The sequence below is a fragment of the Leopardus geoffroyi genome, chromosome B2, assembly GCF_018350155.1.
Source record: "Leopardus geoffroyi isolate Oge1 chromosome B2, O.geoffroyi_Oge1_pat1.0, whole genome shotgun sequence".
NCBI classification, from domain to species: domain Eukaryota; kingdom Metazoa; phylum Chordata; class Mammalia; order Carnivora; family Felidae; genus Leopardus; species Leopardus geoffroyi.
Genome location: NC_059332.1, coordinates 144,120,387 through 144,192,475, shown reverse-complemented (window position 1 = coordinate 144,192,475; position 72,089 = coordinate 144,120,387). Strand labels below are relative to the sequence as shown.

General features: G+C 46.4%; 1 protein-coding gene across 1 annotated transcript; it reads right to left on the bottom strand.

Annotated features, from left to right (window-relative positions):
* Positions 1–41,369: 41,369 nt before the first annotated feature.
* MAS1 (MAS1 proto-oncogene, G protein-coupled receptor) lies at positions 41,370–68,094 on the bottom strand. Its single transcript, XM_045500201.1, has 2 exons — positions 66,550–68,094; positions 41,370–50,624 (listed from the first exon to the last, which is right to left on the bottom strand). The coding sequence occupies exon 2, from the start codon at positions 50,585–50,587 to the stop codon at positions 49,610–49,612; it is 978 nt and encodes a 325-aa protein (XP_045356157.1). The 5' UTR covers positions 50,588–50,624; positions 66,550–68,094; the 3' UTR covers positions 41,370–49,609.
* Between the last annotated feature and the right edge of the window lie 3,995 nt (positions 68,095–72,089).

Here is a 72,089-nt window from a genome sequence, read left to right as displayed (position 1 = left end):
AGCATCCTCCCGACACAGTGACAGAGTCTTCCCCCAGAACAAGCAATGCAGGAAACCAAGGTAGATGTTGCAGTGCCCTCTGTGACAAAGCTTTAGAGCTGCACACTGCCACTCTGGCCATATTCTCTTGGTCACAGTGCCCAGACCTTATATACTATAGATGGAAACTGCACAAAAAGCACAAATGCCCAAAGGTGAAGTTGACTGGAAGCCATCTTGGAGATTGGTTACTACGGAAAATCAGAGAGGAAGGTGAAGAGGGGACATTGAAGGCGTAATAAAGGAAAAATAGCCATCATAGGTGTGTCTTAGGAATACTCTATTCAGTCATTTCACTGTCTTTCCTTCATTTTAAAACTTTCTCTGAATAAAACTCATCAAAAAACACACAGCAACATCTCATCCATGTGAAGTTATTTTTTGAAAATCGTTCATTTTAACCCATGGTCACTGAAAATTTTGCATCCTATTTCGATTGCTGTTTCTGTATTTTTAAGTGGAGTGTCAAGATGAGTATGATGGGATTATGAAATATCCCTTCAATTTTCTTGTGCTCCAAACTATTCCTCTGTCTAGTAGCCTGTGAACTCATTCATTGTCTCTGAGAATTGCATTAGTCATCATAAACACACTTATTTCATTGTGCCTATGTTGTCAGTGTTGCTGTGTATAAAAGGCCACATAGCACACATCACAAAAAATGCAAGTGTATCCCAAGAAATTCTCTCCGAGGAGCTGGTGGTGGTGAGAGGTTGGGCATATGGGTTAGAAGCTAGCCTCTGCCTCTTGTTAGCTCTTTGACCTCAGACAGGTCTTCTAACTTTAACTCCACTTTCTTCTTCTAGAGCAAGGATCAACAAAGGTCCTATTGAGGGCATGATAGTAAATATTTTAGGTTTCATAGACCACACAGTCTCTGTCCCAACTATTCAACACTACTTTTGTAGCATGAAAGCAGCTGTAAATACAAGCAAAGAAGCATGGCTGTGTTCCAATAAAACTTTATTTACAAAAACAGGCACTCAGCCAGATTTGTTCCAAGGACTATTGTCTGCCAACCCCCAATGTAGAAAATGATCCATACAAAACCATTATAGTTGAGAGCTCAATGTCTGTTATAACCCAGCTGATTGTTTTCTATGTTAATCTAAGGTGTTGACCCCCTGGGCCATGTTAGTTCAGACAGATGCATGCCGAAGCCATTCTGTGCCAGCGAGATATGAGGAGAAGATTACTTGAAGCTTCAGGGAAATCACCATCCTTGCACATAGAAAAATTCTGCTGCACAAAGCTAGCCGCTCTGTACCCTAGTCAGAGACAAGATGCTGACTGGCAGCCACTAGCCGCTATTGGCCATCCTACCAGCCTTAGGAACAATTTTACAACATGGATGGCAGAGAGAAGCCTTTCTCTAGATTCCTTTTCACGCGTGCTAAAGAAATTTCCAACTTCTCTTTATTAACTCTGAATTGGATCGTCTGTTATGTCGGCTAAAGTCACCCCAAGTGAAAACTTAATCAAAGGTCCTTATGGAATCTAAATGGGACAAGGTATGCGACTGCGCCATGTAAGTTTAAAGCTCTGCCGATATGAATATTGGTAATCTTGAAATAATCACAGGGCACCTGGGTGGCTCCGTCAGTTAAACGTCTGACTCTTGATTTTGGTTCAGGTCACGATCTCACGGTTGTGAGATTGAGCCCTGCATCGGGCTCCATGCTGAGTGTGGAGCCTGCTTGGGATTCTCTCTCCCTGTCCCTTTGCCCCTCTCCCCCTCTCAATAAAATAAAATAAAATAAAATAAATAAAATAAATAAATAAAATAAATAAATAAAATAAAATAAAATAAAATAAATAAATAAATAAATAAATAAATAAAATAAAATAAAATAAAACAAAATAAAATAAATAAATAAAATAAAATAAATGAAATGAAATGAAATGAAATGAAATGAAATAATTGCCAAGAACCTCTCCCCCAAATCATCATTGAGTCTTGGTCACGTTGACTATATACACATGCCTTTGGCACCCATATTGCACTGGAAAGTCCTTCCTCTCTCTTCAATAATAATAATTTAAAAACCCTGCAAACTATCACTTCTCTTAGCTTGAGATTCCCGACCCACATAAGAAAAAACTTGGTGGAAAGAAACCAACACTAATTATTAGCTTGTCAAAGTGATGAACTAGGTGGCATCTTGACAGCAGCCACAAGGGCTGGTGAAGGTGCTTACGAAGCAGTCTTTCTTTTTTCCTCTTTCTTCCTCTCCCTCTCCCTCGCCCAATCCCTCTCCCTCTCTTTGTCTCTGTCCCCATCTCCCTCCCTTTCTTCATTTTCTGGAAAGTAGCGATGCAGAAATGTGAGTCTGAGGGGTGTGGGACTGGACTCAATAATTGGTCTTTGATGAGCCACCTTCTGTGCCTGAGGAGACAGACCACTACGTTCAAGCTGTTACTCATCCTCAAAGATTATATTCTCTATCAGAAAGTATAGATAGGGATTTGTAGTTATTTCTCTCAGTCAAAAAAATGCTGAGTAACTTACAAAGTGAAAACACGGTCTTATTCCCTCTCCTTCTCTCTCTCCACTCCCTCTGGGGCGACTTAGCACAACCAGCCGTATTTTTTTCCTATTTCTTTGTTTAATCTTTCCACGATGACCCGGTTCTGTGAGGATTTGAAAACTTGAAACAAAGAAATAAATCTAATATAACATTTCGGAACCTATGTTGCTTGCAACTATGTTGCAGGTACAGCATGCCAGAGGATATCTATGTCCGAAGTACTGTACTGAGTGATTGACGGTTTGTGACAACCCTGTAAAGCATTATTATCCGCATTTACACGTGAGGCGATCGAGGTTCCCAAGAGGGTAAAACAACTTGCCTGAGACTGTAGAACAAGGAAGGGGGGGCGGGCTGGAGGTCGATCCATGTCTGGGGGATTACAAAGGAGGTTCAAGAACAACTCAGCTCAGGAAAGCATGAAAATTGTGAGTCTGCCAGAATCTCCTGTTACACCACGCTGCTGGCTGAGAGCCCCCGTCCAATAAGGGTGGCAGGACTCTAGAGACACGAAATTTGGACACGAGTGAGGAAAGAGCCAAGCTGCCCAGTGGAGAGACTGGTGGGCTGGAGCTGTCCCTGCTCGGCCACTGCCCTCAAACCCAAGCAGCTCTGTCCCAAGATCAAGTTCACACATGACAGAACCGGGACACCAAGCTCCAGTCTAGTTTCTGACTTTAATCCCATTCCTCTTTCTTGTTTAAATTTTTTTTTAATGTTTATTTATTTTTGAGAGAGAGAGCGAGAGAGAGGGAGAGAGGGCACGAGGGGGGAGGGGCAGCGAGAGAGGGAGACACAGAACTTGAAGCAAGCTCCAGGCTCCACACTGTCGGCACAGAGCCCAACACAGGGCCCGAACTCACAAACCATGAGATCATGACCTGAGCCAAAGTCGTCTGGATGCTCAACCGACTGAGCCACACGGGCATCCCTCCTTTTTCCTGTTTAAAAAACAAAGCTGAAAAGCCCCAAAACAAAGCAACAACAACAACAACAACAACAAAAACCTCCCCTTTAAGTTCAGTACAAAACCCTTCTTCTCCACACCCCGTGGTCAACCCCTCTGGCCCCACCGCATCCCCACTCTGAATGCCAAGGAGGCCTCCTCTCCTAACTTTCCACTTTTGTGAATTTATTCTGGTAAACTCAAAGGCAGGGGCTATATCTTAGGATTGGTGTGTGTGTGTGTGTTTCCACTGCAACTGAGTAAATTTGAAAATCTAATTGGCTTTATTCAACATTCATAAATCAGGAGCATCTCATCAAGGGAGTACAAAGGAGCTCTGAGGAGCCGTTTAAGCAAGATGGAAGGATTTTTATGGGCAGGAAGCGGGGGGGGGGGGGGGGGTGAGACAACAAGGTTATTAGCAGAAGAAAAGAAGGCATTATTTTAGGCAAGGTCACCTTCCCTTTAGGGGGAAGGACAGGGGGTCTTATCAGGCAGGTTACCTCCCTGGTGCTGACCAGGAAATTTTGGGTGGTTGGTTTAAAATTCCACTCCTGGGAGGGGTTGCAACTGCAAGTGAGTCTTGATTTTCTGTCCTGAGACAAGTGATTGTACCTTGGGCCTGTTGTTGTTGTTTTATTCTTAACACTACATAATATCTTTTGTGCCCTTCACGGGACCCAGTACAACACCAAGCACATAACAACACTCCCTGGATGTTGAGTCATGTGGCAGTAGAGATGGACTGGGGACAGGGGTCTAGAAGTGACAGCCTTTTCCCATTGGCCCTTGCATGCATAGAGCTGCTTATGGGATACAATATGCTTTTGCGGGTAAAGCACCTCGACTTCCAAGCAGGCAGCCTGGGTCTGAAATCTTGCTCTCCTAGCAATCTAGCTGGGCCATCTGGATGATTCACTTCTTCAGCTTCAACTCCCTGATCTGTACACTATGAATAACAATTAATGGCTGTAAAGTGCCCAGCGCTGTCCTCAACACACAGAGAGCACTTGGGAAAGGACTTCCATAAGCTCCATACACGTCAGATGCTCGATAAATGGAGTACGTTGTTGATGCAAATTGAATACGCTTTTTAGAATCTCTAAAAGTAAGAGAGAGAGTTTTATTTGAGCCCAAGTTAGGACAGCTGCCCAGGAAACGTGCTCTTCACAGGAAAGAAGGTGCTATGGAAAGCGAACAGTTTTTAAAAGATTATGGACTTTTTTACATCTTGTAAAAGCTCAAGAGGGGACAGGTTAGCATATAGGCAGGAACTACAGGTTTTACTGTAAAGGGATGCAGGGCGTAGGAGGTGGACCCATAGGTCAAGGACAAGATGGTTTTCTTTCAGGCTACTTGTTCATAAAGCAAACATACCATGCATGCCTGGTGGCCATAAATCGGGCTTTTGGTTTGAACAAAGTTTATACACAGTCATGCAGACTTTGAAAGAGATCTAAACTGGCCTCCCTCGTCCATCAGGCTTTCAGAGAGTCTTTCTCTCATCAACGTGTAGTAACAGTTTTTAAATATCGGTAACCAAGCCATCTGTGGAATGCACGTGGAAGAGTAGACTAAGGGGACGCCTGGGTGGCTCAGCTGGTTAAGTGTCCGACTTCAACTCAGATCACGATCTTAAGACTCTTGAGTTCGAGCCCCACGTCGGGCTCTCTGCTGATAGCTCAGAACCTGGAGCCTGCTTTGGATTCTGTGTCTCCCTCCCTCTGCCCCTCCCCCACTCATGCTCTGTCTCTCCTTCAAAAATAAATGAACATTAAAAAAATTATTTTTAAAAGTAGACTAAGAATTAGTAGAAGTAAACTTGGCATTCAACTTCTCTCCTATCTTGCAGGAAGCTGCTCTGGGGAATATGTTTAGAATCCCTGTAAAATGGGGATCTTCTTTTCTACATTGTGCTGTATACTCTTCTTGGGCTCTAGATTTAAGACTAAACAGCACTGGGGCACCTGGGTGGCTCAGTTGGTTAAGCATCTGACTTTGGCTCAGGTCATGATCTTGAGATTCTTGAGTTCAAGCCCTGCATCCGGCTCTGTGCTGACAGCTCAGAGCCTGGAGCCTGCTTCAGATTCTCTCTCTCTCTCTCTCTCTCTCTCTCTCTCTCTGTCCCTCCCCTGCTCATGCTCTGTCACTCTCTCTGTCTCTCTCTCAAAAAGGAAATAAACATTAAAAAATTTTTTTTAATTAAAAAAAAAAATAAAAATGAACAGCGCTGGTTCAGTGCCCCCCATATGCAGAATTCAGTTCTTCAGTGGTGTCCATCAGGGACTCAAGAGTCACCTATACTTCTCTATGTTAGTGCTTCTCAAAGCGTGGTCCGGGGACCCCTGAGGGGCCCTGAACCCCTTTCAGGGAGTCCACGAGGTCAAAGCTGTCTTTATAATATAAGATGTGGTTTGCCTTTTCCACTTGCACACGTGCATAGAGCGCTGCTTTCCAGAGGTTACCTGAGGTGTGACGACGATGTCCTATGTTCAGCTGATAGCAGGACGGTTTGGTATTCCTGTTTTTAAAAATTCTCAGTTTTAATTTTGAATATGGTAAATATCGATAGATATAACCCACATTAAAAAAAAACAATTTGGGGGCTCTCGGTAATTGTTTACGAGTGCAAAGGAATCCCACCTGATACCAAAAGGTTTAAGAACCCTGGATCTAGATGTTTCTGCACTCCTTTCAGAGTGCACCTGGTGACATCCCCTCACACACGTTCATTCCCAGGTCGTTCTCTGTCTTCGCCATCTTTCTTATAAAGCCACGTGAGCTGTGGCGAGGATGCCCTTTGATTTTAGGATACATTTTTCTGCTGGGTCTTTTTAAATAAGTCCTGCCAGCATTTCTGTTGAAAATCACAGGCCACAGACACACATGGAAGAGTTGATCTTCCTTTTAGGTTCAGAAAAATGTCCACAGTTTACAGGCTGCTGCTCCAGAAAATGGTCCCTGCAAACCAGCTGTTTCTAACTGTCCCTTGGTGTCTCATTTGATTTTTCACCTCGAATGCTGTGCTTTGCTTTAAACAGTTCTGTTCTGGAGTTTGCGAAATGGCTTTACTGAGCAGTTCTTACGATGATTTTCTGTTTCCCAAGAGTATGCTACAAGGGTCGCGGTTACAGAAGTTAGAAGAGGCTGGGTGGGGTGAGCTAATTATATATGGATTATTGCTTCACATTTTCCTGTCCCACAGACTCCATGCAGATGGTGTGATTGTCCACACAGCAGGGGCAGATCTGCCACCAAAGAGACAGAAAATCTTGGCAGGAGGCATACAACCTCCTCGGGCGTGTCTCTCATTGACCTTGGCATCCCTCCAGCAAATCTTTCCTTTTTGGTAAACGAGGGAGACAGCTTGCATGGGCTCTGCCAGGGCGAATCGGACACTGAGTTTCCCGAGCTCTGGAACTTGCTGGCTTTAGGGTTCAGGGAGAAATTAGACACCTTTCGAGAACGAACAGCAAATGGACATTCCCCTTGAATCACACAGGCTTCGTTGCCCGTCTAATCCCTTTACAAACAGGACCTTCCTGGAGGTATCCCCTCAGGAGATGACTATTCAGGAGACAAAATAGATCCTGAATGTGTTTACAAAAGACATCTGCTTTCTTTGGCTGGTTGTTACCATTAAATCAAAATTTATATGGAATTTATAGTCCTTGGCGGAATAAGAATACAATCAAGGCTGAAAGGTTGAAGAGGTTAAAAGACAGAAATGGAATTTATAAATTCCACGAATGTGTAGAACTCGTCTCCAGGGGTCCCTGAAATAATGAAATAAGGTCCCTGACTTAGAAGCACACACAATATGGCGGGGTCTACAAATACCAAACAAATCGTCGTAGTTAGCTTCTTTCTCACCTCCAGAGACACCCCAGGCCTGGTTACCATCAACTTTGGCCTCCAGACTGGCCTCTCTCTGTCCTCTGCTGTTAGGCTACAGCCCCTGGGAAATTTGAGAATGTTTAGAACACCCTAGAATCAGATTTCAAAGCACTCGCCAGTGAATTTCTCTCTCAGCTCTCTGACCCCGTCCCTACCTGAAATTCCTCTGCTTGTGACTCAGGGCCTCTCCTCTCTACCCTTGGGCCTGAGTCATCTACTTCAGACCAGGAACGGTTGGTAAATACTTGGCTCCTAGGCCCCAGAGTTGCTGGCCTCTGGAGCAGACATGAAGATTCAGACACAGATTTCCAGAGCTGGTTTTTTGGCTCCCAGAGCTCAGATAACATATGCCAGGAGCTGCAGAAGCAGAGAGGCGGAGGGGAGGGTCCCTTGGACAAAGCCGGGAGTGGGCCTTAGGCAGCAAAGAGTTCGAAAGAGAGGGAGACACTAGCCTCTGGTTGTGCTTTGCTGGAGATCTCCAGCCTTCTGCCCACCAAGTAGCTAGTTTTAGTTGACTCACGCCTGTACCTCAAGACTTCTCCAACTGTTGTTGGAGGGTCCAGGACACTCCATCATCTTCTAGAACTTCTAGAATGGAGGAGAGAGGTATTGGTGGGGTGGGCATCTTGAGGGCAGGGACCGGGCTAGAGGAAAGGAAATCTCACTCTTGAACAAGACAGCTCACAGGGAACCAGTTTTTAAGCCCCCACATGGACTATAGTGACCTGTCACACTTCCCAGAACTCGGATAACTGCCTTCACAGTGGAAAACATGCAGAAGCACACGAGAGCCATTTCCTACCCAAAAGGCAGAGCTTAGCCTGAAGGTGACAAGAAGGAAATTGAGAGCCATTAATAGTTTAGGTGCTAGGGGTCTCTGGGAAGGGCCCAACACCCTACTCCTGGGCCAGTGCTGGAGTGGAAGAGAAGAAAGTAGGAGAAACTCCAGGTAAACTGAGGAATGCCTGGCTCTGAGGGCAAAGCCCTTGAGGCTGCAAACCCCAAAGACAATTTGTGTGCCCACGGAGCACCTGAGTGGTCGGGTAACAATGCCAATGGGCTCAAGAGAAGCTTCTGAAGGAGAGCAGAAGGCGTGACCCTCAAATATGTCATTTTGGCGTGTGGGCTATTTTGAGGGGAAGGTAGTCAAGGCCCAGCAGACTCAAGGAAAACTTTTACTGCTCCCTTCACCACCTCAAAGAATTTAGTTAGGCGGCCTGGCTCAGAGAGAGAGCTATCATGAGAGATAACTGTTACCTGAGTGACTGATCTGTATGCCGGGGCAAACATCTAATTACCAATATCTGCTCTTCTTATGTCCTGCGAATTACCTTCCTCCTCTTTGAAACCCAGGCCCTTGCCCCATTCCTTAGCTCGGGATGGCGGATAAGCCTCGACTGCCCGACTTGCCTTTGGGGCTCATATTTTTATGGGGCTGATATACATACAAAATTAAGTTAGCTTTTCTCCTGTTAAGCTGTTTTAAGTCACTTCAACAATTAGATCAGCCAAAGAACTGAAAAGGGTAGAAGGAAAAATTTTCCTCTCCTGTACTTCACAAGGGGGGAGAGCAGCAAGGAAATGGAGCCTTGAAAGGACTCCCCTGATTGGGACAGAGACCAACAAAGTTGGCCCAATGTATGTGGCCTTGCAAAATAATGTACCAGAGCACCTTGGTGCTTCAGGTGGTGAAGTGCCTGACTCCTGATTTCCACTCAGGTCATGATCTCACGACATCTGAGTTCGAGCCCTGAGTCAGGCTCTGCACGCACAGCACCGAGCCTGCTTGGGATTCTCTCTCTTTCTCTCCCTCTCTCTCTCTGCCCCTCCTCAGCTCTCATGCTCTCTCTCTTTCTCTCTCTCCCATTCAAAATAAAGAAATAAAACACTGAAAAAAATTGTAAAGCAAAGTTAATAAAAAAACGAAAGAAAGAAAAAGAAAGAAAGAAAGAAAGGAAGAAAGAAAGAAAGAAAGAAAGAAAAATAGTGTACCTTCTTGGAAACCAGTAAGAACAAGAAGACCAAAGACCATAAAGCACCTCCCCACAACAGGACAGTATGGGAGCCTCCCCTGAACCCCAGACAATACCTGGGGAGAAAGAAGAATACAGAGAGGCTGGAAAGAATCCCCGGTTAACCTAGCAGTCTCCTGAAGGAGATTATTGTAAGCTAGAGGCAACTGAGTCATGGCAGGATAAAATTCTCCCTCGGAAGAAACGAAAAGTTGTCAGCAAAGTTGAATTCAGCTTTACGGAAATCACATTTCTGCACACCCGTGTTTGTGGATGGAGAAATTTATGCCTTTTATGGGGTCATGGCCATCTCCTGCTAAAATACTATAATAGTTTCCCACCGCACTTGTAAATGAATCCGGACTCTGGCCTCTGGCCTACAAGAATATGAATCTGTTCTCCTTCCTCTAGTTCTGCCCCCCACCCCTCCCCAAATACGCTTTTGTCCCACTGGTCCCCTTTGTGAATGCCACACTCGCCAAGTTCTTTCCTGACTCAAGGCTTATGTGTGTACAGTTCCTTCTGCCAGGAACACTCTTTCTCACACCAGCAGAGGAAACTGGCACCTTCTCAAATTTGGTGAGGCCAGCTGCAACTGTTCTAAATAGTTGTTCTCTCTGCATCTCATTCTCTATCTCAGCATGCTTCTCTTTTCTTCTTACTTCCTAACCCTTCACACTTTAGGGCCATTTGCTTATTTATGATCTGTCGCCCCCACTAGACTCTAAGCTCCGTGAAGGCAGGAATTTTATATATTGTGCTCACAGGGATGCCTCTAGTCCTAGCACAGCACCTGCGTATAGTAGGCACCTGTCAAATATTTGTTGACTAAGTGGATAAATAAGCAGCCAAATTAACCAAGCAGCATAACAAACGACTCCAGAGAATGCACTGGAAGTCCAAGGCTAGAAATGACTCATTCTTCTCAGTGGATTTAGAGAGGGCTTTACAGAAGGAACATATTGCAACAGCATGGGAGAGAAAACCAACACTGTGGTCAAGAGATGGGAATGGGAAAGACACAGGTATACCAGAAAAAAAAAAAAAAATCAGAGAGGACAACCTTACTACAGCTTTAATGTTCTTCCATATTAGAAAAGGAAGTAGCTTCTAGGGTTTGGAGGAAGGACAGGGGTTGGGTATAAGCAGGATGCTAGAGTGTAGCAATAGGAATAGGGTATAAGGACTACAATTAGGCATGTCACTTTACACTCTTATCTGAGGCTGAATGCATGCTGGATATGCCCAGTTCAGGGACTGTGGCTGCCTGAGACGTGGTTCTGTCCACTGCTGGGGCCATCAATCTCACTGGAAAACTCCCTGTTGTCAACTTCAGATGAGCACGACATAACTCATGTGACCACTCTGGGTTGTCATAGTACTTGAGTGAAGGAAAGGAATCTAAAAGAAATTCCCAACAAGACCTCAGGTTTGGCATACGTACACTTTTTTTGTAAATACTTAAAAACAACGTGATACGTATGTGAAAAAAGCACATGATATGGTGCTCTATGTCATTAGCCATTAGGGAAATGCAAATCAAAACCACAACAAGATATCACTTCACACTTACTGAGATAGCTAAAACCAAAAAGTGTCGGCAAGGATGTTGGAGATTGGAACTCTTATACACTTCCTGGTGGAAATGTAAAATGGTGCAGCCACTTTGGAAAACACTCTGGCAGTTCCTCAAATGATTACCATATGACCCAGCAATTTCACTGATGGTATATACCCAAGAGAAATGAAAACATGTGTCTACACAAAACTTGTGTTTATAGCAGTATTTACTCGTAATATCCAAACGGTGGAAACACCCCAAATGTCCAACAACTAACAAATGGGTAAATACAGTGTGGTATATCCATACAATAGGATATTATTGAGCCATGAAAACAAATGAAGTGTTGTATATGCTACAATATGGATGAACCTTGAAAACATCATGCTAAGCAAAAGAAACCGGTCACAAAAGACCACATATTGTATAAGTCCATTTATGTGAAATGTCCAGAGAAGAGAAATGTATACAGAAAGGAGATCAGTGGTTGCTTAGGGATGGGGAGGGAAGAGGTGGGGTGATAGGGAAATGGTGACTAAAGGGTACGTGGGCTCTTTTTGAGGTGATGAAAATGTTCTAAAATTGACTGTGGTGATGGTGGCATGTATCTGTAAACATATTAAAGTAAACATTGAATTATAGACTTTAAATAGGCAAATTATATAGTATGTAAATTATATCTCAATAAACCTGTTTAAGTAATATAATAAAAAACACCATGGTGTGCCTGGGTGGCTCAGTCAGTTAAGCAACCAACTTCGACTCAGGTCATGATCTCACGGTTCTTGAGTTTGAGCCCCACATCAGGCTCTGCACTAACAGCTTGGAGCCTGGAGCCTGCTTTGGATTCTGTGTCTCCCTCTCTCTCTGCCCCTCGCCCACTCATGCTCTGTCTCTGTCTCTGTCTCTCTCTGTCTCTTTCTCTCTCAAAAATAAAAAAAAAAAACATTAAAAAAAAAACTTAAAAAAAAGAAAACAAACAGGAACCTACAGAATAGAGTTAGAAAGGTTTTTTAACATACCTGTTCTGGATAAAGCATGATACCCTTGTACTATATCAACGGGAGTCGTAGCCCTTTAAGCCCAGAACACATTCATCACTGCGGCATCTAGGTGACTAATGCAATGCTGTGCACGTAAGAAGAATTCAATAAAACAGTTGATTAATAAATGAACAGGAAAGTAACATTCCAGTGAGTATTATTTTTTCCAGGGCACAGAGTGAGCAAAGAGGGATGCATGCCAGGAGGAGGCTTGTAGATTAGGTGTTTGGTAAAACGGCCTAACGCAAAGGTTTGGGTCAAACAGTAGAATAAACTGTTATGGCCTGTTCATTACAAACTTGAACTCAAAGCAGTGAGTGATTAGTGAACTTTTCTCTGGCACGAATTGGGAGACTCAATCCACCATTTACTATCTCCAGCCCTCTATCTGTCCTCAGCTCTGGTAAACACCATTTAAAGTCCAAAGCGTCAAAGAGGCAATAGCCTCGCAGCCAAAAACAACACCCTCTGAGCAATTAAACACAGCCAGCATATCGTTATCATTCCCCAAATATCGCAAATGATGGCATCTTTCTCCTGTTTGATCAAATAATCTTCCTCTTTCCTCTCTACACTTTTCCACCCCTATGAATTGAGTGGTGTGGCATTTTAAGTGAATTGAAATTAATTTCATTTTGAGAATTTCATGCCCCTGGGGCACAGACACCTAAAATTTGGGGCAGGAAACTCCAAAACTGAGTGGGGGGTATATGACGAACAGATAAGGTCCGTGATGAAAATGCCATGTTATCTGTGACATAGTTAACTTTTACTTAGCAATGGAAAAGGAAGTATTACACAAAGACAAGCTAAAAAGCTCATCCCTAATGTTGACAAGCATATGATGTTGGTCCTGGAGTTGACCCAATTACTCCCTCCTGGGCCTGTCAGGGCAGAAACATGGCCTTTCTTCCTGCCTCTCTTCTTGTTAGCAAGCGATGAGGATCTCCGCTCCCCTCAGGCAGCACTTAAATGGGGTACACTTGAAAGGGACAACAGCTGTGCCCTGTTCCGAGTCCAAGCCACAGGTTAATTGTTCACCTCTCACCAAACAGGAAACCAGACTCGTGTTCTGGTAGCCCAAAGAATATCACCCATGCAACACTTGGTAAAAGCTGGATAAATAGACCCCCAAAAGAATCCTGGATCTGTGGGGTGAGAATCCCCGGTTCCCAGGGAAAGAACACCTCCACCAGGCTGTCTCTCGGCATTCCCCTGCCCAATGCTGATGGCAACGAGGCATCCTGTAACAGCAACATTCCTGAGCCGGGCGTGATGACCAGGATGGACATCTGGGTCAAGCTACCCAGACCAGGAGAGGCGCTGGTTGAGGGTGGGGGGAAATCTAGAAGGGATAGAAAAGGAGGGAACTGATGAATAGCACGTGGTGTCAAGGCTCCCTGCAGCGAAGGAGACCAACCCTACTCTTGTAAGTTTCCCCAGGAGAAGAGACGAACCAGAGTCCTGAGCAGCTGTTTCCAGGAGAAGGAAGGCTACTAAATGGACCAGTTGCACGAAACGTGGGCTGCAGCGGATGATGGTATGTTCTCCATGCTCCCTCCTCACGTCCAAGGCATTCACGCGTCTCCAGGTGCAAGCGGTGTTTTCTGCTGAAGGCTCGCCACCACGTGTGGTCCTCTGCCGAACCAAGCTATCCCACCCGAGGTCGCATCGCCTCCCCAGAGACACCGACATCCAATGATTACTTGATGCACAGATACAAGGCTTCTATCCCCTTACCTCATCAGGAACACACATGTGTATCTTAGTAACTATTTAACAACCAGGTCTCTAGGGAAAAAAGCCCGGCTTGTAATGTTGAGTAGTTTCCATGGTGTGAATACTCCCATTGTGGCCAATTTCAAGATCAAGTTGACATCACTGAGTGAGGAGCCGGAGGGGGTGAGCACAGTCACCCCCACAAGCAGGCAGGAACCGGCCGGGCACACCTTTCAGGGAGCCATCGGGGTTTCAGAGCTGCTGCTGGATGGGCTGAGACCTGGTGAAACCACAGCACAGTTCGGCTTGTCCCTCCACCCAATCCTGTGTCCTCATTCCCGCAACGGGTGTTGGTCCTGAGACACTCCTCACCCACACCTGCTGGTGATTCTCCATCACAGAAGCTGTTTCCAGGGGAACCTGAGCTATAATCGTCCCTAAGAGTTGGCCACTTTGGGGGTCTCTGTCTGTAGTCCTTCCCTGGGCAACTTCTTACTGTCCCACACTTGGCCATCACCTCTGGACCCAATGACACTACTCCCCTCTGTACTTGGGAAAATAACTTTCTGGATCCCTGTGGAAGCCGGACAGATTTCATGGGTACTCACAACTCGACACACACAAAACAAGCTCGTTACCTTCCCCGCCGACCTGCCTTTCTTCTGTACCCTCTCTTTCAGGAATGATTCACCATCTTCCCCACAGTATACGATTTCAAAACAAAACCAAACAAAATCCACACAGAATTGCCTTTAACAGCTCGTTCTTCCTAAACTCCTGCCTAAACTCTCCTAAACGCTCTCGTTCCATCTCTGAATGTCTGTCTCTGTGCTCACATCTGGTCTCCACCTTACACGGTCCTATCACCTCTTGCTGCACTGTCCTGATGCCTCCGAGAGTCTCCCTCATTCTGTTTGCTCACCTCCCTGCCCACGCGGTCTACACCAGCAACCCCCAAAGTGGGTGGGCCTGCCAATCCAATGGAAAGCCAGGAGTACTAGGGTTTCTCGCTTTTTTATTTTCATCTGTTTTAACATATGGCCTTAATGTACATGCAATGCCCATAAGTGCTTATAATTTATAAATAAAAAGACTTTTAGTGGAATGCCTACTCACTGTTGTTGTTTGATTTTTAGTGGTGCGTGATCAAAAAAGTTTTCAGATCATGGTTCTTCTCTCGGTATCCGGTGACCTTCTTACCACACCAATGCTCTCACGTCCCTCCCTTACTCAGAGATGTTTGGTGACTCCCTGGGCTCAAATGATGTCCCTCATAAGATCTTCCTCAATGTCCTATGCTGTCAACCACTTCTTTCCCGATTTATGCAGACCTCCTGACACAATTTTTTTTTGCCTTACAATACAGAAATTGATGTAAAATGTCCTTATTCTCTGTCATAATTTAAGTTCATTGAGGATAGAGGCTATATGTATATTTCGCCCCCAGAGCTTAGCACGGCTTCTTGCATACGGAGAATGAATGCTTGTTGAATGAATGTTTTAAGTATCGTACACCTCATAGATTGATCCCGATAATGTATTTTACATTTCAGTAGTGGAGTTTTGTGGGTTTTTTTGTTTTTGTTTTTGTTTTTGGAGAGCATAATGGTAGTTAATAAGACATCGTGCAGGTTTTTTTTTTTTTAATGTTCATTTATTTTGAGAGAGAGAGAGGCAGAGCATGAGTGGGGAAGGGGCAGAAAGAGGGAGACAGAGAATCCGAAGCAGGCTCTGGGCTTGAGCTGTCGGCACAGAGCCCTATTCGGGACTCGAACTCACAGACCGTGAGATCATGACCTGAGCCGAAGTCAGACGCTTAACCTTAACCGACTGAGCCACCCAGGCGCCCCAAGGCATGGTGCAGGCTTAAACAGTCACCCTCTTCAGGAAACGTCAGTGCTCCCAAGCAGTCTCTGGGTTACAGGCCACAGCAACAAAGAGAATTCACAGGAAAATGCTACCACAAGGTGGCAGGACGACATCGGTCTTCGATATGTGCTTTTCCGGCTTGAATTCTCTTTGACGAGGTTATTAGCTTACCCGTCAAGCTACCTCAGAACATGTCACATGTCCCCAGAAGAGAGTGCAATAGGAGCTGAGGGGTCGTCCTCGCTCCTTCCCACTGAGCCCTGACCTTTGCCAAGGGCACCAGATAACAGGAATGCCCGTTTCCCAAGCCCATGCTGTGCCATGAGAGCCGCTGACTCAGCAGGTCTGGTCCGCCGCGCACACGTCCATGCAGCCACCCGGCCTCCATACTTGTGGGGGGCACGGTGCCGGGGGGCTTCTGCTGGCAACTTTCCATCTGCGCCAGTCACCTCCATAGTCCCCAGAGGGCCAAGCAGAAGCTGACGTGTGTATGAACAAAGGGTACCCCCTGCGTGCCCCTGTGTGTCTGCAAGCACCCCACATTCAGTCGTCCGGGGGGCCCACATGTGTGGCTCACCACTAATGCTCTGTACCAACAGAATGCAGCCAGCAAAGGAGCAAAGACAGCAAAGTCTTTGGGTTTGACATCTGAGAGGCTGGTGGAGGTGTTTGGGCCTTTTTTTTTTTTTTTTTTTTTTTTTCTGGAAGAATGTCTGATGAGTAGCAAGGCGTCCTCCCCTGACCCTCTCTCCCCAGGACGAGGGCTCTCCAGGACCTCTCCGGAGAGGGAGCCTAGTGCAGGCCTGGGCCCTGCCCTCTCCGTCCCTCAGAATCCCCAGTCATTTCCTGGCGGGGAGGGACCGAGGGCACTCCCCCCCCCCTCCCCTGCATGGCAAACCAAATGTCACCAACCTTGAGGCACCGCTTGAAGTTCTGACCTCTTGCATTTAATCCCCGTTTTTTTCAGGTGTGGGAACCAAGCTTCTGCCCTAGCTAGGAAATGGCGCGGCCGGGCTTGGCGGCCAAGCAGTCTCCAGGCTCACGCCTCCAACTTCCGGGCCCCCTGCCTCCCTGCACCAGGCGTGGAGGAAGCAAAGGAGGGCTGGGTCTGCAGGCGGCAGAGGTCGCGTGACCTGTGACTCCACTGGGAGTCGTAGGGATCGTCCCCCCAGAGGCCAGTCAAGACATCTGAGCGACCCCGGCCAGGGTGAGACCCACACCCTTCACCGCTCTGCGCCCAACGTAAAGTTCGGTCTCTCTGAGGAGACGCACCAACCGAATGCATTGCTTTCTACTCTCCAGTGAATCCATGGCTCAAAGTCGACGTTAAATTCAGTGCCAGAAAAGTAAGGAAAGAAATCCGATTTCTTACATCTCTCACACGGTAGACTGAGGAAAAGCACACCTCGAATGCCTGCTCCAGCAGATACTCTGACATCAATACACTAATCCCCCCCGCAGCAGCGAGGGGTAAATAATCCCCCCTCCATGTGAACAGAGCACAGCCAGGGGCAGAGGTCAAGGGCCACGAAAGCAAAGGCCGGTGCACGTGGACAAACCTAGATTTGTCCAATGGCAACATCACAGGGTATTTTCACCAGGCCACGAAGCATTGGATATCAGAGACCAAGCTGCCCACGGCCACCACCTCACAGATGAGGACACTCCGCTCCGAGATGAAGTGTGGCTGCTTGGCAGCTGCTCATCCCCTCTCCCAGTGCCTCCAACCGATGGCCCCACAGAAGACTCCGGGCTCCAGAATCTTCTCTCCTTCCGTACAAGTGACTCCTCTCAGTTTGCAGCTTCTGGCACCGCCTTATCTCAGATTTGGATAAAGAGAGCTTTGCTGAAAGCCTCTTGGCAGTTGTTCAGCGGAGGAATTTTTAAAATCGAAATAGCTTTATTGGGATACCATTGGCATGCAATAAATTACATATTGACATAGAATAAACTGTTCCTTTAAAATTTTCTTTTTAGGGGCGCCTGGGTGGTTCAGTCGGTTGAGTGTCTGTGGCTCTGGTCACGATCTCCCAGGTTGTGAGTTCGAGCCCCACGTTGGGCTCTGTGCTGACAGCTCAGAGCCTGGAGCCTGCTTCGTGTTGTGTCTCCTCTCTCTGCCACTCCCCTGCTCACACTCTCTCCAACTCTCTCAAAAATACAATAAACATTAAATTTCTTTTAATGTTTATTGTGTTTTTGAGAGAGACAGAGAGCACAGGTGGGGGAGGGGTAGAAAGAGAGGAAGACACAGAACCCAAAGCAGGCTCCAGGCTCAGAGCTGTCAGCACAGAGCCTAACGTGGGGATCGAACCACAAACTGGGAGATCGTGACCGGAGCTACAGACATTCAACTGACTGAGCCACCCAGGAGCCCCTAAACTGCTCATTTAAGGCAGAGAGCTTGGTCAGTTTCTGTATATGTATACACCCGTGAAACCACTGGCACAGAGGAGATAGTGAAAATACCCATCCCTGCCAAAAGCCTTGTGTCTCTCCTTTGCAGTCCCCATCTCCCCATGCTCTCCCCCCGCCCCAAGCAACTGATAATCTTCTTTTGGTCACTATAGGTTACTTTGCATTTTGTAGACTTCCAGTTAAATGAAATCATATAGCAGTACTCTTTTTTGTCTGGATTCTTTCACTCAGAATAATTATTTTGATATTCATCAATGTTTGTCAGTGTGTCAATAACTCATTCCTGTTCATTGCTGAGTAATATTGTGGTGTGACCATTGTTTGTTTATCCATTTATCTGTTGATGGACATTTGGGCTATCTGCTATGAACATGTATGTACATGTCTTTGGACATATGTCTTCTATTTTCCTAGGTAAATACCTAGGAATGGAGTGGATGGCTCATATTGTAAGTATATGTCTAACTTTTAAAAATATTACTAAATGGTTTTCAAAAACAGTTGCACCGTTTTACACTTCCACCAGCAAGCAGGGTCTAAGAGTTCCGCTTTTTCCACATCCTCACCAGCACGTCATATGGTTAGTCTTTTTAATTTTAGTCATACTAACAGGTGTGTATCTCATTGTGGTTTTAATTTGCATTTCCTTAGTGTCTATATCTTTTATGTGTTTATTCGCCATCCTTATATCTTTGGCAAAGTGTCTGTTCAAACGTTTTGCCCGTTTTTATATTGGGTTGTTTGTTTATTGCTGAGTTTTGAGAGTTCTTTATATATCCTGGATTCAAGTTTATTTCAGATACATGCTTTGTAAAGATTTCCTCACTGCTTGTGCATATCTTTTCATTCTCTTAACAGAATCTTTTGAAGAGCAGAGTTTTTAATTTTGATGAAATATAATTCATCAATTTGTTGTTTTATGGATCACGAATTTGGTATTATATGCAAGAAATCTTTGCTTAACCCAAGGTAACAGATCTTCTATGCTTTCGACTAGAAATTGTGTACATTTAGATCTGCAATCTGGTTTGAGCTAATTTTTGCATATGGTTCAAGTTACGGATCTAAGTTCATTTTTTTATGTGGCTATATAACTGTTTCAGTGCCTCTTGTTGAAAAGACAATTCTCCACCGCATTGCCTTTGCACTTTATCAAAAATCAGTTGTCCATAAATGCGTGGGTTTGTTTCTGGACTCTGTTCTCCTGCTCTATTTGTCTACGTTTATGCCAATGCTACACATTTTTTATTGCAGTAGTAGAAGTTAAGGTCTGGTAAGAAACTTAAAAAATGGCCCCAAGGTCCACCCCATCCTAGAGAGTCTGCATTTCCCTCTTGCCTTCCCAGGACAAGTGAAAGCCTTCATTTTTCTCCCAGAGTTCAGTGCGGCCCACCTTTTGCTGAAATGGTCTTAGAACAGCCACCACACAGGTTGCAGCAGAGAATATTCCGGGCTAATGTGGACAATATAAATGATGTGATCTCTCCAGAGAATTTATCTCCAAGACAGGGAGAAGTGTTCTCCTGTAGGAACTGTGACTGTTAGTGTTCCGAGCACTGGGTCATCCAGCTGGACCCTTGCTAGCCATTTCTGTAAAGATTTGCAGATAGAGAGACTGAAGTTAACCATTAAAATAAAATTCAAGAATGTTAAAGAATTTACCGCACCTGCTCCCTTCCTTCCCCTTTCTTCTTCCAGCATCGTTCCCAATCTCTCTGCTTTGAAAATTATGAGCCAGTTATGTGCTAAAAAGGAGGTAGGAAAAAAGTATCTCTCTCTTCTTACACACTAGGGGCATGGTATTGATGAATGTGTGAGCCTGACAATGGGGCAGTTTGAACAAAACTGGAGAGTTTGAACAAAAAGTTAGGGAAATAGCGTGTTTGGAATCTCTCTGTACTATCTTCACAAATTGTAAATATAAAACTATTCTAAAATTAAAATGTTATTTTTATAAAGCCAGAATAGCCATTTGAAAGAAACGTTAGGGAAAGGGAAGGTTTACTAAAACTGCTTAAAAATAACACTGCAGCTCTAAAAAGTAATCATCCTCTTTGTTTATTACCTTCCCAACTGAAAAATGACCATTAACCTTCAACCTTCCAGATGCTCCTACTCGATTGGGTATTTCTTTATTTCTTTAAGCGGTAAGAGGGTCTTTAGATGCCCCCATGAAACAGTGTGAGTGTGTTTTGGTTTCTCCCCAACCCTTCTGGGTGCAAACAACCTCCCATCTGTTCCTTTTTCTCCCCAACCCAGATTGTGTCATATTTCCTGGTTTAATCAGAGATAAGAAGAATAGATATTGAAAGTCTCCTCAAAGGAAAGTCCAGAGATGCTCTGTGATGTAGAAGGTATGAAAGCATGGGAATTCAAAGATGAGAACTTCAGGCTGGCATCATGTGTCACCACTGTTCTGGCATAATAAAAACGGAGGACCTAAGAACATCCATTCTGTGACCTGGGTCTCCTGTTGACAAAGGCATTTCACTGGAGAGTATCCACTGATGGGAGAATCCCACACATGGGCAAAGACAAAAACGGAGGGGTCTGTCACACACTAACATCAACCACTTCCTTATCTCCTGGGTACAGCTTTGCCCAGGAAGGAGGCTATGTAGGAAATAACAGGTGTCAAAATGAAAGCAAAAGCCCTAGAAACTGAGCACAACAATGCTTACTGCTGAGTGGAGTTCCATTCATGTCAGATCCATCTTAGACTTCATCATAGAGGCTCATTACTAATAAAAATCACAAGAAGCTCAAGAGGAGACACAGTGTGTACAAGGCACAGTGTGTACAAGGGCAATGTTAGCCCAAGACTTTGAGGTACTTACCAATGGGATGGGGAAGGTATTCAATATTCATTCACAGGTCAGGTCAATCCTGGTCCTTGGTGAGTCCCAAGGAAACTCGCCTTCTGGGGTTCACACCTATATGGGAGCAAGACGTATGATTTGCTTGTAACCAAGAGAATATGGCAGAGGTGATGGGATATCACTCCATGATTAGGTTACCATGTGTATGCATAAGACTCTGTCTTGCTAGCAGACCTGTTGGGCTCTCCCTCATTGGTCTTGAAGAAGCCGCCATGATGTAAATGGCCATGGTGGACAAGCCCATGTGGCAAAGGACTGTGCGTGACCTCTATTTGCTGAGAGCAGCCTCCAGCAAGAAACTGAAGGCTTAGATCTGGGACTAGAAATGAATCAATTCTGACAACAACTAAGGGAGTTTGGAGGCTGACTGTTCTCCAACAGAGCCTCCGATGATCCTACAGCCTTGGCCAACACCTTGACTCTAGCCTGGTGAGATGCTGCAACCAAGAACCCAGCTAAGCCATGACCAGACTCCTAACCTCCAGAAACTCTGAGGCTGTAAATGCATGTTTTTACAAGCTGCTTTGTGTGGTAATTTGTCATGTACCAATAGCTAACTAATAGAGAATAAGATATACTTTTGTGTGTTAGCTACTTTTACTTTAAAATATAAAAATTCTGTTTCTCTTCATGCTTTGAGAAGAATCTTTCCCCACTCTTATTGCCATAAAGGAGACCCCGAAATCCAAGCTTGTGATAGACCCTGTCTGAAACACGTGATGGCAGAAAAGGGCAAACAAAACAAAAAAATAAAACACAAAAGAACTAAACTAACTACAACAACAACAAAAACCAGGGTCCCATAACTAGAAGAAAAAGAAGGCATCATAAAAATAATACTCTCCCAACTGAGAGTCCAACCCATTTAATTGTACAGAGGAAGAAATAGGCCCAGAGGGGTGAATGGCTTACAAAGTCACCACTCTACACAAGGTCAGAAGCAAAACCCTTTCCCTATCCTTAATCCATGACTCTTATCACTAGAGCACGTTGTATGACTAATGTTTTTGGATGATCTTATTCCTCTGTCCTTTTAACCTATTTAGGAATATTTATTCAGAGAGAAAGCATTAAAATTAAAGTGAAGTAATTAGTGAAAATAAACACAAGTTTAAAAAAACTCAACAGTGGAATCAAACTTGTTACTTGGAAGAGAAACGCCCATTTGGCTGCCCTTTTAGAATATTTCCAACTGGTTTGTGCATACTTGGGACGTTCAATTACTCCCACAATCAAGAGCAGCAGAGTAGAAAATAGGAACCTGTTAAAGAAAGATAAAAAGTATTTCAGTGTTTGGCTTCCACTCTCTACCTCACCCCTCTCTCCTTATGAGTATAAACTCTTGGGGGTCTTTTCATATAAACAGATGGCAGTGCAGACTCTCTCACTGGAAGACGTTGAGCTTTGAGCTTCTAGAATCAAATGTCCTCTTTTCCACGTCAATAAACAAGTGTTGGAGGGACCCACAGGTGGAGGGACCCGGGCCCAGGGGCTGTAACTAGGGCAGGGCCTCTGATGTGCCTCCTTCCCTCATGTGATTTCTGTCAGGCCCAACTCTGTCCCAGGAGATCCAGGAGAGTCCAAGAGCAGTGGTAGGTGTGTAAGCTTCCTGGGGTCGGAACACAGCTGCTCATTGACCCCACAGTGGCTCTGGTGCCCTTGGAGAAGCCACTTCATGGAATGAGGCCCGTACAAGCACTAGAGAGCCTGTCGTGGGTCAGGCCCTCGGAGAACAGCTTCTGGCATTTGCTTCCTGCATTGCTTTCCCCTTTTTATTTCAGCAGGCATGCTCTGAGGGATGGCCCCAGGTCCACAAAGGCCAGCGGGGCAGAGGAGGACGGAGGTTGCAGATAGAGGAGAGAAAGTCAGTGCAAGGCCAAGTCTTGCTGTCTGACTCAGAGCTAGGTAGCCTCCCTGACTCTCCGCTTCTCAGGTCTAGAATTAGAGGTTGCTTCCGGCAACCTCACCTTGGGGAGCAAGAGAAATGGCATGGGTGAGAGCGTGCCTCAGGTGTTTGTAAATGCACAGGTGCTGGTCTGAGCCAAACCTGCATCCATAATCACTTCTCACCCACAACCGAGGCCCCGAGGGCTTAGAAGTAACAATGAGTGACAGGTGCTGGATTGTGTGCCGCAGTATCTGTTTTCCAAGTCGTAGGTAGCATTTAATCCTCGCGACTGCGCTTATGGGATGAACACTATTATAATCATCCCCGTTCTATAGATAAGGACACTGAGTCTTGGAAGGCGAGGCACTTGTTTAAAGTAGCTTGTGTGCTAGTATAGCCAGAAGGCAGACTCAGGCAAAGGGTCCAAGGTCATTTTGCCTCATGGCCTTGTTTTCTCAGATAATTAAAATGTCCCCAAAGAAAGGGACCAAACAGCCCAGGGAGCCACCCTCCCTCTCCGCCTTCCTCCCATTCTTCACTCCAAACCCCCAACCTCCTCAGCTCTGAGACTCCTCTGTCTTACTCCCAGATGCCTGCATTCCAGCCCTCCCTGGGCCCCTTCCATCACCACCTCTATCGGGTCACCTGCTTCCATGGTATCCACTGAGCACCTGTAGCCTTCTCCCAGCCAGTCCAGCTCCACCCTGCAGCCCAGGGGTGTTTCCACCTGGCCCAGGGCTTGTCTAGATGGAGAGGTAGGAAGATTACAATTGTTGATCATTCGGCAAAGAAGGCTCCTCCGTGGCCCGGTGAAACCAAGATGGAATGACCAGACATAAAACACCTGCCTGTGTCAATGTCAGGGTGATGCCAGCCTGTCATTGCACGGAACTTAGCAGTGGATCGGAAACCCAGGCGGTGGGTTGCCTTTCAGGTAAGCCCCAGGAGGAAAAAGATACACAACACCAGAAAAAGAGATCACACTTGAGTTCTGATGAGCTGCCACAGATTTTGTAAAATGTTCTGACGAGACCACGGGAACGAAGCAGCTCCTCGCCCGCGTCTGTGAACCCGGGATCTTTGGCATTAGGTCAAGCCGCGGGCTGCGCAGTAGGGCCGCAGGGCACCCCCTCCAAGTCATTATGTGAATCTTTTTTTTTTTTCCTTTTGTCAAAACAGTCTTTTAAGTTCCTGACGATCTTTTTTTTTCCCCCCGGTTTTCAACCTCAAAGCTTTCGTGCATTTCCTATGGCTGTCCAATACATTTTCCAAGTGGAGACCTCTGTTCCTTATAGTGATGCTTGGAAAACCACACCTGATGTTCCAGTGGCGGTAGCGTTGATGTTCCATCTGGAGACACTGGTCAGGATGCAACCTCCTGGACTGGCCACGGGGCCTCCTGTCACTTCTACCCGATTAGCCACCAAGATGCTGTGGGTACTGTTAACTGTGGTTGTATCCGATGAAGTGGGACTGGAAGCAGATGTGTGTGATCTACAAGAGCAAGTAAAGCAGCCACTCACCCCCTTCCCAAGTGATGGGGTCCTTGAACCACAGACTTAGCTGTCTCCGGCCATCTGGCTGAGGAGCCCCCACTGCACGGCAAAGTGACCAGCTGGCTTTCAGTATGGTTGACCCAGGGGTGTCCCTTTACCCTCCATGTCCACATGCTTACCTGCGAAGGTCTTCACTTGACTGAAGGGCATGACTATCTCAGAGAAGACCCCGTCTTGGATCAAGAGTAACCTGCAGAGGGGTGCCTGGGTGGCTCAGTTCGTTAAACGTCCAGCTCTTGATTTCGGCTCGGGTCATGACCTCATGGCTCATGGGATCGAGCCCCACATTGGGCTCTGTGCTGACAGTGCAGAGCCTGCTTGGGATTCTCTCTCTCCCTCTCTTTCAAAATAAATAAATGAACTTAAAAAAAAAAAAAGAATGACCTTCAGAGATTCATATTGAAGAATTGATAGGGGACACAGTATTGGGATCTGCTTTAACATACTCGAGCAGCAATGAGTACCAACAACACTGAAACGGAGCGGGGTGCAGAGACCCGAGCTGCAGCGTGCGGACAACTGTTGAAGCTAAGAGTTGACTTCACGGGAATCCATGATGCGCTGTTTTCTCAATGTTTGTCTGTATTTGAAATTTCCCGTAAGGGAACGTTTTTCTCTTTTTAAGTGGATGTCAAGTTCCCTCGTTGGTGTAGAAAGATGAAGACACTCCTGACAGTCTAGGAGCCAATCGTTTCCTGCTGACACGAGTAGAAGACTGAGGTGAGTATTCTCACACTGTGGAGCATGGTGACTCATTTTTGCCTGAGTAGGTCAGCTGTTTGAGAGAAGGATTCATGTTCCTGGCTTGATGTGGCCACATAGTGGAGACAGACCACAGAAGGCCCTCTAATCTGGTGCTTTTTCAACCTGTGCTCTGTGGAAAGCCAGGGGGTACTCCAGAGGCTCTGAGCCAACCTGTCTTGAGCACCTGTTGTGTAGCAGGCACTGTTCTAGTGCAGTGAAGGAGACACACCGATCCCTGCCCTCAGGGAGTCCACACTGGGGGAGGAGGCGGGGACAGACAGGACAGATACATGCATCCGTGGTGACATGGAGAAAACAACGCAGGGAAGGGCAATGGGTTACACTGAGGGGAACGGTTATAATCTCCGCAGCCTCCCTCTAGACCCCCCAGCCAGCAGAACCTCAGCGGAAGCCACTAGCAAAGCATCACGGGTGTGCAGACCCCCAGCATCACACAGCTGAGTGCAAGAGGGAGTTGTTGGCGGACAACAACTTAGAGATGGGCCCAGAGGGCTCCCTGTGACACCTGTGCCAGGGCTTCCCGGCCAAACACAGCCCACTCGTTGAACAAACCTTGAACACCTCCTAGATGTCAGCCCTGTGCCACATGCGAGAGAGGTGACACTAGCAAGGCAGACATGGCACCCGTTGGATGCACCTCATGGTAAGCCTGTGCTTGTATGCCAGTCTTTCACTCTCCTCCCAGGTTCCTGCCTCAGGCTCCACCCCTGCTGTGTGTACCCATCGTGCATGCGTGTGCCTGTGCGCCCCTTTGTGTGCGCACGTGTGCGTGTTGTGGTAAAGTGATGCATAACACAAAATTTACTGTTTAGCTGTTTTTAAGTGTACAGTTCAGGGGCATTAGCACATTCACAGTGTTGTATGACCGTCACCACCATCCGTCTCCAGAACCTCTTCATCTTGGCAAACTGAAAGTGGACCCACTGAACGATGATTCCCCATGTGTCCCCCGCCCAGCCCCTGGCACCCACATTCTACTTTCAGCCTGTATGGCTTTGCCCATTCTAGGGACCTCGTGTAAGTGGAATCATACAGTCCTTTGGTGTCTGGCTTATTTCACTTAGCAAAATGTTTCAGAGTTCATCCAGATTGTAGCATGTGTCAGAATTGCATTTCTTTTTAAAGCTGAATAATATTCCATTGTATGGATATACCACATTTTGTTTATTCATTCACCTCTTTTTTTTTTAAATTTTTTTTTTCAACGTTTATTTATTTTTGGGACAGAGAGAGACAGAGCATGAACGGGGGAGGGGCAGAGAGAGAGGGAGACACAGAATCGGAAACATGCTCCAGGCTCTGAGCCATCAGCCCAGAGCCTGATGCGGGGCTCGAACTCACGGACCGCGAGATCGTGACCTGGCTGAAGTCGGACGCTTAACCGACTGCGCCACCCAGGCGCCCCCATTCACCTCTTTTTTAAAAAATGTTTACTTGGGGCACCTGCAGGGCTCAGTTGGTTGGGCGTCTGACTTCGGCTCAGGTCATGATCTCATGGTTCATGAGTTTGAGCCCCGTGTCGGGCTCTGTGCTGACAGCTCAGAACCTGGAGCCTGCTTCGGATCCTGTGTCTCCCTCTCTCTCCCCCTTCCCTGCTCATGCTCTGTCTTTCTCTCTCTCAGAAATAAATAAATATTTTTAAAATTAAAGATAAAAAAGTTTATTTATTTTGAGAAAGAGAGCAGATACAAATAGGGGAGGTGCAGAGAGAGAGAAAGAGAGAGAAAATCTCAAGCAGGCTCTGCACTGTCAGCACACAGCCCAACGTGAGGCTCAATCTCATGACCACGAGATCATGACCTGAGCCAAAACCAAGAGTCAGACACTTAACTAACTGAGCCACCCAGACACCCCTCTCCATTCACCTCTTGATGGACATTTGGGTCATTTCCACTTTTTGGCTCTTGTGAATAATACTTTTATGAACTAAGTGTACAGATACCTGTCTGAGTTCCCGATTTCTTCTATACTCAAATCCAATTTGGGTGTATACTTAGGAGTGGAGTTGCGGGACCATATGCTAGCTCTAGGTTAACTTTTTGAGGAAGTACCATACTGTTTTCTGCACTGGCCGGACCATTTTGCCTTCTGTGCAAAATCTGTGCAGCAGAGTTCTCAAGCCACGGTCCATCTCGTGACTCCAGATGAAAGAAGAAACACTATTGGTCATACCATCCTGGGAATGGCTGGACCTGACAGGGAATGTGTAGACCCAGGCCTGGGAGATAAGAATGTTTGCTTGTTGTTCGAAGGAACATGAAAGAATGCAACCCCACTAGCTTATGCCCATACAAGTTTGGGGGCACCCGGGTGGCTCAATCAGTTAAGTGTTTGACTCTTGATTTTAGCTCAGGTCATGATCTCATGGTTCATGAGATCGAGCCCTGCATCAGGCTCTGCACTGACCTTGCAGCCTGTTTGGGATGCTCTCTCTCTCCCTCTCACACTGCCCCTCCCTTGCTCATGCTCTCTGTCTGTCTGTCTCTCTCTCTCTCAAAATAAATAAATAAACTTTCAAAAACTGTGGTTAGTCTAGGTGCATACAAGCAGCCAATAAGCACTATCCTAACCACATTATCATCAGGTGTACCTAATGAAATCTCTAACATAAGAAATAGAGGTATTTTTCACATTCCAAGTGTCTTGACATAGAACAGACCTCCATGGGACTAGACAAAGTGGTTCCATAAGTAAAATCTGTTAACATGACTTCATGGGCCTCCAACTGATGGCATCCACCTTCTCTGGAGACCCCTCTCCTAAATTTTGCCCTTAAAACCCTCACATGTAAGCCATGGGAGAGTTCAAGACTTTGAGCATCAGCTCCCATTCTCCTGGGTGGCACCACACCGATGAAGAGCCTTTCCTCACTGGAAAAGCTTAGTGCCAGACTTTTACTGCCCTGCTGCACACTGGGCAGGCAAACTCTTTTCTGGTTCATTCCAGTTCCAATTCCCCCACATCCTTGCCAACACCGGTTAGTTTCCATGTGTTTGACAACAGCCATCCTCACGGGCGTGAAATGACCCATCGTCGATTTTGGCGTAAGTTCAATGCGAAACATTGTAGAGTTCTTGTTGAGATGGTGCCTCGGCTGGCACCCCCCCCCCAAACTTCCAATCAACCCAGCTCTTCTCTCCCTCCCCAAGCAGTTTGGCTCATTGGCTTTGGCAGCTTCAGTATTTCTCAGAAGATGTTTGTTCCTTCTTGGTAGGATGAGATTAACAAAATGTTGTAACATGAGAGATGCAAAAAGAAACTGAGAGAACACTTTTCATCATCTTCGTTGTCTACAGATATGAACATTGATGGGGGAAAGAAGCCTTCCCAACCTCATCTGGAGCAACACGACTGGGGCAGCCAGGGCCATGTAGTGATTGAACCTTGTCCGCAGGCAAACGGGGAACCAAAATGAATGGCCAACCATCAGACAAATTTTGCTACAACCACAGAGTATAATTTTATGCTGCCTTTAAAAATTATGCTTCCTCATGGGGCGCCTGGGTGGCTCAGTCGGTTAAGCAGCCGACTGGCTCAGGTCATGATCTCGCGGTCCGTGAGTTCGAGCCCCGCGTCGGGCTCTGTGCTGACAGCTCAGAGCCTGGAGCCTGTTTCAGGTTTTGTGTCTCCCTCTCTCTCTCTGACCCTCCCCTGTTCATGCTCTGTCTCTCTCTGTCTCAAAAGTAAATAAACGTGAAAAAAAATTAAAAAAAAAATTATGCTTCCTGGGCGCCTGGGTGGCTCAGACAGTTGAGCCTCTGACTCTTGATTTTGGCTCAGGTCTTGATCCCAGGGTCATGGGATTGAGCCCTGCATCAGGCTCTGTGCTAAGCGTGGAGCCTGCTTTAGACTCTCTCTCTCTCTCTCTCTCTCTCTCTCTCTCTGCCTGTCCCCTTTGTGCACGCACACTCTGTCTCTCTCAAAAAATATTTAAAAGTTAAAAAAATAAAAATAAAAATTATTCTTCCAAGACATATTTAATAATACAGGGGAATCATATGATTTAATTTAAGGTCCAGGAAGCTGAGTAGAAAACAAGAATGATGTCAAATACTTATAAATATGCCTTAAAAGAGACTAAGAGGAAGAATATAAAAATGTTAGTAGTGATTTCCGGTATGGGTCTTTTTTAATTCTCTCTTTATATTTTTCTACTTCTTAGATCCTCTGTAATAAGCATTTAATATCTTAATTATAAAAAAAAATTCATTATTAAGCAAACACACCAGTGGCTGCAATAGATACACTGAAGTGGCTGCCAGCCAAGGGGAGACATGGAACTGCCTGGGACTCGGCCAGGGAAAAGTAAGGACGTAGACGGAGTCTGAGAAGATGCAACTATTTTTGTTACTGTTGCCATGGTTACCTGAGCCCTTGGTTCACGCTCTGGGCTGGTGCGGTATGGACAGGCAAGGTGAAGAGAGTTCACATGAAACTTGAGACCCCCAGCTCATCGCCATCCTTAACAGAGAAGACTCCAGAATTAGGGAAAGCACCATTTGTTACTAAGACATTTACTCCTTAGGGACCCTCCTCTTTAAAAAAAAAAAAAAAATGTTTATTTATTTTGAGAGAGAGAGAATGCGTGAGCTAGGGAGGGGCAGAAAGGGAGGGAGAAGGAGAATCCCAAGCAGGGTCCACACTCTCAGTGCTCAGAACCTGATTTGAGCTCAAACTCACAAACTTGAAATCATGACCTGAGCTGAAGTCAGACATTTAACCGACTGAGCCACCCAGGCGTTCCTTAGGGACCCTCCTCTTTACTCTCCACAGTTGTCATATAAGTGCACCTAAAACGGTCCCCATGTTGTTCTCTTCTTCACAGAAGCCAGGACCGTTAGCTCAAAACCCAAGATAAAATCCTTACGTTCAGTTGCTTTGCATATAGTCCCAATAAACATTTTTCAACATTTAGAGCCTCCTCCCTTTATGTACTCTGTGAAACTGCACATAGCATCCGCTAGCCATGGATAAAAAAGCCCTGAAGCTATATTTAAGACCCTGTGTCAGTCAAGGTTCCCCAGAAAATCAGAACCAATAACAGATTTTTAAAATTAATTTCATTTATTTATTTATTTATTTATTTAGTCTTTTAGTCAGTCAGTCAGTCATTTAAAGGAATTGACTCATGCAGTTATAGGGGCTGAGAAGTTCCAGGCCTACAGTCAGAAAGTTGGAGACCCAGGTCAGCCAGTAGTGTAACTTCCAGGTCAAGAGAAAGTCCAAAGGCAGAAGACAATATCCCAAGTTGAAGACAATCAGGCAGAGAGCAAATTCTCCTCCAATAGATTGGCTGAGGCCCACCCACATTGGGGAGGGCAATCTGCTTCAGGTCTATCAATTCAAATGTTAATCTCATCCAGAAACATCCTCACAGAAACATCCAGAACCACGTGTAGCCAAAAAAAATCTGAATATCTTGTGATACAGTCAAGTTGACACATACAATTGACCATCATGGACCCCAAAATGCTATTGCCCTTGGAAGCTCTCCAACCCAGACTGTCCCCCACCCCTGCTGCTGAGTGACATCACCTGGACACATAATCCTTCTCTCTGATTCCCTTCTGCCCTGAGAGTTCCCATGCCCTCTTGCCATTCTGGGTTGTGGCCCAGTGTCTGCTGTGTCTGGAGGGTCTCCTGCCAACGGGGACCTCCCTGAAAGCAACATGACCAAGTGCTGCCCAGTAAAGCTAGTTGTGCAACACCGCCACCTCATGGTCCTGTCTCTTTGATCAGCCTAGAATCCCTCAAAGTGACCACAGTAATCATCATATCATGGAAGAGCTTTTGTATGACCCTTCCTGCACCTGTCCAAATTCTTGGGAAGAGAGCAATCACTTCAAAATCACCATGTTCTCTGCATCAAATCTGTCCCCATGCTTCTCGAATTTCTTATTGCTGGCTCAAGGAATTCTAGAGGGTGTGCTGGGGAGAAGCAGGAAGGGTGAATGAAGTATTCTGTCTCCATCTTCTTAGCTTCTCAATCAAATTTGTAAAGTCAAAGCTTAAACTCAAACTATGCTGAGACCTTTAGCGGACCCCAGCACTGAGCAGGTTAAGATGACTACCACCCACCCTTTATGAACCTCGAAATGAAAACAACACTAAACCATAAAACTCAAAACTTACGTGGGTGTTGAAATTGAAAATAATTTCTAAGCTTTTCAGAATTTTCTGCAAAATGATCCATAATTTTATGGAAAATAAATGTTTTATTCAAAAAAAAATTTTTTTTTTTTTTGCTTTGTGTTTGATTCCTGACTTATTGATACACTTAGCCTATGGAGAAATCCTGTACTACTTACACTCAAGCATGATACAAAAATATTTGAGGCAGGACCCTATTATTTGTGCTTACCACAGTGCATGATATGTAGAAGGTTCTCAGTAAATGTTTGAGTAGATTTGAATAGATAGGTAGAGAATTATAATTTTAAAGCTACATACTATGGAGGACTGTATTTTTCTTCCAGATGACCTCAAGAAAGTGAAATAAAATAATGCGGAGATTATTGTACTATATTGATTGTTGCATCCTTTTTTTTTTTTTTTTTTTTTGAGAGAGAGAGAGCGAGAGTGAGAGAAAGAATGGGCAAGCAGGGGAGAGGAGCAAAGGGAGAAAGGGAGCGAATCCCAAGCAGGCTCTCCACACTCAGCACAGAGCCCTGTGGGGCTTGATACCATGACCCCAGGACCATGACCTGAGCTGAACTCAAGAGTTGGATGCTCAACCAACTGAGCCACCCAGGTGCCCCATTATCTTTTTTTTTTAATTTTTTTAATGTTTATTTTTGCGAGACAGAGAGAGCAAGCAGGCGAGGGGCAGAGAGAGACACACACACAAAATCCAAAGCAGGCTCCAGGCTCCACACTGTCAGCACAGAGCCCAATGGGGGCTTGAACCCATGAACCATGAGATCATGACCTGAGCCGAAGTTGGACACTTAACCATTTGAACCACCCAGGTGCCCCCCCATTATCTTTTTTTAACAAGTAAAAAAATATTAAAAATATCAGAAGGGAAAAATTCTTCTTGCATGATCCATGAAATAAATAATTGGTAAACTGGACTTCATTAAAGTGAAAACCGTGCTTTATAAAAGACAATGTCAAGAAAATGAGAAGACAAGCCATAGAGTTGTGGAGAAAATATTTGCAAAAGAGAACTCAGATAAAGGGTTTTTATCTGAAATATTAAAAAAAAAAAAAAAACTCCTAAAACTCAACAATAAGAAAACAGGCAATCTGATTTAAAAATGGGCCAAAGAGGGGCGCCTGGGTGGCGCAGTCGGTTAAGCGTCCGACTTCAGCCAGGTCACGATCTCGCAGCCCGTGAGTTCGAGCCCCGCGTCAGGCTCTGGGCTGATGGCTCAGAGCCTGGAGCCTGTTTCCAATTCTGTGTCTCCCTCTCTCTCTGCCCCTCCCCCGTTCATGCTCTGTCTCTCTCTGTCCCAAAAATAAATAAACGTTGAAAAAAATAAATAAATAAAAAAAAATAAAAATGGGCCAAAGACCTTAGAGAACAGACATCTCTCTAAAAAAGATATGCAGATGGCAAATAAGTATATAAAAAGATGCTCCACATCATATGTCATTAAGGAAATGCAAACTAAAGCAACAATGAGATGCCACTACACCTACTAGAATGGCCAAAATCCAGAATACTGACAACATCAAATGCTGGTGAGGATATAGAGCAACAGGAACTCTCATTCATTGCTGGTGGGAATGCAAAATGGTACAGCCACTTTTGAAGATAATTTAGGAGTCTCTTACAGAACCAAACATACTCTTAGCGTACATACAATCCAGGAATTGCATACCATGGTATTTAGCCAAAGGAGTTAAAAACTTATGTCCACACAAAAATCTGCACATGAATATAACTTTAGTCATAATTTCCAAATCTTGGAAGCGACCAAGACGTCCGTTGGTAGGTGAATGGATAAATACACTGTGGGACATCCAGACAATAGAATACTATTCAATACTAAAAAGAAATGAGCTGTCAAGCCTTGAAAAAAACATGGGTAACCTTGAATACAAATTACTAAGTAGAAGAATCCAATCTAAAAAGGCTATATATTGTGTGATTTCAATGATATGATACTCTGGTAAAGGCAAAACTGTAGAGGCAGAAAACAAAACAAAAACAAATAAAAAAAAAAACCCCAGCAACAACCAGTGGCTGTCTGGGGTTTGGAGGAGGCAGGAATAGGCAACACGCAGAGGATTTTTAGGACCGTGAAAATACTCTGTATGATTCTATAATGGTGACTACATGTCATTATGCCTTTGCCTAAACCCATGGAATGTATAACACCAAAGCTGAACTCTAATGTAAACTGTGGACTGTGAGTGATTATGATGTGTCAATCTAGGTTCATCAGGGGTAATAAATGCACCCTCTGGTAGGGGATGTTGGTAATGGAGAAGTCTGTGCATTTGTGAGGCAGGAGGCATATAGGGAATCTCTCTACCTTCCCCTCAATTTCGTCGTGAACCTAAAATTACTCTAAAAAAAATAAAGTGTTTAAAAAACTCCTTCTTAAGCAAACATTCAATATTTCTAAATTTAAATAGGGGGACCTTTTTTAAAAACTCAGATCTCTATTTGGTAAAAGGAGGCTGCACTATTACATAACGCTTTCTGTTGCCAAAACCCAATGTAAATGAACTATCAGGTCAGAATTGTACCTTTAAAATATCTCAAACTATTTTTGGATCACTGAGAGGACAGAAGATAACTGATCTCTAATCTTTGATTTGTCTTGTTATTTGGTAATTAACAAATATATTTAGAAATTCTCTTCCTTCATAAAAATATTATGCTAAAGGAAGAGTTAATGTTCTTCATAAAAAGATGACAGACGGAACTTGTAAAATGCTATTTACAGCATTTTCAGCAGAAAACGAAAGAATAATTTATTTAGCTTATTAAGCCTGGCATATCTCTGAAAGCCAACAAACTCCAAACTCCTGAGTTCTTAAATGTCAGAACCCTGTGATGAAATGTCTTGATATCTGCAATCTGTCTGAGGTTATTATCTGCAGAAATGTACTTGCTTCTGCCAAATACATTATTCCCTAAAACACTAGGTGGTTGTGATTTTCTCTTTGTTGGAAGGGACACTAAAATAAGTTCTGATCTTGAGACCCCTGGAAGGGTGTACCCTGGCAGGGGAGAGCAAACCACAGATGGATGAAGCTTTCCAAAACTGCAATTTAGTCTCAACTCAGCCCAATTCATGGTTGGATAAAGGCGATCAGATTTAACTCTATCTACGTCACCAAAGTTTGCAGTGAATCCCTTCTGGAGGAAAATGACATCATCTAGAATTTCTATACTGTTCTTAACCTGGAGTCCATGGACTCCCAGAGATCCTTTGGATTGCAATTAATTATAATTGACTTCTTTCTAATTCCATACATGTCATTTTCTACATTTAAAAATATTGTTCTAAGGGACACCTGAGTGCCTCCAACAGTTAAGCGTCTGACTCTTGATTTTGGTTCAGGTCATGATCTTACAGTTCATGAGTTTGAGCCCTGTGTCGGGCTTTGTGCTGACAGTGAGAAGCTTGCTTGGGATTCTCTCTCTCTCCCTATCTCTCTGCCCCTCCCCTGCTCATGCTCTCTCTCTCAAAACAAATAATAAATGAACAAAAAAAAAATTCTTCTAAGGAAGAGTCTGTAGGCTTCAATAAACAAAGAAGTGGTCCTGAAACATATTTCTCGTTCACAATGTCCAGAACTCAGCCAAAAATTACCAGGCATACAAAAATAATAATGATAACAATAAGACCGGGAGTAAAAATCTATTGGATTTTTATACACTAGCAACAGTTAGGAAGCAAAATTAAAATAAAACAAAAGAAAACCCTACCAATCATAATAGCAATGAAAGCTCTAGGGTACCTAGAAATAAATCTAATAAGATATGTTTAAGATCATTACTCAAGAAAGAATAATACCTTTGTTGCAAGTTATTAAAGAAGACCCATAAGTAAATATTTCTTAGTCATACGTAAAAAAATATAATATCACAAGGGCATAATTCTCCCCCAAACTTAGCCACATATTCTGTACAATTCCGAACAAAATCGCAACAGGATTTTCATGCAACCTGAAAAGATATTCTAAAACATATGTGGAATATCAAAGTGTTAAAATAGTTCTCCACAAGACTCTGAGACAGGGACACACAGGGATACAGGTAAAAGTGATATATTAGGAAGTGTTCCCAGGAAAAACTGGTAGCGAACTGGAGAATGTAAAGGAATCCAAAGGGATAAGGGCAGCACACTGGCATCATTTGCTATGTATTACACACACCCAAATAAAATGAATAGGGTGAGGCAGTTTTCCTAGTAGATATCAAGACTTCTATATGGCTATAGTAATTAAAGAAATTTATGTAATTAGGACAAGTTAAGACTTGCCAGAGAGATTTTTAAAAATTTGACCCATGGAAAAAATTCAAGATGCCAGTAGCATCATGTTCCTCTGAAAGCTCTTGAGAAGAAACCTTCCTTTCTTTCCCTAGCTTCTGGGTTTTGCTGACAGTCCCTTTACTTGTAGACATATCTCCAATTTCTGCTTCTGCCTTCACATGGCCTCCTTCTCTTTGTATATGTCTATTTTCGCATGGCTGTCTTATAAGGACACGTCATTGCATTTGGGATTTATCCTAATCTACTATGACCTCATCATAACTAATTACTTCTACAAAGACCTTATTTTCAAATTAGGTCACATTCCGAAGTTCTGAGTGGATGTGAATTTGTGGTGAGGAGAGATGCTGCATAAAGGGCCAAGAACCATAAAAAGACACTCATCCTCTTTCACAACCCAGCAAGCACAAATCAGGTCTATACAACCACGTACCATCCAGACTGGTGAACACTGAGAAGTACAAAGGGGATCAGCTGCATCCGTGTATTTTGGGGGAGTGTGAATTGGGTCTGCCCCACCCCACTTCAGAAAATACCATTCTATTGTTTTGTAAATCTGACCCAGCAATCCTACTTCTAGGCATGGGCCCAAGGGAAATTCTCGCATAAGCATATAAGGAGACATGGATAGAAAATCTTCTAAACAGCAATGTTTTCAGTTTAAGAAAAGAAACTAACACACTCGAAACCATCCATTGATAAAAAGAATAAGTAAAATGTGGTATATTTGTCCAGACCACTATATTTCAGCAGTCAAAAATAAATGAACTACACTACACACAACAGCATACGTGAATCCCCTCAACATAACGCTGAGTGGAAAAAATTTTGCAGAGAACTACATAGAATATGATACAACTTTTATACAAAAACACCAAATAAACTATATATGCTATAGTATACATATATTATGTAGCATGCATGACAAAATATTAATTGCAAGAGAGTGATAAAGTGACAAAGAGGGTAGTGGCCGGGACAGATGTCAATAGATTAAAGATGGATGTCATGATTGCATTAAAGGAATTTTCTAAAGCAGAGAATCTGAGTACAGCACAAAGAAGGGGCAAGAGCTTATTTGTCCTTCTTGTGAAAGCTTTCTTTGTTCATTCATTCAATAGTTATTGAGAGACAAAAGCTGTTGAAGATGAGGCCTCTCTAGAGGCTTGAAGATAAAACAGTGGATGCGCCTGATCTGGATCATTCTGGAAAAGGAAGGCATTCCAAAAACGGGGAAGAGGAGTGGGGTGCATAAAGATTTTTTTAAATTTTATTTTAAATCATTTAAGCTTTTTGATGAAAGACGTTAGATTCCTGCTTTGTATTACATAATTCATTTTTTCATAACTTTGTGTACTCTCAATTCTTATCTTTCTGAAACCAATGTCGTTCTTCTTAGTTCATTGTATGAGTATTTTGTCACATCTTTTAGCTTTATGTTTTACGGTCAAATTTCTCCCATATTCTTCTCAAGATGCTTGTGAACTATCCTTCATGTTTACAACCCCATCTGTCTTATATTTTCATGCTGTACCCTCTAACTTGCCAGGTTCTGCTCTGGAACATTTATGTCATTTGCTTCCTTGAAGAGACTTGCTTTGGGAAGAAACAACTACCAGGTGAAAATGACCCCCAAGCAGGAATTTCCAGGTGCTCCCTAGAAGCAGTAGCCAGGCCCCAGAGCTAAGTTTTCCACTACCTGGGATCTTCTTGTTGTTTGTAGGCAGATGCAGCTCAGCTTGATGCAGAACATTCCTTTGAAACCTGAAATGAGAACACTGGAGTGAACCCAACTCCACCTCTTCCATGGAGTTTAACAGCAGCAGCTGGACTGGAGGAGGAAGACAGGGATGACGAAGGAGCCAGAGCACCAAGGCTTAGTTTTCTTTGTTATTATTATTTTATTTTATTTTATTTTATTTTATTTTATTTTATTATTATTTTATGAGACAACGTGCACAAGCAAGGGAGAGGGAGAGAGAGAGAGTATCTTAAGCAGGCTCCATACTCAGCACAGAGCCCAACTCGGGGCTCGATCTCAAGACTGTGAGATCATGACCTGAGCTGAAATCAAGAGTCGGACACTCAACCAGCTGAGCCACCAGCATCTCCAAGATTTAGTCCTCGCAACGCTAAATTCTGCACTGCTTCTCTCTGGGGAAGATGCTTGAAGGAACATCTTAATCTTTCCCCAGTGATTCCTCATGTCATTGACACAATATATAAATTTTCAATTTCCTCTTCAGGATTAACAGTGAAAGCAGATCTTTGGTCAATATGAGAAAGAATTGAATATTTGAGTAACATGAAGAGTAGAGACCCTAGGGTCACACTGTCAGAGTTTGAGTTCTGATTCTACCATTCTTTCAGGAGATTAGTTATAAAACAGGGATAAAAGTATGTACTCACGAGGTTGTGAGTATTACATGAGATACTCACGTGAAGCCCTAAGAAAAGTATCTGGCAAACAGCAAATAGCTAGTTGAATTAGCAGTATTAATGTCTACTTCTCATGAAGTAGGTATTATAGTTTATGCAAATAAAGTCTCCCAGCTCTGGCCAGTTGGTCTTACTTCTCAACTCACGTGCATTCCAGAAAAGAATATTGCTGGAAGAGACTGCACAAAACTGACTCTTCCCCTTCTGTTTAAAACACATGGAGTCCAGCATGTATCTAAACATAAAGCTGCTCAAGGTTCTAGAAACAAGGTAATTTGTTGCCTTGTGAAAAACCATGGAATCGAAAAAAAAAATTCAGACAGGCTGTCATTATGTAATTTTTTATTATCAACTCATGCACAGGTAGGTTAGACAAAAAACTATACCATAGAGCTCATCATCTCAGGTGTGCAGATTGATGTTCAACAGAGTGTAAATGAAATGAAAAATACCTTAATTTTTTAGAGGCTAATTAGTCAGATGATGAGTATTTGCAGATGATGAGTATTCTTTTCAGTGTCTTCTATTTCATTGCTTCTCTCTAAACCCAGAGGAAGGATCCCAGGGCAAGAAAAGGGGAGAGCAAAGGGTGTCACCCTGATGTCCTGGACTCGGAGCTGGATGTGTTAACTGGAAATGCTCCAAGTTGGGGGGGGGGGGGGAAGCAGGGCATGCGTGGAGGGCATGGGGAGCTTACAAATGGGAAAAGGATGTGTGGAATGTTAGGCAGCCAAAGGCATAGATGATAGCAGACACTTGTCATTCCTGAGTGTCCCATTATGTGTAGCATTTGTGGAATGTAGAGACCCACAAGGGAAGGGAGGGGGGCAGATGCTGGATGTGAGTGTGTAAATGGTGTTTCCAGCTGTGCTCTCGCCTTGGACTTTGCACAGATAAATCAGAGACTGGAACCTCACTGTGGTGGCATGTGGAGACATCAGGCAGCAATAGGTCAGCCTGTGGGTGGTGTCCAGGTGATGGTGGTCCCAGGCAGTGTTGACAGAAGCAACCTGGCTAAACTTTGCCTGATGTGGCAACTTAGCCTCTTCCATAAAAACCCCAGAACTTTCCATTCTTTAGGCCCTTGGTGACTGCTTTTCTTTAGACTTAGCATCACATAACACAACACAATAGCATAACTCTACAGTTAAGCACCAGCCCCCAGAAAGAGAAAGGGAAAGGAATAGGAATAGAATCTAAGTCACAGACCTCCTGCAGGACTTCCTAACAATCCATGGCAAGAGACGTCTCCTTCTGTTTTCATTGTGAACCCATTGCAGACAATTTTTTTTTTGCAAAATATAATAAAAATGAGGGGGAAAATGAAATGAAAAAGAAAGTCATACAAAACACATCCAATATTTTAATTATTACATTCAACAGACACAGAAATTATTGTGTCAAAATTTTCTCAACACTTCCACTCAGTCTGGTCTCACTGTGGATAGAATCCAGTCAGGGAACCACCGGCTTAGAGCAGGGAACAGTCTCTGAGTCAACAATATCAGTTCTTGTCCAGGCTGTGAATGGTAGGGGCTGGGGGCTCTCCGGGACGCTCCAGAGAAACCTTACCTTATGGAGATCTCACTCATGCAACAGACATTGCTGAGTTCCTAAGACATCAATGTCCGTCCTCATCTTCCCCAACAGTCATTTCACTGAATTCCAGTGAACTTTGATGAGCACCTCCAGTCACTTGGGGGGGGGGTTATCTCTTGTCATCTGGGAGACAGGGCACAGGTCCATCAGGTGTCCCAGGCCACTTACCTAGCGTTGTCATTTCATTCCACTCCCAGCAGTGCTATTGCCCATGTGGGGGGGGGGGGGGGGGGAGGTGCAAGGACCCAGACTCTAGTACGTCTGTGGCTCTCAACAATGCTTTGCCCTCACCATCATGCTCTTCTCCCACCTCAGCTCATCTAACTTTAAGATGAATAAGGAGAATGATTGGGATTGGGGTCTGTAGGGAAAAGTCAAAGCAAGCAGGAAATATGAATGATTATACTTGAAGGGTCATAATGGAGAGCATGATGCACGTTGTCCTCCCCTTCTCCCAGGACAGGTCTGGACAAAATGGCTGTACATGGAGGATCAAGCTGGCCAATGGACAAGCTCTATCCATGTAAAACCAACATTGATGTTCCTACTTCACGTGTCTAAGAGTAGGCTCCTCAAACCTGACATTCACCTGGGAAATATGCTTGTTCTTGGTCTGTAGAAATAAAAGGCAAGATTTGAGGTGCTAAGCCCTCCAAAAACACAATCAATACTGTCACACACTCACTGTATTAGTGAGTCCCTAGCTCAGTCAGATTCGGGAAGGGAAATGGCCGTTCTGCCTCTCAGGCCTCATCTATTTTCTCTCTCCCAGGAAGAAGAAAGGTAGGAAGACCTCAGGACCCCATTTTCATTCCCCATAAACGTTCAACTATGCTCAACCAGGGCTAATGAGGCTGAAGGACTTTTAATGGTGTTTCACTGTGCCGTTATGTTTTAAGGAATGTTTTTAGCTTTCTACATTTGCCTACGAGCAAATCATTTTAGGGGTACACTTTGATCAAAAGCATACATCAATAAATCAGGGTGATAATGACCTTTGCATTAATAACATCCTGAAATATTTGTCCCACAAGTCTAGACAAGGCTTATGTCCCTTGTTTAAGATGGTGTTGGTACAAAGCTTGCAAGTGCTAATCAACCCAGTATTAGGAATGTTCTGATTTTCAGATTTGTCAGCAATTAGAGTTTATTCATGCTGTACCCAAAAGCCATATGTGAGAGCTTTATCTTTCTGAAAACCCAACATGAATTCTTACACATGAACATTTCATTCCTAGTCTCTGAAGAACTCCAATAGTTCCCCCTGAATCCAGAGAATATAGTTTGGTATGACTGAAGAAAATGGTCCTTGAGTATAGAAATTGAATTCTATTTATAGCCAAGTTAGCTACCACAGAAAGTCTCTCTCTCTCTTGTTTTCTAGTATCACCTATGGTCCACCAAAATTGGAATTTCTTAACTTTATACCAATTTCACCCATCAGTTTGAGTCAAGGTGTCTGCCAGACCTTTTGCAAAGTCAAATCCTCAAGGGACAATGAAGATTTGCCACCACCAAGGTCAGGGTTGTAAACGGATGTGCTGTGGCCACATTAAAAGCAATTCCAGAAGAGGGAGTCCCAAAATACTCTAGATCATGGGTGGCAAAGTATGGCAGCCACCAAAGCTGGCTTTGGTGGCCGCCACTTGTTTCTGTACAACCTACAAACTAAGAATAGGTTTTTTTTCGCATTTTTAAATGGTTGAAGAAAAAATAAAGGAGAATTTTTATGGCATATGAAAGAAAATTACACGAGATTTAATTTTTAGTATCTGTAAATAAAGTTTTATTGGAACATAGCCATGCTCACTCATTTATGCATTATCTGTGGCCTCTTTCACACAGAAAGTGACCGAGCTGTGTCATCGCAACACAAAAAGTGACCGAGTTGAGTCATTGCAACACAAACCGTATGGCCATCAAAGCCCGAAACGGTCGCTCTCTGGCCCCTCTGTGATGGCTTCGCTGAGATCATGTAGGGCTGCTGTAGAAAAGACTACACTCATTTGAAAACACAGATTGTGAGAGGTATTGTTTAATCAGCCTCATGTCTGCACTCTCACTGGAGATAGTGCCAGTGCAACACCTCCTGGAGGGACAGAGGAAGTTTGTCCTCATTCACTGTCATCACCACTACTGGCTTGGGGCCCTTCGGTGGGCCAGACACTGTCAAGCATACAGAGAAGCACACCTAATGCTTGAAAGCACAAGAACTAATTGTTTCTATTGTGGCAAAAATATACATAACATGAAAGTCACCATTTTAGCCATTCCTAAGTGTCTATTTCAGTACAATTCAGTACATTTACAGTACTGTGCACCCATCACCACCATGCATCTCCAGAGCTTTCTCCTCCGCCCAGACTGAAACTCTGTCCACACTGACCACTAACTCCCCATCCTCTTCCCCAGCTCCTGGCAGCTGCCCTTCTACAATCTGTCCTTAAGAACTGGACTGCACCAGGCACCTGATGTAAGTGGAATCACACTTTTGTGTCCAGCTTATTTCACTTAGCATAATATCTTCAAAGAAGATCTCACTTTTTTTTTTTAAAGATTTTTTTTTTTTATTTTTAAGTAATCTCTACACCCAGTGTGGGTTTCTAACCCACAACCCTGAGATCAAGAGTCACACACTTCAGCAGAGCCAGCGAGGTGCCCTAGGAATGACTTTTATTGATGTTTCCGGTTTAGGCAGAGTTTCACAAACATTATCTCACTTGTATTTGGCACAACTATTTTATGAGGCAGGTTATTTTGATCTCATTAGAGCAAAGACTGTTGGTTAGCCCTGAAACCCCCCTGAGGTCACCCACAGGCGGATCCTGCACCTGCCCCATGGCTCCCTGGGCCTCTCTGCTTCAAGGTGTTCTCAACACAGGCTGTGCTCTACCTGGGCACAGGGCATGCCCAGAGTTGCTGAGAGTTGTCACTCCAAGAGTGACCCTCGCTTACAAGAGGCAGGACGCAGTGGCTCTGTACCACCTTCAGCCCTCCAGGTCTGAGGTGGGTGACACATGTCTCTCAGGGGTGTCCACTGTTCTGGGCCCCTGTACTCACTAATCACTCTGAATTGGCTTCCTCTCTTTCCTGTCTGCATATCTCAATCCCTCCCTCGCTCCTCAGGGTGACCTCCTAAATAAATTGCACCAAATCCTTGCCTCAGGATCTGCTTCGCAGGGAACTTGCTGACTCTCACACAGCTGGCAGGTGGAAAGTCAGATGTTAAGTTCTAGTTTTCTCACTCCAAGGGCAGGGCCCTTCTCTCTGCCTGCCTTACAGTGAAAGCAAAAGCGGTCTCTGCCTCAGGCATTCAGTTCTGGTGTTGGCTGAGGCCTTAGAAAGGGAGTGTTAACTCTCAGTTAATTCCTTCCTTGAATGACCTAAACCAGAGCTCCTTACAAAGATACTAATCTTGATCAGACTGCTTTGTAAAAGTGTTATACTTGGGGAACTGGTCCTATCTTCAGCAGGATAGAGCTGATGTGTCAAGACTGGTTATCGTTAAGTAAATTTGGAATTTATAGATTTACGGGGCACAGAAGACTGGAGAAGACAGAATAGTGACACACACATTTTCTGTATGATAAACAGAATACCCCAAACCTAACTGCCTTCCTTCAAAAACAATGTGTTTATCTACGTTGCTTGAAACTCACCAGTCTAGAGCTAAACTACATTCTCGTATAGAAGGGAGTGTTTTGGGATCTGATTCTCAGTTTGGGGCTCCTCCAAAAAACAGTTTCATCTGTGTCTGTACTTGCCTGTATCATTTGAATCATCAGCTTTCTGTTGGGTAAGATCTGTACTTCACACTGAGTCTCTTTGACATCTCAACTCTTTGTGTTAACACTCATATGTACACATTTAAAAATAATAATTAGCATAGGAAGATCTCCTTATCCAAGGATGACTAGTTTTAGTAAAAGTTTGTTAAAAGGGAATCTTATTAAAATGAGGACCAAAATTTCATAGTAAATCCTGGGGGGCGGGGGGGGGGGTGGAAAGCTTAATACATTACCTCAAAAAGTAAAATTCAAATTATGAAAAAGTTTTTCATTTTGCCTTTATCAAAATTTATTGTAATGTTGTGCACCTAAAACTAATGCGATGTTATCTGTCAATTATATGTCAATGAAACAGGAGGGAAAAAACTTGTAGTTTCAACCACATGCTAATTGGTTTAAGTAAGTGGGAAAACAGCAGTTGATTTTTGGCCTCTTGGAAAAGTTTATTCTCAGGAAGGTTCCTGTCAGAAGACAGTTGCCATGTTGTAAGAAACTCCAGCCACACCAAGAGATCAAGTGTAGGAACTCTGGACAATCTCTCCAACTGAGCCCACAGCCATCTATCAACGCTAAGAGTGTGCCATCTTGGATGCCCCACCCTGTACAGCCTTCAGACCCCTGCTGCCTCCACCAACATCTGGCCGCAGCTACAAGAGACCCCAATTGGACAGCACGCAGCTGAGCTCAGTCAACCCATAGATCCTTGAGAAGTGACAAATTTTCATTTTCAGTCACAGGAAAAAGTTAATAATTTTTGGAATAATTTTTCTGTGAAAATTGTACCTACCAAAATTGTACCTCACACAGGTGTGGGGGCTCCCCTTAGCCAAGGGCACCTTGAATTTCCTCAGAATAAAAAGGGAGCCTACGTGCAGAGAAATGCAGCTAGATCTGTAGTTGTGATATGGGTAAGATGTGGAAGGTTTCTTCTAGTTGCTTCTATACTTGTGAAAAAGAAAGCAAACCATCAGCTGAGAGTAAGGGCAAGAAAGAGACAGTGAGAGACTGAGAAAGAGAAGGTGGGAAATGGTCATCCAGGAACTTGGGTCCCAGGAAAGTGCTCCTGAGGGGCTGACATATGAACAGGATGTAGATGGATAAATGAAGGTTGCTGGATTACAAAGAGGGAAGAGCAATCTATGCAAAGGGAAGAGCATCACTGGGGTGACAGGGTGACTATTGGTGTCATTCACTGAGAAAGGAATATAAAAAGAATGGTGCACCTGGCATTGAGTCCAAATGTCCTTTAGGTGGTTGGATACTCAGGACTGGAGCTCAGCAGAGTCTGGTCAATCAGAGGGATGGGAGCGTTGTGGATAGGTGAGCCATTATGGATCAAGAAAGCAAGGGAGAGTGTGCAGAATGAGAGAGCAGAGGTCCAGCCTCTGAATCATGGAAAACACAACCATTTAAGGAAGGAGCAGGGAAGGGCAAGGGAAGAGGTGGAAAGCCTCCAAATCGGTAGGCTGGGATTAAAAATGAGAGCTAGAGGGAAAGTGGCCAACTAGAACTCAAGAAAAGAGATATTTTCAAAGAAAGTATGAGCAGTGTGTCCAGTGCCACAGAAGGGGTAGGTAGAAAAGAGCCTGTCAGACATGGCAATATGGAGGTCACTCATATTCCAAGCTGGGCTGGATTCCGTGTGGAGGGATGAACCATAGCTGAGTCCATACTGCAAGTGTGGAGGAGCCTCTCCAGAAGGTTGTCTGTGAAGAAAGGGAGATGAGACAGAAGCTGAATAGGACTAGAGGGATTGGCTTTTGTTTTTTGACAGTTGGTTTGTGTTAAGATGGGAGTGACCCGGGCGTGGGAGGGAGCAGTGATCCCGCCACTGCAGCAAGTAAGGAGCACCTGCTCCTCCAGGGGCTGGGGTCACAGCCACAAGCAAAAGGAAGTCCTGCCCTCCAGCAGCGTATCCTCCAGAATGAACAAACCCACAGAGGGATGAGCAACAGGACAATGCGATGAGCTCTGAGGAGAAACTGAGCCAAGTGGGGAGAGATGGGAGGCTGGTGGCCATGGGGGGGTGAGGGGAGTGGGAGGCACCTCCCTGCTGAGGTGACATCTGACCAGAAGCCTGAGGGAAGAGGGGAGGTGAGCAGGGACCTGGCGTGGGGGGAGGACAATCCAAGTAGAATGAACATCAAAGCTCATCAAAGTGAAAACCCATAGGTGGGAGTGCACTTGGCATCTTCACAGGATTCCTAGGAAGCAGGTGTGGCTGGAAGAGGAGCCCCACTAACCCCAGGGAGAGTTAGGGGAACTGGGTCATGTAGAAGCCTAGAGACCACTATCAGGACTTGGCTTTTTACAGAAAATAAAATAAATAAAAATAAAATAAAATAAAATAAAACAAAACAAAATTTAAAAAGTAACATTGGTTGCTAATACAGGAGTAAGACTACTATCTGAGAGAGCAATGGACAGGAAAATGTGGAAGGGGAGAGAAATCTTCAGGCAAGAGAGAAAGAAGGGACAATGTTGACGAGGTTACCCTGGACAGAGGAGAGCCTTGGAGAGTTGTTGCCTAATGGCCTTGATTGGCTTTCAGTAATCTATGAAGCAAGGTGGTGAGGAAAGAGTGGCAGTGGGGAGAAAGGTGTCAGACGGAGAGATGAGGAGGGAGAGGGTTTGGAAGAGCTGCCCAGGGCATGATTCATGAAGAGGGACCAAGCTGTTAAGACCTTGACTGTGCAGAAGCCCTCCTCCACGAGTGACCTCCACAATGCCGTGTCCGATGGGCTCTTTTCCACCTACACCTTCTGTGGCACCGGACACACTGCTCACACTTTTCTTGAAAATATCTCTTTTCTTGAGTTCTAGTTGGCCACCTTCCCTCCAGCTCTCATTTTTAATCCTAGCCTACAGATTTAGAGGCTTCCCACCTCTTCCCTTGCCCTTCCCTGCTCCTTCCTTAAATGGCCGGGGTTCTCTGTGCTGCTCGGCAGCCTGGTTTGGGTCAGGGACAACCAGACGAAGGGGAAATGGGAGAGCAAGGGGGCAAGGGCAAGGGAATCAAGGGGGACAGTGAGAGTGACTGTGTCAGGGACACCAGAGGTCTCATTGCACAGAGACAGAGATGACACAGAGGGGACACGTAGATGTGGCAGACACAGAGGTCAGGGACAGGTGGTCTCAGTGGGTAGAAGTTCAAGGCAGTGGGGGTCAGAAAGTGAATGATGTGAAGGACAGGAGATCACGGTCAGAAGGCAGACCTGTGGGATTTTTGTTTGTGGGAGTAGATTGGTGAGTTGTTGTAAGGCTCAAGTGTAGCCCAGAAAGGAGAACAGCTGAGGTCACCGGGTCACCTCGCCACCTGATGGAGGCCAGTGGGGGACTTGTGGCGATACGAAATTGGACCACCACCCATGGCCAGGCTGGATGTCAGTGAGAATGGGTGTGGAGAGGAGGCCCAGGGACTCTGTTCCAAGAATCTTGAAGAATGTGATGACGGAAGACCAAAGACAACGGCATCAAAGAGAGAGGAGTGGGGTGGAAAGCAGGACCATGTGGATCTCCAAGGTCTGCTGCTCCAGCCAGCCCGTACAAGTGACAGCGACTGGCCCTGCTTCTCCCTCGCTGCTGCCTGCCTTTGCTCGTGCCACACTCTTTTGGGGATCCCCTCCTCCCCGACCCACTGAAATCCTACCTGCCCTCAAGCAACCAAAGGACACCTCCATGAAACACTCCTTTTTTACTACACAAGGTGGGATTTCACCTTCCTCTTGATGGCAACACCACTTTGTTTAGAACACTCCCCTAACATTGATCTGTGCCCATCTTGGAGCTGTAGATACACGTGTGCGTCTTCCTCTCTGATTCTAGAACACCTGGGCTTGTTCACATCATAGAGTTTGGCAGAGCAGACCATCCAGGCATATCTGTTCCCTTCATCAAGGACAGTCATTATATCTGAACATACTCCTCCCAGGCTCAGGGAATTCTCAGAAACGGCACCCCCTGGCCTACAATGACTCAGGCCAAGTGTCTAAATGCACAAGGGGTACAAATTAGCTAGTCAACTCTCCATATATGCATATTGACTTAAATCTTCTTGCTTGAATTTTAATCTTATAGTTCACTTTAGGGAATGGGTTTAGGTAAGAGAGAGGAATTCGTCCTTACAACACTGACAAACTGAATCCTACCTGTTTGCCAGGCCTTGCTCTTTAAAAGGTAAGAAGAATTTTTATATTTATGGTCACATTCAATTTCCCCACCTTATCTGCAGGAAGGCAATTGATGAAGGCTTCTTATGAGTTCATCGTATTTTCCGTGGGCGAAAACTCCTTGTTTCCCACGGGTCTTCAGGTTCCTCTTTGAGACCAAATATCCCTTTGAGATGAGATGAGGCAGATCCCTTTCTATTGCCCCAGAGGCCAGCACAGCACTGGGGGGATGGTGGCAAACAGAGGAGAGAGCTCTGACCTCCGTATTCTGTTCTGTCCCAGGGAAGATGCTCTGTTTTCCATTAAAAACAAGATCATTCTAAATGTCAGTGCTCCACACCCATCTGGGCTCCTGAAAGCAAGCTGCCTGGTTTCTGAATCAGATGTCATCCCCCACAGAAGAGCCGCTTGCCTCCAAAGTCGACTGGGCGGGAGGGACTCAATCATCTCCCCCAATGAAGTTGCCCCCATGATCAGCTCACACGCAGTCATTTCTTTCAAAGTCAGAAGATGGAGATGAAGCAGACAGCAACAGAGAACCCTTTCATCACAGCGTCTCTGACCCTTCGGAGACAAATGGTTAAGACAAATCCTAATGGGCTCATTTATGGGAGTGAATAGTTTACTCCCCTAGACCCACACAAAGCATGGCCACTTTCATGGGGCACCTAGAAGGGGCAGAACGAGATGAAACGTAGTAACGTAGTCTATGGGCCACAGTGGGTTTCACGGGTGAAACCCAGGACGCACTGTCTAAAGACTCAGACACAAGTCATGGCAAGCAAGCAGAGCACTAAGGTACTGACAAAGCCCTGCAAAGATTTTCTTGGGAAAAATGCCCAGGGCCCCTCCGAGATGTGGCCACTCTCATCAGCCCCTGCTGTGGTGCCTTCTCCCAAGACTAGAGCAAAGAAGTGCTCAGGAGGAGAGGAAGCCCGAAGCACAGAAACCTGCATCTGGCTGCAGGTGAGAACCTTGTGGCCATAAATAATCCATCACTTCATCATTTCATCTCATGGGGGTGGGATGGGAGGCTCCAAAATCACAATCACCCTCACAAAGTCATGAATTGAGTTCCATTCATGAAAACTTATATCAAGCAAAGGATTTCCCAACAGACTTTCATTACATCAAGCATTCCCACAGAGGGAAGGAAAAGTCATGTGAAACTCCTCTACTGGTGGCCAAATGTGTTTCTTCACAACCTCAGATGATGCTCTAACACATGGCTAGTTGGATGTTATAACATCTGCAGATGTTTTCAGTAGAGGTGCCGTGCTGTGAAAGGCTTTCACGCTTCAAGCAGACAGAAGACCTTCATAAGTTTACATTTAACATTTGAAAACACACAGCAATATTTGTATATAATAGAGCTGTGTGTGCGTGTGTGCACGCATGAGTGCATGTATGTGTGCGTGTTACAAATCAGAAGAGTGTATTTCTTCTTCCACTTCAAGGAGTGAGGAAAAGACTAACATTTATTGAACGTTGACAATATGCCAAGCGCTATTCACACTGTATCTCCCCATTTTATCCTCACTACAAGCCTGGGGACTATTACTATTAAACATTTTATAAGAGAGGAAATGGGGTTCTGAGAGGTCAAACCACTTGCCTGAGGTCACACAGGCAGCAAATGACAGAGTCGATCTGACTCCAAAGCCCATGTTCTTCCTGCCATATCGCTCCACCTTCTCAAGTTCCAGCAAGTGCTTTCGTTAACGTTTCCTGTACTCATCTGTAAATCTTCCTGCTAGAGTAGTTTCTACAGTTCATGGGGAAATGTTGCTGGAAGAGCTGAGGAGGAACAAAATGTTTTTTTATAGGTACAGAAATGATAGAGGCCCGACACATTTTTAGGCTTTTTCAGAAGATACAGTACAAGAATATAGTCTAGCCTCCTCATTAATTAGTCTCTCATGCACATGGGATGGGGTGTCCTTCTGTGTCTTATTTAGGACATATGGAAGTGGTATTCCAAGCACAAAGTACAAATGATCTGTGTCCCACCATTTTGTCCACTGTTCCCTGCCACCGTGCTCAGACCACAGTCTCAATCGTGGTGGTGTTGCCATTGTCTTCCTGGCGCCTGGGTTGCATTTCATCTTTGAAAGCCCTGGTCAGAACCACTTTCAAGGACTCCTTGAACCGCTTCTTCCTACTACTGCCCACAAAGAAGTAAATAAAAGGGTTGGCGCTGCTGTTGATGGTGGAGAAGAGAAGAGAAATGTCGTGCAAGTTCCCGAAGGCTGACCAATACTCATAATACAGCAGGTAGAGGAGCCTCATGGGCATGGCGAAAATGAGGAATATGATGATGGTGACCATGATGACTATGTACAGCTTTGAGGAATGGGCCGTCCACGTGTTCTTGCGGATCTTAATCACCAGGATGGTGCTGGACACCACCATGAGAGGAGTAAAGACCAGGAAGCTCAGGGTGGCTATAAAGATGATCACCGCCCTGCAGTCACTTCGAGAGTGACCCTGTCTTTCACTGTCAATGCACATGACATATTCCATGGTGGTCACTAAGCATGACAGTGCCCACAGGAGGGCACAGACAAACGCTGACTGGTGCTTGGGGCGATGGCATCGGTACCAGATGGGGTACAGGACAGACAGGCACCTCTCCACGCTAATGGCCGTCAACAGATAGAGGCCCGTGTTGTAGCCAAACAGAAACGTCACCGATAATGTGACAATCGTGTAGTAATAGCCAGAAGAGAGCTCATAATCTAAAGCATAGTCGACTGACAGAATAAAAATACAAAAGAGCAGTGAGATGTCTGCTATAGACAAGTGGGTGATGTAGACGGTGAAGGGGTTTCTTTTCATCCGGAAGCAGAGGAACCAGAGGAGGAGCCCATTTTCAACAAAGCCCAGAGGGGAAATGCTCATAATCACCCAGTGCACGACCGGGATTTCCCGATGCAGGTCCCCGACCGAGGTGTTCCTGGCAGTCGAGGTGTTCGTGGACTTCTCATCGATGGACGATGTCATGTTCGACACTTCCATGAGGAGGCCGGGGGGCAGGGGCTCTTCAGGTAATTTTCTATAAACAAGTAAAACAAAAACACACCATGAAAAGTGATGCATCGGGGTAGCAGGGAGAATCTCAGCTACGGGTCATAAACTTCATGTTGCTAACAAATATGTTTAAACTGTACAACTGTCTCTCTGACAATGATAAAACTAGACATTTCTGCAGAAAAGAGAACTGACTTAATGACTTGTTGATCCTCCAATAGCCCTTAATCTTGTATTATTGTTTGCTTGTGGCTCAGGGCCAACAGAGATCCAGCAAAGCAGAGAGGGGCAGAACTCTTGGGGTCCATTTCCCGTCTGGCCCAACTTTCTGAATGGCATTTTGAAAATCAATCATCTCCCATCACTCTGTCTCCCATCCTGAGGAACCAGATTAATCGCATTCACATGCAAAGACAAAATATATGTGTGGTCCGTGTTGTCATTGTTATTATTTTTTTGATGCAGAAAGTGCCACAAGCAATGCGTAAATGATCTGGAAGAGGTACCCAAATTATGTTCAACAGTGTTCCAGTATTTTTGAAAGTGTGAACAATTAGAAGGCATTTTTGTCTTATGTGGTTTCAATACCTGTGGCAAAACCAGACACCTATCTAGCCTAGGTGTGTGGGGCAAGCCAACGTGCCCTGAGGGACAGATGGTGAGCCCTTGCGAGGTGTGGTCGTCTCCCCACAAGGCACAGGCCAGACCATGCAGGAAAACACTACTGATGTTCAACAAAGCACTCACTTGAAACCAATAAAAATGCTAAATATTTGAGACTGCAAAGCAAAGATTCTCAGAAACTTTCTATCACACTTTTATGAATTGTGAACTAAATGTATGCACAGGCCCCGCCCTCATCCTGTTACGTGACAAACACACAGATGCCACTTCCTCCCCCTCGACAAAGGACAAGGTAGGCAGCCACAGACACCCTCGCCCTGGTGCCAAGTTTAACTTGTCCTTGACCTTCTGTTGTGGTCATGAAATCGTTGTCATTTTGACGGTAGTCGTGAAACACTGTTCCTTCTTTGCTTTTTGAACTTTGACCTTGTAGGCCAGGGTCCCCACAAGTGCAAAATAATTAACCTTAAGGAAGTTGATCAAACCAATATTTTAAATTAATAGAAATCTGCCCTTTTCTCACAAGCTTCCCTGAGGCAGAACAGTACAGGATGCGATATTTTATGAAGTTTGCACGTCTCAATGACATGATATTTTGGGACTGAGTCAGCACAAGTCCAGCATCAGCACGGCCTCGTGTTTTGAGCTCAGTGCAGCTGTGCCTGAAACCCAGATGAGCAGGCAGCCTGCTGAGAAGGACAGTTACCTCCCCAGAGCTGTGATCCAGGAACCCAGGGGCCCTCTGCCTCCACTGTCCCCATCCCCCATCTCCTAACACTTCCCTTAGCTGCTCTGATAAGGGATGGGAAATTATTTTTACTAGGGCAAGCTCTCCTTTCATTGCCTAATTAAACAGAAGATATAGACCCAATACCCCCAGGAGCCCAACACAAGGACCAGAATTCAGAATACTATGGCACGGTTGGCCAGAGATCTGCTATAGAGACCAGCCTTTGCTAGAAGTTTGTAAATAAGACAGTCGCATTCCCCAAATTCATTCACCAAATATTTATTCAGTGCCAGCTTCCTGCCGGGCACTGTTCTACATGCTGGGACACGGCAGTGAATGAAACGAAGCACTACCCTCTTGGAGTTTATTTTCCACCAGGAAGGGAGTCAATAGCCAAACAGCAACAACAAATACAAAGATGCCAGGTCCTAATAAGTGCCACGGAGAAAAGTAAAGCATGGACCACGCACGAACCGGAATGTGGTTGTGAGGCAGCATGACATGGTTGGATTCTGGATGCAATTTAGTTTGTTGATGGCTGAGATGTGTTAGTAGAGAGAGAAGGAGTTTTATACCATTTGATGAATGGACAGGGTGCAGGTGGAATAGGTTAGGAAAGGCATATTAAGTATGAAATGCCTATGGAATAGCCAAATACGATGTCTAGTAGCATCAGGAGTTGGGGAGACAGGCAGAGGCTGGGGATAAAAATGCGGGTATTGTATGCAACCAGGTGAGATTTAAAATCATGAGGCTAAGCGAGATTATCTAGGAAATATAGGTAATTAAAAGGGAGAAAAGGTCCAAAGACCAGTCCTTGGGGCATTTCAAAGTTTACAGGCTGGGGAGATGAGAACGAAGCAAAAGAAACAAGAAGGATCTAGCAAAGAGGGAAGGGACAGCCGAGGGAGAGTGGTGTCCAGGGAGCAAAGGTGGCTCAAGGTGTTTCAACTGTGCTAACATCTGGTCCAAGTTCAGATTACATGAGAATTGGGAATGGACCGCTAGAGCAGAGTCATTGTTGACCTTGAGGAGAGCAGTTTCGGTAGAGTAGAGAAAACGAAAGCCTGGTTAACCAACATGGCTTCCAGAGAGGATGGGAGGGGAGAGAGTGCAGGCGGTGAGTATAGACAACCCTCTTGAGGAACCTGAATGTAAATTCAAGCAGAAATCGAGCGGTAACTGGAGAGGGCTGCGGGAGTTCTGGGAGAGTTGATAAGCTAATAAGAATTTTCCAGGAGGAAAAAAACCATTGATGATTCATGGCTTTGGGGTCTAGAGCTTGGTGGAGCTGCGGGCTTTCACTGGTAGCATGATTGATTCATCAGAACAGAAGAAAAGGCAGGGTTTGCAGCTAAGCGGGCAGGCTGACGGCGGGAGTGTTAGAAGTGGAAGAAGTTCTCTACTGAATGTACAGTGTCTCTTTTTTTCAGCAAAGATAGAAGCCGGATCATCAGCCACGAGTGAGGAGAGGCAGACAGTTTAAGGAGAGAGGGCAGCACGCAAAATAATTCAGGGAAAGGGGGAAAGGAATAAGGAAATGCACAAAGAGTGAGATTTCAGGCAAAACTTAGAGCCCACCTACGCTGGTGCTCATGAATTTAAAACTTCAGCATGACATGTGCCTTTCTCCAGCTACAGTTCAGCTGTCCAGGTGGGCGCGTGGTGAAGGACGGAAGTCAGATTTAGCCAGCGCTAGGGTTTTACTAGGCTGGTGCAGTGTGGGAAGGAGAGGCATCAATGGGATTACACCACACGGAAGGGAATGGCTACAATGACGGACTATGGAACCTTAATGGGGTTGGGAGAAAGGTGATGTCATGAGAGAGAGGACAGTGACCAGGACATAGGAGCCATCTGATAGATCCCAGTGCTATCAGAGGATTTTGAAGCCCAAGTACTAAAGGTAGGCAACTGGAAAATAGCCTATGGGGGTGGGAGAAAGGGAGGCTTGAGACCAAGGCAGTGCAGTGTGGGGGCTTTCGCTATTGACAAGTGTAGAGCATGACAGTGGGAAGGAACGGCTGAGGGAGAGTGGGGGACAAGGTCATATGAGATGAGGTCGGGCCATGGAGCCAGGGCTTTGGAAGAAATACCTGCCCGAACATTGAAATGACTAGGAAATAGTGGAATACGGTTAGGGAAAAGAAAAGAAAAGAAAAAAAGAAAAGAAAAGAAAAGAAAAGAAAAGAAGACAAGACTGAGCCAGGTGAGCCAGGGTACTAAAATCTTCCCGGAATTTGGGAGCACAACCCAGGGGTGTGCAAATGGTCACCACGAGGAGGGTCACAGGTAACATAGTTGAATGGCAGCTGCTTCAGAGCTGGGGATTTTGTTGTTAGGGGTGGTGTTTTAGAGGCAGAGAAGAGGAAACAGAATAGTCCTGAATAGAAAAAGGTAGAGGGTAAGAAGGGTCTAGATTGGCACCATCCAGTAGACCTATAATGTAAGCCACATGTCTAATTTAAATTTTTCTAGTAGCCACATACAAAAAACTAACAAGAAACAGGTGAAATGAATGTGAATAACCATTTTGTCTGACCCAGTGTGTCCAAAATACTATTTCAACATGTAATCAATATAAAAAATATTAATGAATATTTTACAATCTGGTTTTCACAGTGAGTCTTTAAACCCCCATGTGTGTTTTACCCTTACGGCACATCTCCCATCATACTGGCCATGTTTCACAGGCTCAACAGCCACGTGTGGCCAGTGGCCACCATACTGGACAGCCCAGGTTGCGAACCATCACAAAACCAAAATACCTTGTACAAGGAAGCCAAATGTGTTCATCTGTTAACAACAAACGTAAACCAAAGACTAGAAAGGTGAAATCAGAACTTTTCTAATTTCTAATTGAATTCTCATCAGCATTCCTAAGAAAATTGATAAGAACATTTTGCTCACTCGGGCTCACATCCTGGAACATGTCACAGACCACAGCATCATTCAGCTTTCTTTCAGCTACTCATTATGTGCGGGATTGCTGTCCTATACTGCGCATACAAGCCAGTTAGGAAAGGCATTTCGACACATGAGATCGAATTGCATTTTTCTTCTACAGTCAAACCAAAGTAACCAAATTCACTCTCTGGAGACAGATCGCCCTCTCTCCATTTTTCAACATTTAGGTTTTGGTCACTTTACAAAGTGTTAAGGATGAAGAAATAAGACATGGCCCTCGGTACCGTACCGTAGGGGAGACAGGCAGAATGAAACCTAACAATACAGGAAAGGGAATGAAGGAGAACTTGACCACATGCCAGGCAGACGTGCAGCAGGAAGCAGCGTCTCGGGCTTTCCAGGAAGGCTTTCCAGGGCTGGGCCTTGAAGAATCTGTAAGAGTTTGGTAGCTGAGGGAGGGAAGAAAGACATTTTAAGAAAAAGGAACAGGGGCGCCTGGGTGGCTCAGTCAGTTGAGTGTCCGACTCTGATTTCGGCTCAGGTCATGATCTCACAGTTTGTGAGTTTGAGCCCTGCATCGGGCTCCACGCTGACAGTGTGGAGCCTGCTTGGGATTCTCTTTCTCCTTCTCTCTGTGTGCCCCGCCCTCAAAAAAATAAATTAATTAAAAAAAAAAGAAAGAAAGAAAAGAAAAAGGAACCGATGGACAGAGCCTGGAGGCAGGAGGGCCTAGGATGTTGGGGTGGGGTTCGAGAAGTCTGGAGGACGCTGGGCAGAGAGGCATGACCTTGTAAGGACATGAATGAATGGACAGCCAGGTTATGATGCTTCTCTAAACATTAGGTTTCTTCTACAGGCTCTGCTTATCCAGCTCGATGCTTATAATTTTCCTGGGATTGCTTATTAAAAATGCAAGTTCCAAGACCCCACTGTTTCAGAAAGTCTGGGGTGGGGCCCTAGAATCTGCAATCTCATAGCCTAGGAGATTCTGATGTGGGTGGGCCATGGGCCATGGTTTGACACCCTCTGCCATTGGCACTGGGGAGCCATGAAAGGTTTCAGCACAGGGCTGGGATATGTCCTGAGAAGTGTTTTAGAAAGGTTACCCTGGTCCTAGTCTAAAGGCTGGATAGAGGGGGAAGATGAATGGGGCAAAGAAGCCAGCAGGGGCTGTTGAGAAGTCCTACAGAGAAATCAGGAGGGAACAGATTCCAGAGACATTTCAGAAAAAAGCAGTCAGGCCTCAGGGACCATGAAGGGGACAAGAGAAAGAGGGGTCAGTGAACTATGCATTCCATCTGATGGGGCTGCGTCTGTGTCTGAGAGCGGGACCGGGGCGTGGGGTGGGGGTGGGGAGGGACAGCGGCCTGAACAGTGTGGGGAACAGAGAGCTCGGGGTGCAGAGCACTACGAACAAAGTGTGGGAAGGGCGTGTCAGGGCAGGTTCCGGGGGTCCGCATCGCCGCGTGCCCTGCTCCCGAGGGCCTGCATTTTTCAATGAGCAGAACTTCATTAAACAAAAGGTAATAGACACACACAGGAGATCTTTAGAACATTATTCATCACTGTGCTTTTGCCTGACTGTGAATTTCAAATGCAGGAACAACCAAAGGCCTGCCCGTCTTCCATTCCCATGACCCTGGCCTGGACCCTCGGGAGGCATCTCCTCACCTCCTGGCCCCCTTGTTCCCTGCGCCAGCCACCCAGTGCTCCCCTCGCCCACTCTGGAGTCACGCACTCATTGCCTCCGTGGCCAGACACTGCTCCTTAGAGCAGAGTTAAAATCGTATCTCCTCCACTAACCTGCGAACTCATGGAAAACAGGGTTTTATCGTATTCACGTCTGAATCCCTAGCACTTGCACGCGGGAGGCATCCAATGGAAACTTCCTGAATTATTCCAAGAAATAAACCCCATCGCAGTGGTCCTGAGGAAAGCACCCAAGAGAGAAAGCCACAACCTCCAGCCCAGGACATGCCAGTTAATAGAAAGTTCTGCAGTGGTCAAAGTGTAACGTGTTGAATCGCAAAAATCCCGAGGCAGTTATTTATTGTGATGTGATTAGAAAGCTAATAAAAATCCCATAAAAACGAATTCTCAGTAAAAACTGATTGTAGCTCTCCACATGGTTCTGTTAGGGTGGGGTTTATTTTATTTTATTTTTTATTTTTGTTAATGTTTATGTATTTTTGAGAGAGACAGAGACAGAGACAGAGCACGAGCAGGGGAGGGGCAGAGAGAGAGGAAGACACAGAATTCGAAGCAGGCTGCAAGCTCTGAAGGGTCAGCACAGAGCCCGACGCGGGGCTTGAACCCAGGAACCATGAGATCGTGACCTGAGCTGAAGTTGGACGCTTAACCGACTGAGCCACCCAAGCGCCCTGAGTGGGGTTTATTTTAAAGGACACATTGCTGGGGTGCATGGGTGGCTTAGTCAGTTAAATGTCCGAGTTTAGCTCAGGTCATGATCTCACTGCTCGTGGGTTCGAGCCCCGCATCGGGCTCTGTGGTGACAGCTTGGAGCCTGGAACCCACTTTGGAACCCTCTCTCTCTGCCCCTACCCCGCTTGTGTGCGCACTCGTTCTCTCTCTCTCTGTCTCTCTCTCTCTCAAAATAAATAAACATGAAAAATATTTTTAAACAATAATAAAGGACACATTGCTATCATCGCACTCCTGGTCTTACCAGACCAAACTGAATTTCAGCCCCTCCAGGGCTGACGGCAGGTGGCAAGACGCGCCTTGGATGCAGCTGGTCCAACCTGCTCTCCGCCTACCCCCGCTTCCCCGGGGTTCCTCGGTCATTTGTACCTCGTCCCTCTCTCTTGCTGGCTGGCTAGGACATTGCAGCAGGGCTGGATGAGGAGCGTGGAAGGGTCATCGCTGAGCGACAGAACGAACGGCCTCGCTCAGAGTAACACACAGGTGAGTTCTCGGAAAGCAGCGAAGACAAAGGATCTGCAGCGCAGGATGCACCCTGAGAGTAACTTGTCTCCGTGTCAACCCAGTGCTAGAGCTGTGCGCTCTGTCCAGACACGCAAATCACTTTTTTGTGTGTACGGCTCGTTTTCAGAGAGAGAGATCGTGTTTGCAGTGGTGCCTGTTACGCGGCAGCGACAGGACGGGGAGGAAGGCGGGCTCATCCCTACAGCCCCCTGTGCCCGGACGCGGTCAGTAACCAGCACCACGTAAGATGGGGGTCAGATGGGACCTCGAGGTGACTGGGTGATGGCACCCGTAAGGGTAAGCCCTACTGGAGGCATCGAGAAGCACCTTCCTACCCTCTCTTCCTTCTCGCAGAAGATCCCCTACAGAAAAAGCGGTACATTAGAAGGCGTCATTGCCCCCCTTTCACAGGGGAAAAATTAAGGATTAATGAGTAGGCCAAGTTCAGAACCACTGTGTCACACAACTCCACGGGCCCCTACCACTCACCCCTCCCCATGTCTGTGCTCCTGGGACCCTGCAGGGCATCAGGGCTGAAAGCTCGTGGGATCCTGATCCCAGAGCTGGCCAGGCCTGGAGCCCAGGGTCCGATCAAGCTGAGCCCGTCTCCCACTTAAAGAAGTCTGGGGGGGTGGGGAGCGCCTGGTGGCTCAGGCGGTTAAGCGTCTGACTTCGGCTGAGGTCATGATCTCATGGTTCATGAGTTGGAGCCCTGTATTGGGCTCTGTGCTGACGGTGTGGAGCCTGCTTGGAATTCTCTCTTTCTCTCTCTGCCTCTCTCTCTCTCTCTCTCTCTCAAAATAAATAAACTTAAAAAAAAAAAAGAAGTCTGAAACCCCTGGTCTGACCAAACCCCTCGTTTTACAGACCCGGAAATGGAAGCCCACCATGGAGACTGTGAGAGGCCATCTAACACCCAGTTGGAGGGAACCCTGTAGCTGGGAGCTCCTGATTCTGACTCCCTACCGCCTCCCCCTCTGCCCTGGGGCTGGACCCTATTTTTAAGACTTTACCTTTTATAGCCCGATCTGGTCTGCCTCCACTCTTCCTACTCAAGGAATTGAAAGCGTCAGATTCTCCAATGTGATAGGGGATTGTTTTTCCCCAATGACTTGATTACTTTCCGATTGTGACTTGGCCAGGGTAGGACCTGGTGGCTGTGTGCTCTCCGAGTTCAAATTCCCCTGGGAGCAAAGTAGCCCCCACACTCTGGTTGAACTGCCCTGCTGTAGACAAGGGCTTGGCCGCTAATTCATGGTACGTTCGGTTTCATCTCAACACAAAATGGGGGTATTCTTTTTTAAGTTTACTTATTTTTTTTTTAATTTTTTTTTCAACGTTTATTTATTTTTTTTGTGACAGAGAGAGACAGAGCATGAACGGGGGAGGGGCAGAGAGAGACGGAGACACAGAATCGGAAACAGGCTCCAGGCTCTGAGCCATCAGCCCAGAGCCTGACGTGGGGCTCGAACTCACGGACCGCGAGATCGTGACCTGGCTGAAGTCGGATGCTTAACCGACTGTGCCACCCAGGCGCCCCAAAGTTTACTTATTTTGAGACAGACAGAGAGAGAGAGAGAGAGAGAGAGAGAACCAGGGGGGAGGGGCAGAGAGGGGGGACAGAGGATTTGAAGCGGGCTCTGTGCTGACAGCAGAGGGCCCAATTCAGGGCTTGAACCCATAAGCCCTGAGCTCATGACCTGAGCCCAAGTCAGACACTTAACTGATTGAGCCACCCAGACACCCCTCCCCGCAAAATGGGGGTATTTTTTAAAAATGTGATTGCCTTTTTCTCTAATTATAAAACAATTTGTTCATTAAATGTATGTGCTCATTGAAGAACATTTGGAAAATTCAGTGGGGGAAAAACCACATATAAAAACTACTCATCAAAATTAATCTGATTTAACATGTTGGGATATTTTCTTTTAGTCTTGTTTCTGTGCCTCACACACGGTCCTTTTTAAAATTGAAACGATGAGGTGTCTGACTTCAGCTCAGCGCATGATCTCATGGTTTGAGGGTTCGAGCCCTGTGTGGGGCTCTGTGCTGACAGCTCAGAGCCCGGAGCCTGCTTTGGATTCACTGTCTCCTCTCTCTCGGTCCCTCCCCTGCTTGTGCTCTTTCTCTCTCTCTCTCAAAAATGAAGAAACTTTAAAAAATAAAAATAAAAATGAAATGGCATTTTTTATCTGTTTTGGTATCCTGCCTTTTTTTTTTTCACTCAATACCATATTGTCACCATGAACCCTAAAAAAATGACCTGACTAGTCACTATTCGGGTGAACCATCATTTATTTGTAAGAATCCTCTAATCCTGGATATATCAGTTGCTTCTTACTTTTCATCATTATTTCTAAAAACAAAGCTCTCTAATGAACTCCCTCAGATGCAGATTTTGCACACATCTTTAATTATTTCCCTAGGACATATTTCTAAAAGCGGAGTTGCTGGATGAAAGGGTATAAATATTTTTGAAGACTTTAAAAGCATATTAACAAACTGTCTTTCCAAAAACACCTGAACCAATTACACGATGTGAAAAGTATAAAACGCTTTCTTTTTTTCACTGCGTATCTATATACACAAACTTGCTCCCCCCCATCCAACAACACCTCTATTTTTTTTTTTTTTTGATTTGTAAATTTGGTAGGTGATAAAAAAGTAGCTCGTTTTCATTTGCATTTATTTGATTGCTAATGAGTTTGGATATTCTCTCATGGTTAACATTCCCTATGTCTTCTTTGGCGAAGTATTTTTTCATGGTTACACGTCTCTTATTGAGTTGTGAGAATTCTTCATAAAGATAACACTTCATCATATTTGTTGTGACAGGTTCTTTTCCCCCAGAAACTGGGGTATTTTATGAAAGATGGAAGGGACGCAGCTTGGAGCCTTCTAACACCACTTCCTTGCCGTTACAAGTCTGCTCATACTCTGTTGGCGGTGGGGGGTTGGAGCTTGAAGGCACCGGGGAAATCCTGCCCACCGCCCTTTATTTTACAGGTGACAAAGCTCCCTCGCAAGCATCCTGAGAACCAGAGCTAGAGCCTAGATTGCCCAGGCCCACCGGGCACGGTTTCTAGTCCCCACACCTGTTCTTTGTTAACAGTTCACGTATGTGTGAAGGTCACTCACCCGTACATGCACCCAGTAAAACTTTTGGGACCTTTTTAAAAAATATTTATTTACTTTTGAGGGAGACAGAGACAGCATAAAAGAGAGCAGGGGAGGGGCAGAAAAAGAGAGGGAGAGAGAGAATCCCAAGCAGGGTCTGTACTGTGGGCACAGAGCCCGATGCAGGGCTCGAACTCATGAGCTATAAGATCATGACCTGAGCCCAAATCAAGATGCTTAACCCACTGAGCCACCTTTGGGACATTTAATAACAGCTTCAATGACATCAGAAGCCATCACCACCATCAACTTGATTGTCAGTAATGGTTTTTATTAACAGACTCAGAGGATTAACTTTTATTAAAGGTTATTTGGGGGGGGGGAACGCCTGGGTGGCTCAGTCGGTTAAGCGTCCGACTTTGGCTCAGGTCATGGTCTCACAGTTCGTGGGTTCGAGCCCCGTGTCGGGCTCTGTGCTGACAGCTGGGAGCCTGGAGCCTGCTTCAGATTCTATGTCTCCCTCGACCTCTGCCCCCCCCCCCACTCACTCTCTGTCCCCCTCTGTCTCAAAAATAAATAAACATTTAAAAAATTAAAAACAAAAAAGGTTATTTAGGGGCACTGGGTGGCTCAGTCGGTGAAGTATCCGACCTCAGCTCCTCTCTCTCTCTGTCCCTCTCTCTCTGCCCTGCCTCCATTTGTGTGCGCTCTCTCCCTGCCTCTCAAAACAAACAAGTAAACAGTTTTTAAAAGGTTATTTAATACAAGAACGGATTATTTCTTGTTATTGAAGGCTAATAATTGTTACCAAAAGATGAATATTATTTATTAGAGGACAGATTTTTTTTATTTACCAAAAATTGTAAGTGCTTATTTGTGCCATCTACCCAGGGCCAAACTCACAGCCATAACAATGCAACAGGGATGCGCTGTTTTCAGTTTCTACTGATTCCAGTTTTTTCTGTGAAATGGAGTGACCCCGAGTCGTCACCACTATCAGCAAACACTTCTGTTGATGAGGGGCGCCACCCTTCACCCTTGTAGGTATTGATACTTCAAGTCAGAAGGGAACGTTCAGGTTATGTCCTTTCATGAGGACAAATAATAAGAATCCGCTGCAGCCGCTCGCCACGTTGTGCTTTGAGACAAGTCCTCCCCAAGGGAGTCAGATGTGATCGCGCTCAGCCTGCCCGCGGCACACACACAGTGTGCTGAGGGCTCTTACCCCTTGTCTCTCGCTGTGGTTCCCAAGATGACACCATTGCCTAAACAGACACACTTTCTTCCCTCCGGCTCCCCTCCTGCCTGCCTGCAGCCTCTTCTCTGTGTCCTTTCCTGGATCCCTCCTTACCTGGCCCTTTGGGCTGCTGGGCTCACTTGCTGAGCCTCTCCTGTCATACCCTATAGACTCTCCCTGGGTGGGCTTGTCCAACCCCCTCATTCAGTATGACCACATGGTAGTGGCACCAGACCTCTGGCTCTGACTCGGACGGCTCCCCGGGACATCGGACCCTGCCGCCCACAGCTCAGACAGCTCCCCAGGACATCAGATCTTCTCGCCCACAGCTCGGACGGCACCCCAGGACATCGGACCCTGTCACCCACAGCTCAGATGGCTCCCCGGATATCAGACTCTGTTGCCCACAGCTCGGACAGCTCCCCGGGACATCGGACCCTGCTGCCCACAGCTCGGACAGCTCCCCAGGACATCATACCCTGTCGCCCACAGCTTGGATGGCTCCCCGGATATCGGACTCTGTTGCCCACAGCTCAGACAGCTCCCCAGGACATAGACCCTGTCACCCACAGCTCAGACAGCTCCCCGGGACATCAGATCTTGTTGCCCACAGCTCGGACGGCGCCCCAGGACATTGGACCCTGTCACCCACAGCTCGGATGGCTCCCCAGGACATTGGACCCTGTCACCCACAGCTTGGATGGCTCCCCAGGACATTGGACCCTGTCGCCCACAGCTCAGATGGCTCCCCGGATATCAGACTCTGTTGCCCACAGTTCAGACAGCTCCCCAGGACATCGGACCCTGTTGCCCACAACTTGGATGGCTCCCCGGATATCGGACTCTGTTGCCCACAGCTCAGACAGCTCCCCAGGACATAGACCCTGTCACCCACAGCTCAGACGGCTCCCCGGGACATCATCTTGTCGCCCACAGCTCGGATGGCGCCCCAGGACATTGGACCCCATCGCCCACAGCTCGGATGGCTCTCCAGGACATCGGACCCTGTCGCCCACAGCTCAGATGGCTCCCCGGATATCAGACCCTGTTGCCCACAGTTCAGAAAGCTCCCCAGGACATCGGACCCTGTCACCCACAGCTCTGTATGTCTGCAGCCAGGCCTCTCACGGAGGCACACCCACCCCAGCCGCCCTGAAGCAGCGATGAGACCCTGCTCTGGTATTCCTAGTCCTTTAAGCCAAAACACTGGGTGGTTTACCCCACGCTGCTCATCTTGTATGTTCCCTGCACCAGTCCCTTTTACACGTTATACGTACTATACTCTGTGTTCTTATAATTAAGTAATCTGGGGAAAAGAAAATGGTATTAAGAAAATCATAAGGAAGAGGGGCACCTGGGTGGCTGGGTCGGTTAAGCGTCCCACTCTTGATCTCGGCTCAGGTGGGGGTCTCGCGGTTTGTGAGATGGAGAACTGAGTCGGGCTCTGCGCTGGCAGTGTGGAGCCCGCTTGGGATTCTCTCTCTCCCTCTCTTTCTGCCCCTCCCCCACTCGTGTTCATGCTCTCTCTCTCAAAATAAATAAACTTTAAAAAAAAAAGAAGAGAAAACACAGTTACAGTACGGTACGGTGTTTATCGACAAAATCTGCGTGTACGTGAACTCCTGCAGTTCAAACCCATGTTGTTCAAAGGTCCGCACGTATACACATTCAAAGGATTCACATCAGCGTCTCCGATTTCAATCCAATGCCCCTGAGTTAGTTTCGTCTTCTTCCTCGCCATATTTCTAACTCCCTTCTCTGATGGTGAGAAACTTGGCCCCCATTATCCTCCATATATTTATTTATTTGATCCACCCACCTGTAGGTAAATCACCTCTGTGTCTGCCACTGCCCAGCCCCCGTCCCCACACGGCCGCTCCCCCCACTTTGTCGGCTCTTCCACCTCCCGTCAGGCCACCGCTGCCACTGCCCTCTGCCCTGGACACACTCCTCCCCGAGCAGAAGCCCTGACCCTGGTGCCAGTCCCCGCCACCCCCGTGCAGAGGGGTGCACCTCCTTGCCCCCCCCCCATGTCGCCCCCCCCCTCACCCTGGCTGGGCTGTCCCGCTATGCTCATAGCTCACCCTCTCAGGCCCCAACACCTCGCACAAGCCCCAGCGAGCCAGGCTGATCGCAGTAGAGGGCACCACCTCCCCCTTGCAAAAATCAAAAGAACTACACGCAATTTGGCAGTGCAAAGGAGACGTTTGAAAAGAGAAGTTTGACGGTGTTCAGGTTACCCTGCAGAGACGACTCTCTATTCCCCCTCTGCTGAGGCTGCACTGCCTCAGAGCCCCATTTTCCAAGTGACCGCTAGATTCAGGTCCTACAGAAAGCAGTCTGGCCCCTCTGAGCTTCGGTTGCTTCGCATAATTGGCATTTTCATGTATCTCTGGAAGGTTAGGGTGTAAGGAAACCTAGATATTGAAAAGCACTTTGCCGATAATGAGTCTCGTGGAAATGCCAAATTGAGATAGAGAATCCACAAGCAGCGAAAACAAGCATGGTGGTTTCCATAGCCGTTTAAGGATGTGGGCTTTGCAGAGCCCGTGTCCCGGTGGGTCTCCTGGAAATTGCTACCTGTGTTTCCCTCCCAACGAAAGTGAGAGGAAGAGATGGGCAGTGGGGTGATGGACGAGCAAGGAGAATCAAAGAAGGCAGAGAGTTGTGGACTTTCTTCAGCTTCATTGGGGCATAAGGCAAAGAGTTTTAAATGCTATACAATTTGCTCGCCAAAGTTTTCTCTAGAGTCCTAAGAAGCAAACATGCCCTTCCACATTCCCAGTCAATGGCCACAGTCCTCCTGTGGTCCTGCATTCCCAGCCTGCCCCATAGCTCTTCGAGGAAGGAAGAAAGGGAGGGAGGAAGGGGGGAAGGAGGGAGGGAAGGAAGGAAGGAAGGAAGGAAGGAAGGAAGGAAGGAAAGGAGGGAGGGAGGAAAGAAGAAAGGAAAGAAGGGAGGGAGGGAGGAAGGAAGGAAGGAAGGAAGGAAGGAAGGAAGGAAGGAAGGAAAAAAAGGACAGAGGAAGGAAGGGAGGGAGGGAGGGAGGAAAGGGAGGGAAGGATTAAGGGAGGAAGGGAGGGAGGAAGGAAAAGGAAAAAGAGAAAAACCAACAAAACCAGGGCTCCACAGGAGGTCATCTGAAACCTTTTTTTGTTCCTCCGCAACCAAAAAGAGAGGCCTGACCCTAGGCTGGCCCTCCCGGGTACGCAGCTCCCGAGGAAAGGGCAAATTCTTCCTTCTGTGTGTGTGCAGTGAACTGGACAAACAGAAATCTATTTGTGAGACGGAATTTCCATGGCAGGTACGGGGTCTGATGGGAATGTGCAGGGCAGGGACATCTGTCCTGGTATTAAACGCCTCGTTTCCAGCTTCCTACCGCCTGAGCCATCTGCACAGAGAAGCAAAAACTTTTTGCTCCCTTCCCATTGTACGTACAGCAGGAGCCCCTTACAACACCGGTCTCAGGGGAGGGGGTGCAGGGCGGGGGGGTGGGGGTGGGGGTGGCGATCTCGTCCCCTAGAAGACTTTTGGCAGGTCTGCACTATTGGTCTCCAGTGGTTGAGACCAGGGATGCCTCTCAACACCCCACAACGCCCAGAACGGCTCCCGCAACAAAGAATCATCTGGTCCAGATGTCGTGGTGCCAGGTTGAGAAAGCTCCGGAGGCAGGCTCGTTAACCACCTTCTTGCTGCTGCTTACGAAGCAACTGAACAACATCCTATACATAGTTTCCCCAAATGCCCCCCACCCCTGCCTGGGAAATAGTGCCAAGATACATCGAAGATGAGACGGAACAGGAGATGGCTTTCAGGGCCGCCTTGCCACCCCTGGATGGCACGTGTGAGTTTCACAAGGAGCAGAAGCAGGTACTAATTCTGGTGACCGCTAAGGAAAGGCAAAAAAAAAAAAAAAAAAAAAAATCAATCCAGCTTTGCCTCTGGCCATGTCCAACTGCTTCCAGCCCGGTGACTTCCCCAGAGGAATCAAATATAGTAACAACCCTTTCAGACCCCGACCCTTCTAGCATTCAGAGCAACACACGAAACGACCCCAAACCCTTCCAAGCCCGCACCGGATTCGCGAATCGACCCCGAGAGCCTCGCCCCCACCACGAGTCAGAAAGAAAACGCCAACACGGAAGTTTCAACCCCGGAGTTGCAAACCAATGTCTGTGGACAGTTCGCCCAGCGAAGAAGCAAGTTTTCCAAAACAAAGGCAGGAAGGGGGATACAGAGGTGTCTGTCACCACCCACCGAACATCCAACCCCCTGTAAAAACGACCGGCACGCAAAGAGTCCCCGGGGAGGTCGCTTTTCAAAGAGGGAACATCTTAACTCTGGTCGCCGAGGGCAGCTGAGCAGTTAAAACCCGGGGTGCAGACTCACTAGTTCCATTTGCTCAGGGAGGGTCAGAGGTGGCAGCGGGGACGCTGTCCGTTCGCATCCTGGGGCCCTGGGGCCCAGCCTGCGGGGTCTCCGGTCCCCGCAGCTCCAAGGATGGCTTCAGCCTCCCTTCTCTGGAGAAATCAGAGCCGCTCTCCCACTGCTGAAAATATTTGAGATGTGCCAAGCAGATGGTCCCACGCTTATCAGCAGAAGCCGCACTTCAAATGGCATCGTTCAGTGAAGCACTCGAGTGAAAATCTTCACGCTGCTCCAGAGTGGGAACGGGCTGGTGGTGATGTGGGGTGGCTGACCCCCTGGGACCGTGAGGGCCAGCCAGGGCCGAGGGGAAAGGGGACCCGGAGAAACGTCCCGTGGAAGGGCACAATCACGCACGTCGCCGGAACACAGAACCACTTGAGTCCCTGCCGGCCAGTCTCTGCAAAGCTCTTTGAGACTCCATTTGCTCGCCTGGGAAATGGAGCCAATTGTATCACCACAAAGAGTTGCAATGAGTAAGTAAGATGTGGATATAGACCTGCACAGTGGGAGACACCCTGTTCAATCATTAAACATCCGCTCCCTGCCTGCAGCGCATTTCCAGAGTCATGAGCCCGCGCCAGGGTGTGAGCACGACGCAGTGGAGACAGGGAGCCCAGGAGCCCAGCCGTGGAGTCCCTGGAGGGACACGGGAGCCCAGACAGCTTCTCCGCCTGGTTCGGAGACTAACCCGTTACGTGCGTCCTCACCCCTGCGATCAAGCTCCGTTCTCCCTGACCCCTGTTCCCTTTCCAACGGCCCCGGTGTAAAGGCCCAGAGGCCAAGCGGGAAAATTCTGGATAGTTTGACTCGCCAAGCCCTCCCGCGAAGACCCACCCTCCACTCGTGGCAGTGTCTCTTCCTTGTCAAAAGCATCCCTTTGTGGTTACTGTGTCAGAGTAGTAATGGACCCGCGGGACCCATGAGATCAAAACAGGGCGAGAAGGCGATTTCAGATCCTGCGGGGAAGCAGACTCAGGAGCCCAGATACGAAGCTTTCCTCCAACTGCTTTTGTAAGCAGCAGGACCCGAGTGAGCCGCACGGCTGGGGCTGGCGGGGGACAGCCCGATCTGTGGTCTGGCCTCCCGGCGGGAAGAAGAAAGGAGGAGGCCGGGAGCTTTCCCTCGGGACCTCAAGCCACAGGCGAAATAAGGTGAGGTTCGGGGCACCCATTGGGCGGCAGAGCAAAACCTCAGGTGAGCTGGGTGCCAGGGGAGTCGGAAGTGCGCTCGCATTACCTGGTTCCGATGTTCCAAAGGAGGAGAGGGTCGGGGTCCTGGAGGACTTTACATTTCCCAGAGGCTAATCAGAAACCGGGGTTTCCTAAAGCCAACTGCGAGGCAGAGAGGAAGGAGCAGTCGGTGGGAAGGGGCCGGGCACACGCCAGCAAAGACAGGTAGGAGAGCAATACCGGGCCGCTGCGAGGGCTGCAAAGTCACGGTCGGGGAGGAAAGAGACAACGGAAGGACAGGAGGGATGAAGGAGAGCGGGGCAGGGGCGGGGGGGGGGGGGGCAGAGTGATCCACTCTGCTCCTCTGTCCCACATTCGCTGCTTCTCAGCAGCTCAGGGACCGTCCAGATTTTATGCACGTTTCACCCTGTCCCTTTGGGGGCTGTGAAAACCCTGAGCTGAGTGACCAACTGGAAGGAGACTCCAACGTCATTATTATTTAAGTCAACAGAACAGAGGGCCTCACCGGTTTGCTTTTCCCAGCTCCTAGCAGGACACAGGAGTCTACCCATCCTGACAGAGAACAAGTCGCCCAATTTGTAAATTGGTGAGAGTCACCAGGCGAATGAGGAACAAGCCACCGGGACGGTGGAGAGGCCAGGCGGTGCCCAGGTGAGGGCAGAGGATCCAGAGAAGCAGCCGGCGAGGCAGGGGGAGCCCGGCGGAGATGGGGCTCTCTTCCCCCCACCCCACCCCCCCCCAGACCGAGTGGGCGGGAGGAGGCGCGGATTGTTTTGTGACTAATCGGCACCACTAACAAAAGCAGAAACTACCGCAGGTGGTGGCTGGGTTTCATTTGGGGTAGATAATGATTTCTACTTAGAGAAAATACGGCAACTCTCTGTAAAAATAAAACTGCTTGCATTTAAGCCACAAATAGGTTGGCTATTTCTGTGCCTGGCTTGTCTTTGTGAGTAATCATCCTCCTCTTGAGAGGTAGGGAGAGTTTGGAGGAGGGAGGTGTAGACAGAACGGGTAACAGAGCCAGAGGAGCCTGGGGAAACAAAGTCTGCGGTCCCCAATGTCCAGCGTGGAAGGAAGTTCTAGCTTTCGCCTCCACGAGGTGAAACCACGTCCCTCTTTCTCCCAACAAACAACAGGGAAACGTGCTGGAGGAGGCCTGGGGATGAGAATTATAGGAGCACGGATGGTGGAATTTAGCAACCCAGAAGGCCATAGAGTGGGCCCATAAGAGGGAAAGCCCATAAGTGGTACAACCCATGAGCGGTAGCACCCATAGATAGACCCAAAGTGCATTTGCTCGAGCTCCAAACCCTCTCAATGCCGTGAAGACCCTCCCCAGTGCCAAACCCAGGGATACCCGGTGAATTCCACTCACATCCAAGAATGTGTTCCTCTTCTGGAAGGGACTCTGCCTCGCCCTGGATGCTGAGCTCATGATGATGGGGAGATAGCCACCAAGTGCTTCCCCAAAGCCCAGCGCTCCCCTTGGTGTTAGCAAGATGCAAGAGGGAGCCCGGGTAGCTCAGTCAGTAAGCATGTGACTCCAGGTCAGATCTTACAGTTCGTGAGTTCGAGTCCCGTGTCAGGTGAGCTAGGGCCCTGGATGAGCCCCGCTTCTCTCTCTCTCTCTCTCTCTATTTCTCTGCCCCTGGCTCACTTGTGCCTTCTCGAAAGAAAGAAAGAAAGAAAGAAAGAAAGAAAGAAAGAAAGAAAAAACAAGAGGTAGAAAACAAGAGGGCAGGTTCTCTCACACTGAGAGTAGCTGGGGGGTGGGGCTGGTCAGGGGACTCATTTTCACAGGGAGACGACAGACCTCAGAGTCTGGGCTGGAAACAGCAGATCTCAGAGTGGCAGACAACTAATTTTGTACAAAGTGTCTGGGTTCACCATGTGGGAGAAGAGCAACTTCAGAGATGCTAGAGATTGGAACTTGCAAACTTGACTGGAGTGATTCTTTGCGCCATCTGATGGACGGGGTCTCAGAACAGGGCTGGTCCCGCCCTCTGCCCTCCAGTCCTGCAAAGGAGACTTCAGATCTCACTGGCCAGATAAAAACCCAAGATAAAACCCTGAGAACAGAACTCTCCCAGGCTGATCTGAGTCCCATCAGCCTTGGGGAATCTTCTCCAGGCTTCCCCTAGCCCGCCCTGTCTGGGACTGGTTGGGTCTCTCCCAAGTAACGATCTTTACTTTTAGCACACATATCCTAAACATCGAATCTTAAAGAGAACCGGCATGTTTCTCCCCCCATGCCATTTGTTTTCCTTCAGGTAGACAGGCCCACGCGGTGGGGCAGAAACCACTGCGGGTGTGACAACAGGGGGAAGCAAACCCACGAGGAAGTGACAGAAGCCGCCCCCCTGGGTGAGCCCTGGGAGGATCAGGCCCAGCTGTGGGAAGCTAGGTCCCCAGGCCTGAGTCCTCTCAGACCTCCCACTGTATTTGGAACGTGCCAGAAAGGAGACTCCCCCCCCCCCCCACCCTCTGCACGAGCTCCTTTGCAGAATGACGAGGAGATGTGAAGGACACAGGATGAGGCTGCTGAGGGGCCGCGGGGACACTCACGCGTGACGCTCGTCCGCGTAGACACAAGCATCAGGCAGGTTCCCTAACTGGCACACATGGAATATCTCCTCGTCCTCCGAATCAGCACCTAATTGGCTGCGTAGACACTTTGCCCTCTAGATTCCTTACCTAGATTGCAATCATGTGCTCTCCCTTGTCCAAACATCATAAAAAAAAAATCCAGTTGTGAGAAAGAACATTTTTGGAGCATTGCCTCGGGACATGGAGTCTATCCACTCCTCTAGATGTTCTAAATATTACCCTGGGTTTAGCCCTGCATACTTGGCCGGCATTGTTTTGGCCCTCCGTAAAACTGTAATTTCTAAATTATCCTTTGGAGATACTCATCAGCTAGCATTTAGAATCTCTACCAAAGAAAAAAAAAGAGAGAGAGAGACATAAAAAGATCAAAACTGTGTTCCTGTAGGAATTGGGTAGCGCCCTTCCCATCAGACCCAGAGTCTCCTTCTGGAGATTTCTGCTACAGGGGTGGCTGAGTTTCTCCTAAGCAGTAGCCAGCTTGTTTAGGTCAATAAAATACCATCAAGTGTGGAATTGGGTTTTTTTTCCTTCTTTTCCTGCCAGAAAGCCTGAAGATACATATCTGACCTGCCTTTGCAAGTGGACTACAGGGCTACTTAAAAGGAAAAGGTTTGAAATCACTCATTTAGTCAAAGGTCCATCTGGGCACCATTAAACTTATGTTCCTGATGCTTTTTCTGCCTCTGACTGTGGATTTTGACAATGTTTTTTCAAACCGACTCCATCCTGAAGGAGAATTAAACCAGTCGGTCACTTCCAAGTGACAGTTACTTGGGTATTGGGACTCCCACAAGCAGCTAGCTTAAATAGCAATGACCAGAGAGGTGCCTGGGTGGCTCAGTCAGTTAGGCATCCGACTTCGGCTCAGGTCATGATCTCACGGTTCGTGAGTTTGAGCCCCACATGCTAAGAGTCCAGAGCCTGGAGCCTGTTTTGGATTCTGTGTCTCCCTCGCTCTCTGCCCCTCCCCTGCTCCCGTTCCGTCTCTCTCTCTGTCTCTCTCTGTCTCTCTCTCTCTCTCTCTCTCAAAACTAAATAAACATTTAAACAAATAAAATAAAAAATAAATCGCAGTGACTGGATCCGTGCAGAAAAGAGTTCTCTAAATTCTATGGTAGCACCTATTAAATTGTATTTTTAGAGTTACTTGTTTATGTGTCCGTCTGCCCCACGAAACGTAGCTCCGTGAGGCAGAGGCAATGCCTTCCTCCTTTAGTATTAGCTGAGCAGAAGGACAAATGGAATAAGTCAACTATATTTAGAATCGCTATCACAGTTTTAAATATTGGTTGTTTTATGATTCTGTTATAATTGTTGTAAAAGTGTCTTAGAATGTCTCGAGCATTCGTCTAATTTCCCCAGTGAGGCTGCAAGCCCTTGGGGAAGGAACCAGGTCTGTACTTCCTCGGGCCGCCCGTATGGGGCTGAGAGCCCTCGACAGGACCGTTGACGGGTGTCGGGCTCTGTGTGACGTGCAGTGAAGCGGGTGGAGCCCAGGTCGATATTTGGCCGGAACCGTCCGTCTCGTTGATTATCACGGCACCTAGCAAACCCTTCGCCGGAGTCTAAGGCAACACCGCACTGATGGCTCACGTTGGTTTGGGGTAAGCGTGGGGTGGGCCATCTACCTGTCACGTTGTAGAGGATGAGGATTTGTGAGCTCTCGTTTGTAAAAACCGGGGTGTCTTCCCGTGGCCTAAC

Bases quoted from the DNA above. Each gene is read 5' to 3' on its own strand.
- MAS1 (XM_045500201.1), bottom strand. From the start codon at position 50,587: ATGGAAGTGTCGAACATGACATCGTCCATCGATGAGAAGTCCACGAAC.